General features: G+C 42.0%; 1 protein-coding gene across 2 annotated transcripts; it reads right to left on the bottom strand.

Moving 5' to 3' along the window:
- Nucleotides 1-21,971: 21,971 nt before the first annotated feature.
- Nucleotides 21,972-36,887, bottom strand: LOC140063971 (galactoside alpha-(1,2)-fucosyltransferase 2-like). Of its 2 annotated transcripts, none has more exons than XM_072110304.1 (2): nucleotides 36,634-36,887; nucleotides 21,972-29,651 (listed from the first exon to the last, which is right to left on the bottom strand). In XM_072110304.1, exons 1-2 carry the CDS (start codon nucleotides 36,653-36,655, stop codon nucleotides 28,582-28,584), a joined length of 1,092 nt encoding a protein of 363 aa, XP_071966405.1. In that variant the 5' UTR covers nucleotides 36,656-36,887; the 3' UTR covers nucleotides 21,972-28,581. The 2 variants fall into 2 exon arrangements, with proteins under 2 accessions (XP_071966405.1, XP_071966406.1); XM_072110305.1 differs by lacking the exon at nucleotides 36,634-36,887 and adding an exon at nucleotides 30,925-31,075.
- Between the last annotated feature and the right edge of the window lie 34,354 nt (nucleotides 36,888-71,241).

Raw genomic sequence — 71,241 nt, 5'->3', positions numbered from 1 at the left:
CCCCAATGTGTGCACATGTCTCCAGACTTGTCCTACATATCCCCTGCAACATATAGCACTATTCAAACAAAAGCAACATGCAGTTAGAATTGCTGGCCTCGTACAGCCGGCCCGTGCTCTGTAAGCTGCTTACCAGTGCCCCTTACCTAGACAACAAGGTAAAAACTATAAAGGCAAAAAAATGTCATTAGGAACAGATACATTTGAGGTATATGGAGACAGAAAATCCAGGGTGGGAAGCAACTATACACTTGTGGACTCGGAGATGAGCGAAGAGTGCAGGAAGAAGATTTAAAGAGAAGCCGTCATGCAAAATAACCCCCCTAAACTAAATATATTTTCATAAACTGCCATTAGAAAGCACTGCCTCTATCCCTTCATTGTCCCTCTACATGCCTGTAAACCCCAGCGATGAGGTCCTAAAGTTGTATGCAAATGACCTGTGAGATGTCCAATGAGTCATTAGCATATACAAGCTGCCTGGCTTTTTCATGAGTAGGAGGCACAGCCACACCCCCAGTGCTTGACTGACAGCTGCTCCATGTAATGGCTGCTCCATGTGCTTGCAGCTGGCCACACCCCCTGCAGCCTGTGTGTGTATAGGAGAGATACAACAGCTCCAGGCAGCCATGATATAGCAGAACATGTCAGGTACTTGTGTAGCTCATGTCTGTGTCTCTGTGTATTAGGAGGATGCTGCATGTCAGCAGATGCAGCACACACCAGCAATGCTTTACTATACATTATACTCAGACATGAGCAGGGGGAGGAGAGGGGAGGGGTAACAGGGGTGACATCACTGCCTCTGACCATGTGACCAGCCTCATTTACATAATAAAGAAAAGATTATTTTACAGTGATTAATGTATGAATTGGCTAGATAAAGGCTGTGATGGATCCTTGTGAGCTGCTCCAACAGGTAGTAGTGACAGGACTAGTGACAGAGACCTGATGACAGGTGTCCTTTAATGGAGGATGGGTGAGGGGACAGGAAGAAGAAGATTACAGATACAGATGATGAAAAACACAACAACATGGCCAGCCGCCCAAAGATTCATGCAGAACATGCGCCAGAAATCTTTAATCTGGCGCCCCCTCTACACACTATACAAGGCAAACTGCACAAGGTGCACACTGCACTGTTCTTAGTAAATGTGCCCCAATGTGTGCGGAGGTCTCCAGACTTGTGCTATAAATCCCCTGCAACACCGCATTATCCAAGCAAAACATGCAGGTAGAATTCCCGGCCTCGGACAGCCACCCTGTGCTCTCTAAGCCTGCTTAGAGTAGGTGTATTTTAGCGCCAGCATAAGCACAAGATTAAAAAACTACTGAAAATAAATCGGACGAACACAAGGAAAAACAGCAGACAGAAAAATAGATGCAGCGCAATGGAGGAAACCAAGCTCACGGCAGAAAAATTGCTCAATTTTAACGTTTTTGCTCAATTTTATCTTTTGAGGTATGTGCAAAAACCATGAAAAAAGGCAGAAATTGAGCAGATGTGCTCAACATCCGTGTGACAAGTACAGTCTTTTCCCACAGAGCACACACAGCTGATACTCACTTCAGAAGGTATTTAACACTGCACATACACCGGGCTATAAATCAGACTATTGGAAACCTGCCAGTCTAACACATAGACATCTGCTCAAAATCCTGCCTAATAATAAATCTCTCCCATTATGTCTACAGTGCATTTACATTGTGTTTGCAATGTAAACTCAACATATGAACGCAGCCTCAATCTGTCTTTGGAGTTGTTGCAGGGAAATTATACACTTGCTCTTAGGTATCCATGAAGATTACAGTTGATTAAAGGGGGTCTCTGCAGCAAGATACCATGTGATCAATATTTTTCTGTACCATATATTGGCCAGATCAAATCTTAATACATATAAGATCAGGTGCATAATCTTTTTCTGAAATGGAGGCAACATTGTCAAATATATTCCTTTTTTTGCATCACTGGATAGGCTGAAGTACTTATTTTCATTAGTAAAGTGCTATTGCTTTTTTTCTGTAGTGCACTGTATCCCTGCTAGCCTCTGGCAGAACCTTTTTTCTGGCTTTGGAAACAAACAAACCATTAGTACATAATAAAGAAGTGAACATGCGATGTGTTAGTTTATAGATTACTGTTGTTTATGTTGCATTACAAGAGAAGGTGGTTGATGGTGAATGTATTTGCTTTTCAAGTGCAGTAACCAAATAGCTTATTAATAATTGACTCTTAAAGACATAGAATTTGTACATCATATAGACGGGTCTGCCAGAAAATGTGCCACTCTTATGGACCTGATTAGCCAATCTGAGAAGTAACATTTTCTTCATAATAGTGAACTGAAATAGATACGAGAAAGAGAGCGATATCACTTCATGTCCCCAATTATTTCAGGTTTATACCTAAAGAGTTACCAGCATATTGAAGCTTCAAAAGCAGCTTCATCATATACACAAAGCTCTACATTACTTGTAAGTTTGCCAAAGAAATACTTGGAATGTAAACATTAAACTAAAATTCACCTCGCACATGAGTCGCACACATCTCTGCTATATCTTGCCTAACCAATCACACACCGAAACACTGTTATGTCACACCTAACCAATCCAACTTATCTATGTAACCTGCATTCATTAAAAGTGTGTTTTTTGTTTTTTGTTTTTTACCAAAACAGTGTATGCCATGGACTATGTCAATGACCTAGAATTTTTGCAGGCTGTTTTTACTTTGCTTTGAAACCCCCCAAACAGTGGGCCTTCACACTGCAGTCATGTCAAGCCGCAGCTTTATTGCATCCAGCTTACTACATTGTCTATGGACTATATGTGTGACTACAGGCATTTTTAAGCTCCTAAATAGCTAATGTGCTTTTGTTCTTTATATTGATTATTACATGTATCTTTACTTTGTAGCTATTCTGTTACATTGGCTGATATAGATCTATATTGAATATAGCTTGGGAGTGACTTTTGTATTTGTGTTCAGCTTGTCTGGCTGTTTTAAGTGTTTTTAATGTATTATTACTTGTAGCATCTTTCATTAACCCCAACGGGACTCAGCATCTTTTGGCCTAAAGGACGCGGCCCCATTTTTTCAAATCTGGCCTGTGTCACTATAAGTGGTTATAGCGTGGGAACGCTATGAGATATCCAGGGTATTTTGAGATTGTTTTCTCGTGACACATTGTACTTCATATTAGTTTAAAAATTTGGATGAAATCTTTTGCGTTTAGTTATGAAAAAAACTAAATTTGGCAAAAATTTTGAAAAATTCTTTATTTTCAACATTCTAAATTCTCTACTTTTGATGCAGATAGTCAAAGCACCCAAATAAATTCATAACTTACATTTCCCAAATGTCTGCTTTATCTTGGCATGGTTTTTTAAGATTCCACATATTTTACTAGAATGTTATGAGGCTCAGAATTTGGGAGCCATTTTTCACATTTTTTGTAAAATCTCTAAAACCTGTATTTAGATGGACCTGCTCAACTTCTAATTGACACTGAGAGGCCTAAATAATAGCGAGACTCATAAATTACCCCATTGTAGTAACTACACCCCTCAACGTATGAAAAACTACTTTTAAGAAGTTTGTTAACCCTTTACGTGTTTTATAGGGGTTAAAACAAAATGGAGGTGCAGTCTGCAAATTGTAATATTTTTTCACAATACACTCATTTTGGGTGGAAAATTAAACATTTACAATGGATTAAATGAAAAAAGGCTCCACAAAGTTTGATACCCAATTTCTCCCAAGTACACGGACACCCCATATGTGCTGGTAACCTGCTGTATGGGCGCACGGCCGGGCATAGAAGGGAAGGAGGCGCCATCCAAATCAGATTTGCTATGTACAGGCTATAATTTTTTTCTTTTTTTTATTGAGGACCTATAGGGGCTTATTTCTTTTGCCACATGAGATGCACTTTTCTGATACATAATTTTGGGGCATCTATAGCTAATTGGTGAGATTTAATTAACTCTTTGTTGGTGGAGGAAATGAAAATCATCAATTTTTAGGAATATTTTTATGTGTTTTTTTTTGTCCGTTAACCATACCATGAAAATAGTATATTATTTTTATTCTATGGGTCGCCACGATTACGAAAATACTTCATTTATATATATTTTTAATTTTTTCCCATTTTTACTGAATAAAAAGTAATTTGGCAAAATTGTTGTTAATTTTAGCATCACCGTCTTTCATATGCAGAACTTTTTTATTTTTCACCTCACAAATCTGTTTAAGGGCTTATTTTTTGCAAGAATGATAGCTCTTTTTAGTGGTCTTATTTTAGATTGCGTAACTTTTTAAAATCACTTTTTAGAGCATTTTTAAAGGGCATTAATAAAAAAATCATCTTTTTTTCAGAGACTGTTTTTTTAGGTTGTTTTTTACGGGGTTCACTTTGCGGATCTAATAACGATTCTGTTTTATTATACAGATTGTTACGGATGCAGGGATACCAAATATGTGGGGGTTTTGTGTATTTTATTCAATTGTACTGAATAAAAACTAATTTGGAGAAAATCTTATTCATTTTAGCATCACCATTTTTATATGCATAACTTTTTTATTTTTTGGCTGACAAATCTGGTTAGGGGCTTATTTTTTGCGAGAACAGTTGTTCTTTTTAGTGGCCTTATTTTAGAGTGCATAACATTTTTTAAATCTCTTTTTAGAGCATTTTTTATAGGGTATTAATTAAAAATTATCTTTTTTCGGAACGTTTTTTGCATTTTTTTTCCTCCGGCGTTTACCGTGCGGGTCCAGTAACAATTCTGTTTTATTATGCAGATTGTTACGGACGTGGCAATACCAAATATGCAGGGTTTTTTTGTGTTTTTATGTTTTTTATACTTTATTAAGTTTTTTTTATGGGAAAGTGACATTTTACGGGCTTATATTTTTATGTATTTATTTTTTATTTATTATAATGTGAAGTGTTAAGTGTTTTTGCATATTTTTACTTATACATACTTGAACTTAAACCAGTGATGCTCTGATCACTGGTTTAAGTTCAATACACTGCTCTACAATACTATTTTATTGTAGAGCAGTGTAAACTGTCTGAGCAAGCTTGCGCATGCTCAGACAGTTTACAGTCAGACCCGGAAGGGGTCTGACTACCATGGAGACCGGGCAGCTCCGGGGCACATGCCAGTCCTCGGAGCTACCCAGAAGAGGATCGGATCCCCCGGTAAGCGGCACGAGGGATCCGATCCACAGCAGGAACACTCTTACACGCCGCGGTCATCTTTGACCGCGGCGTGTAAGGGGTTAACACCCGCGATCGGAGTCTGCTCCGATTGCGGGTGTTACAGCCCGTTGTGTCAGCTGTGATAGACAGCTGACAGCCGCTGCTTCTGTTACCGGCTCCGTTCGTGAGCCGGTCCCAGAAGCCCCCCACCACCCGTGCCCACCTACCCACCGCCTAACCATACCTTTCACACCCAAAAGCAACACCACCCACCTAAATCCCCTGTCCTCCTCCACTATCAGCTTTAATATAGAACATTGATTGTATTTCCCTTGTTTTCCTGAAATACAGAGGTGGACAGGAGGAGCATGACTCCCTTAGTGTATCTCTCTGTGACTCCACTAATGTGTCTTCAGGAGTCATGGGTAGACACATACAGAAGTAAACTGCCTCAGTAAAGTGTAGACACATTAGAGGAGTGACAAGCAGACAGAGTAATAAACCAGCATAGTTTGTTCCTGGACCTGCATCATTGTGGTATCCTCAATACTTAGCCAAATGGTGATTGGGGACTGTTGCCAAAATATTTTTTTGCCTATGTTTTTCAAAAAAAATAAAGAGAACACTAAAATATCCCATCCTAGATCTCAATTAAATATTCAGGATGCAATTCTATATTCATTACAAAGTAAACAATGAAAAAATGATCAATGAAAATGAATATCACATGGAGGTCTGGATCTAGAATGATACTTAAAATCAAAAGTGGAAAATCTCATTTCAGGCTTATTAACTTCTTATTAACTTCAGTGGAAATGCCTCAAAACAAGGAAATGAAGCTCAATAGTGTGTGACCTCCACATGCCTGCATGACCTCCCTACAATGCCTGGGCATGCTTTGGGGAACAGTCAAACAAGTCCATAAAAACAATGCCTTCATCCTGATACCTAATGGGAGTCAGGATACGCCAGGTTAGCACATGAAGAGTTGTGCGGCCCTCCAAAAGAAATGCCTCTCCATATCGTTACAGCCCCACTTCTAAATTATGAGGATTTTGAAGGATGTTGCAGGCAGTAGGACAATATCCATAGTGGCTCCAGACCAGACTTTCTCACATCTGCTTGGTGTGAACCTGTCACATCATCCTTGAAGAGCACAAAGCACCAAAGGCGATTCTACCAATCTTGGAGTTCGATTGCCCTGCAAGTTGTTGTACTGTGAGTACAACACTAACTTGTGAACATCAGGCCCTCATATTACCCAAAAGGAGTCTGTTTCTGACAGACTGATAAGACACGTGGACATTAGTGGCCTGCTGGAGGCCAACTGTTTCACCTTGCACAAAGGAGGAGATAGTGATCCTGGTGCTGGGTTGTTATTCATATCTAGCGGTGAGAGCAATGACAAAATTCAAAAGTGACCAAACAACAGCAAAAAGGTATGAGAAATGATGTTGGGTCACGACCATCACAAGAACCACTTCTTTATAGGGGTTGTTTTGCTAATTGCCTATTATGTCTGCCTGTTGTCTGTTCTATTTGCACAAAAGCAGGAGAAATGATTCATAGCTGGACAGGACATGATTGACTTGACTTTGGAGTTGATTAATGTTACCATTATGTTGTGTTTTAAGGAGTGTATAATCATGATAATACTTTGGTGCTGCTGTTTTGTTGCAGAAGAATTGATTTTGTGTATCAAATATCACTTATCACTGTGATGCAAGGAATCCTGTCCTTGAAACTATGGTCAATCCACTGCAGCATTTTGTAAATTTACTGGATCTGTAAAAGAGCCTGCTGACAACGGCCTGTGCTAGGGTCCTGGCTGACATAGCAAACCGCCGACCGATGATGTCACAGTGGGAGCTGGAAGAATCCAAGATGGATGCGCCATGCTGTCGTTTAAGGGGCTAACACCTGCAATGGGTGCCAGCATAATGCAGCTAACACCCGTACACCCTTACCTGACATGTGAATAGAATGGAGAGAATAGACAAAGTTAAGGAATTGGTGAATTACATTGTACAGAGTGCCTCACATTCTACAGGATTGTTTTCATCCTGATCCACCCACATTCAAAACAGCAAGAATGTCTAAACCACAGGTCATGGAGATGTGACCTTGATGGCAATGATAGTTTAGAGGAAGAGGTCGTGGCCACAAAGCCATAGGTATCCAGCAAAAGATGCAGAAGGATGCAAAGGCCTAAATTGAGTTGGGCTTGGAAAGTTTTCTGCACAAAACCTCACTGTGGGGAGATGGAGATGGACATTAGCACCTATTGAAGGGTCTAGACTTTGGCATGGAAAAGAGGTGTTATTTGTGCACCAGATAGTGGAGGGCAATAGATTAAAATTACTAGAGGAATTGAATTTGGCATTGGTACAATTCAGCATTGGTGTGCCTATGCTGCGCCACTGACTTGTAATTTTAAAAAAGAACAGCACCCCCTTCTTAATGTGCTTAGATCTCAAGTGAGCCCAAAGGGCATGTTGTACAAAATTTATAAATTGATGGATAATGGAGAAGTGGGAATCTATTCTCCATATCGCTATGAACAGTAGAACAAGGATCTGCTGGATTTAACAATGGAAGCATGGGAAGATTCGCTGGCCATGATTAAACATACCCATAAAAAACCTATCATGTATAGTTTCTAAACTATTCTTGGAGCTTGGAGTACATTATACCCCAAAAGTGTTGAATAGATTTTAGCAGCATAAAGAAGAAAAGGTCACTGGTTTGAAAAAGCGCTCTACAGCGCAAAACGGACTGTAGCCGTGTCTGGTGTCCTTCCGCACCTCCGCTTAAAAGGACTCTGGATTTTTTACCGGGTGAGTGCCCCCTCTGTTTCTTCATCCATGTAAAGAAGAAAAATGTCCTAGGTGTGATTTGGTAGAAGTGGACCTGATTCACATAATGTGGAGGTGCCCAAAGCTGTTCCGTTTTAGGGAAGAAGTAATAGAATGTATAAGGGTATCATATGGGTGCATTATACCATGTGAAGCAAAACACTGTATTCTGGGCACCAAGATCGGAATAAGGGGATCTAATAGTGATATGAGTGATGCTATGAAAGGTCTGCTGATGGCACGTAAGGTAATCTTATATAATTGGAAAAATAAATTAACTAGAAATTAACTATATGGTAATTAGTAAAGCCTATGATAGGGTGGAATCGGTGGGGGTGGATTGAAATGAGGTATAAGAGTTGGGAATGATAAGTGTAAGGAAATAAAAATAACATTTGCACAAGAACAAAGAATAGGTAGTAACAAGGGCATCACTACCAGTCGATGTAAGGGTTTCTTTAAAAGAATAAGTGTCAGTGCATTTAACCTTGTAAAGAGGGGGATGAGGTGGCAGTTGAATTCTACCCTTTTATTTTGCAAACGAAGTGATCCTATCTAGATGGCCAGTTTATGGCTTCCTCCAGTGTTGATCCCAACTGTAGCTGTGGGAACTGAAGTTTGAAACTTTGTTTCAGCCAGTAAGATATCCTCCACATGTTAGTCAATGGGAAGAAAATTGTATAAGAAGAGAAGACTGTAGAAGGTGTGGTAAGGAGGTGGTTTGAAGGGAGAAGGAATTAAGGTTGCTATGTGGGGGTGAATGGACAATATATATATATTAACACAATTGTCAATGTATTGGGGGGTCTCTGGGCATGAAATCCAATAAAGTAAGCTTAGTCTCTGGAAAAAGAACTGAGGTTGTCTGTCCTGGATTCGTACCTGGCTGAGTGGTATAAAGTGTACTGGATAAGATTCATTCATCATCATATAATTTCATAAATCAATCACAACAATGATTAAACCCAGGTTTACTATTAGTTACGTGAAGAAACTTACACAGAGGCAAAAAATATAACTGATATGAATGTGTGAGGGACTAGCCCCTACGAACCCCTGCCTTAATATTGGTGGCAATTGCAATGAAGAGATTTAAAAGTAATAGCAATGCTCTGAATCTGCAGCATTAGGGGTAAAATCTACAAATTCTTGGCAAAAGATATGAGAACATATTTAACAGCACCTCAAGGCCCAGTTTTTCCTGTGTAGTTATGTTTAGCATTTGCCAAGGTCTCATAAGTCAGCAGGTGAATGATTAACATGACTGCAGTACATATAAGAACAGTATAATAGCCTCCCCCATTGCCCTGGGCAGTTGATATTAAAGGAAATCTACCATTTGTTTTTATGCATTGTGAACCAAACATAACTTGAGAATGCTGTAGCTACACTGATGCAAAAACATATCCTTTTTAATCCCTGAGCCGAGTGGTTTTGCTTAAAAAACAATTAGAAAATTATGATAATAAGTCTCTGTCGCTCCTGTGGCTCCTGTCTCGGCGCTTCTCCTTTTACCCTAATCATCCATTGCTCCAGAGAATGATGTAATCACTGTGTTGTCCTTGACAGGCAGAAGTAATCAATCGCTGCACCATCCTACAGTTGCTGTGTATCAGTCATCCAGCTCAGGTTAATTAGTCCTGTCAGGACAGTTCAGGAAGCTCCATGTAATGTGTTTATGAAAGGCAGTCTTCTTGAAACCCTGCTTTTCCTATCTCCTGAAATTAATAGTTGGTTTTTGAGCAAAACCACTTAGCACAGGGATTAAACAAGATATATGTTTCTGCATCAGTGTAGCTACAGCATTCTCAAGGTATATTTGGTTCACAATGCATGAAAGCAAATGGTAGTTTTCCTTTAATAGTAAAGTACAGTAGGAAGCCGTAGACTTCTAGGCTACCATCTCCAACTTTTAGGCCACATGTCACTGAGTTACTGTGTCCAGTACAATTTATGGAACCTTCTCTGTGTGATGCATTATTATTATTATTTTTGTTAATATTATTATTAGAGGCACTGTCATCTTTCTTTATAAAGGTATAAAAGTAAATATGGCATTATTTTTGTGAGATAATTATAGTTATAATAACAGTACGTTACAAGTAGCGTTTGGGGCAACATACAGAACACAGTAAATACAATAGTGGCGGGTGGTAACAGGATGGTTATGAAACTTAGGATTTCCTTACCATATCTGCACAGTTGCCACAGGACTTTTCTTTAAAATACAACCAATGGCACACACGAAGGTCCCCTGCAAAGTACAAATATTAAGCCCTAGCCCTTATTTTGGACCTCTACACTACAGCCATGCGCCCTGTGAGGCTATGAGTGACCTGAACGTAGCTCTGTAAGCCAGAAATAAAATCCCAGCAGCAGCAATGTGGCTAGAAACTGTATTGAGATGTCTTTCTACAGAAGTTGGGGTCTCCTTACTAGAAACAAGTATCACCTGACTGGCGAACAAGTTTACAAGTTTTTGTGACTATGAAAAGGGGCTCCCTGTTTTCCCCAAAACATATTTTATTTTCAAGGAACTTTTGAGATAAACACTGTTTGATGAACTGGAAAGTTCTAACATAATCTCTACATATTATAAAATGAACATGTAGGATAGTTGGGATGCAGTGTATGAAGTACAGTAATGATATTCTTGCCATCCATACAGAGGCTTGTGAGCCAGTCCTAAGCAGTTGTTAGCCTACAGGGGACAGGGACTGTAGTGGGTGATTACAATGTGTAAAGTAATGCAATATACTTAAAATTTGGAGATGATGATGTATAAACATACTGCATTGTATGTACTGTATAAATATTACTCTGTACCATGTCTGTTAATAAAACCAGTTTTAAAAAAATATAACCCATGAAGCACTATAAAGCAGCATAAGGGCTATTGCGCCCCAGAATGGAGGGGGCCGTTTTTTACTTTACTATAAAGTGAAGGTATCAGCAGAAATTTAAATTTTTTTAACAATTTTTTTTTGTTAAACATATTGGGAGCCATATTTATCGTGCCTTGTGGCCTACAAGTCATGAAAAAAATCTGAAATCCTGGTCATGCTATACCACCCCAGAGGCAGAGAGCACCCAGTCCACCACATTTTTCATAGCCCACACCAGAGTCCTGCCACAGGCTTTGGCTTGGCTGGATTGTATACCTGACAGGACCTGGCGTAGAATTCATCCACCCTGTTGAGGTTTTTGTAAAGTATATTACTAAATGCTTTTACTAGATCTCAGGAAAGATGACAGCCCCATAATCATGGTCAGAAAATAGAATGAAGAAAAATCTACAGTCACCGTTAAAAAGTTCTAATATGTTTTATTAAAAAGCTTTAACATGTGATTTTAATTAACTTTTCTATCTCTACCAATACTATTGACTGTGTAATATATAACTATGTACACAATTGAAAGAAAAAGGTATTCCATTCTGTTTTCTTTTAATTTAAAGCCAAGCAAAAAGGATCTTCTACACCAGGGGTCCCCAAACTACGGCCGTTTCTATGCGCCCCCCGTCGCATTGGACCGCGGACTTCGGTAGTCGGGCAGGGGCCTCCATCCGGACAGGAAGCTCCTGCCAGTCACAATATAGTGCTCGATGCGGCCGAAATTGGCCGCTCAAGCACTATTACTGCAGGTGGAGCGATGTGCCCGGAAGACAACCCGAGCACACATCGCTCTTTGAACCTGCATGCGCGGCGGCCGCGCACCTTTTACTGTCCGACAGCCGCAAGAAGAAAGAATCCGCGGGAGCCAGAGGTGAGTATAGGATTTTTTTATTTTTTTTAAACAGCAGTTAAAACATTGTGCCGGCTGGGGGCCCTAATATATGAAACAATTCATCAATGAATGGCGGGAGAGGGGGGAAGCATATAAAATAACTAATGGTGGGTGGGGGCACATAAAATAACTAATGGTGGGTGGGGACACATAAAATAACTAATGGTGGGTGGGGGGCCACATAAAATAACTAATGGTGGAGGGGCAGCATAGGAAATAATTAATTTTAAGGGACAGTCTAGTAATTAATAGGGGGGGCAGCATATTAAATAATTAATTGACCCAATTAATTCATTCATTAATTCAATAAAATAGTTCACAAGGTGCGGCATATTAAATAATTAATTGGGGGGGGGCAGTGTATTACAGATGCGGTCACATGTACCGCTTTTTATCCGGCCCTCCAACGGTCTGAGAGCGACAATGAACGGCCCCCTATGTAAAAAGTTTGGGGACCTCTGTTCTACACCCTAACAAGTTGATGGTAAAACATATTTCTGGTTCTTTCACTTGTCCTCTGCTTCTTGTTCTTGCGGTCAGGATTGCAGTGGCATATCAGAATAGCATGATTTACACCGGTGTGCTGAGCTCAGTGGTCCCAAAGTCCCTATTTAAGCAGATGACTGGTCCCAATTATTTACATTTATTTCTTTTTCTTATAGTTAAAAAGCTTGGCCACATGTAAGAAAGTTTACCCGGGTGTGTACAATACCCCATCCACACTGTACTTATCCTGGTAAACTTTCCTACTCTGGGTATCCACGGGTCACATGACCCGCCAGCAGCCACTTTTGGGTCTTCCCGTGACATCCAGTGTACAGACTTCCTGCAAGTCAGCTGCACATTCTGCATACACACCCCTCTATGAACTCCACTCATATGTTACTGCTGATAATCTGCAATTTAAATTCAGCTAACATAATTTCTTAATTTTAGCCTTTACTGGCTAAACTCTGCTTGAGATGGAAAATCAGAGGTGAGATATGGCTACATATATAATAATCTTTAGTCTATTGACATGATAGCAGATGGCAAGCTAAGTGCTTGTTAAACAGTTTTATTAGCACTACTGCACTAAAGCCATATAAACATTGCAGGAAAAGATTTATAAGCCTTCACTTCTGAAAGCTTACACCCAAAATACTGCTAGATGACTGACTAGCCAAAGATACTGAAAGATCCTACACAAAATTCAGATAAATGACTTGCTAGCCAACTGTACACAGAAACATCTATAATTCTCTTTGCCAACTTCTCTAGAATTAGTTGGTGCGAATATACAGCATATGTCCCTTTTCCAGTTTTTTGAAAAGTAGCTAATTTTTTTTCCATTAAGACGAGATGACAAGTCTCCCAGCATGATGACCATTCTAGTGGCATGTCAACCGCACAAAATGACACTGCTCACATCCGCAAACTGCAGTTCCATCACATAGTATAAAGCTACAAAAGGGTGCAATTAAAAATATTACATTTGAGCATAATACCACCCCTTGTGTACAATGTTCATTACCATATGGTACGCAAAAGGCTGTGTAGCAAGATACAGTAAGGCCCTATTAATTCTTATTTTAGTTTATATTCAAGTATTTTGAATACTCGAAAACTGACAGACCTGAAGGGAAACTGGAGTGGTTCAGGATGGACCAATAACCGCAATACATATTGATTGGATGTTCCCTACATTTGCAAATGATTAAGGGAGTAGTCCTAATGTGATCAGCACAATATGGGGGGTTGTTTATTATTAGGTTTCTCCTTGTGATAGTTCTATGCCCTTGGAGCTCTGCTAACCTTCACTTTACTAAAGTAGTGTTCTCCCTTTAATAAATCTTTTAGCAGTGTGTGGGAATTTTTTGTTAAATAATCACAAGTGACTTTGCAATTTTTTTTAGATTATTTTAAAAAATTGCAAGTCATAAATCTGGCTTTACACAGTGTTGCACTAGCAGCAGGTTCTATTTTAATCCACTAAACCCCTTTGCTTTCTTTTTTTACCACATTTTTACACCAAAAAGGCAATGATAATAACCACAAATTTTGTATATATCACTAAGTTTATGTAACTAAGCTGTGTAAAGTAATTAATACTGAGGGCAATAGTATAGCATTTCAGAGGGATTTGTGGAAGCTGGAGGAGTGGGCAAAGAAATGGCTTAGAAGGTTTAATGTAGATAAATGTAAAGTTATGCACTTAGGCCATGGAAACAGCATATATACACCCGCATCCAGTATATACAGCATTTATAAACATCCATCCAGAATATACAACATACACACAGATATACAGCATATACACAACATATACACAGATGTACAGCATATATAAACACACATCCAGTATATACAGCATACACACAGATATACAGCATATTTACACTCGCATCCAGTATATACAGCACATCCACACAGATATACAGCATATATACACACATATGCAGTACCGTATTTTTCAGACTATAAGGCGCACAAAAAATCCTCAGAAATCAAAGATGCGCCTTATAGTCCAGTGCGCCTTATATATGAACCATACTTACAGACAACAGCTGCCTTGAACTGTGCATAGGTCTGCCACCTGCTGGTCATTCATCCTTATAACCAGGTGCGCCTTATAGTCCAGTGCGCCTTATATATGAATCTAGACATTTTAGCAGGCATTTATTGATGGTGCGCCTTATAGTCCGAAAAATACTGTATATACAGCATACAGACAGATATACAGCATATATACAGACACATCCGGTATATTCACAATATACACACAGATATACAGCATACTCACAGATATACATCAAATATACACACGCATCCAGGATATACAACAAGTATGCACAGATATACAGCATATATACACATGCATCCAGGCTATACAACATACACACAGGTATACAGCATATATATGCAAGCATCCTGTATAAACAGCATATGCACAGATATGCAGCATATATACAGACACACATCATATATGTAGTCATTTTACTTCCCATGGGGTGTAACTTGAGGGGGTGCAGAGGTTGCAGTCGCACCTTGGCCCAAGAGGTTTAGGGGGCCCTTATGGTGTCACTTTCCCAAATGAGAAGACTAGTACTATACACCATACATTATAGTCAAGGGGCCTGGCACAGACTTTGCACTGGGGCCCATCAGCTTCTAGTTACGCCTTTGCCCATCCCACTACCTCTCTGCCCACCCCATATGAGGCCTGCAGTCAGGGAAGGTAGTTGGACGGGCCCGGAAGCACGTCATTAACATAGTATAATTCTGCCACTCATTAAATCATAGTTCTGGCTGCGGCAGGAAGTAACGTAATAAAGTATACTTTCCCCGCCCATCGCGGGCCCCCCTGCGCCCGGGCCCCGTAGCAGCTGGCTGTTGTTACACCACTGGACACAACCTTGTAACTTTTGACTTGGGGTCGGGGAAGGCATCTTGGATTTCTGTGTGACAGCCGTGCTGCTTAGTTTCTCTCTCTCTCTCTCTCTCTCTGCTACCTGCTCCCTGCACTCTAGCTCGGCCCCCCTGCAGTCCAGGATGGAGCTCACACTGATGCACACTGAGACACAGACACTGAGTTCCTGTCAAAAATCCTGTCAAAAATGAATGTGTATGAAAAAAAAAAATTATTTTGCCATCTTCTGACACTAATAACTTTTTCATACTTTAGTGTACGGACATGTGTGAGGTGTCATTTTTTGTGAAATGAGATGACGTTTTCATTGCTATCATTTTGAAGACCATGCAATATTGTGATCAATATTTATTAACGTATATACTCGTGTATAAGCCGAGTTTTTCAGCACAAAAAATGTGCTGAAAAACCCTACCTGGGCTTATACATGAGTCAATAAATAAACTTACATACTCTTCTTACATACCTTCCGGCGGTCCTGATGCTTGGCGCGGCTCCCCGCACCTTCTCTTCTTTCTTCTCTCTGCTGTATTAGCCAGCAGAGTGCATGGCTACACAGAGAGAAGAAAGAAGAGGAGCCAAGGGGAGCCGTACGGAGCATCCGCGCCAGAAGGTGAGTATGTAAGTTTATTTTTATGTCCTTGGCAAACTGGGGAATGCTATATACTACACTGGGCTGGCTATATACTACAGGGGACTGGCTGGCTATATACTAAAGTGGGTTGGCTATATACTACAGGGGGCTGGCTATATACTACTGGGGGCTTACTGGCTATGTACTGTCAGTCAATATGTTTTCCCAGTTTTTGGTGGTAAAATTAGGGGCCTCGGCTTATACTCAGGTTGGCTTATACTCGAGAACATATGGTACATTTTTATGTGATGTAAAATATATCTGTATCTAGATTTTAATTGGGCATTTTGAGATGTGGCCAGTGGCGTAACAAGACCCCAGTGAGCCCGGGTGCCAAATTAGAAATGGGCCCCCCATATACCTAAACCCTCGCTGCTGTCCCCATACCGCCTGTTATTCTTCATAATGCACATATACCATATATACTTTGCACAGACATAAGCACACATACACTACATATGTAGAACACTCATATATAAACACTGCATCATATAAACTCAACACACACACACACACACTGTATACACACTGCACATACAAATACACACACACCCAGGGGAGGACTGGAATTCTCTGGGCATGGTCAAAATAAGTATGCGTGACCATGTAATGTGGGTGGAGTTACTAAACGCCACACAAACTGTTTATAGATGGTCTAAATTAACTTGTACAAGGCAGCGAAAGAAACTCATACTGCCAGGAATAAAGCTTTAAAAGGACACAACTTAATATGGCCTTATATATACAAAAAAATACTACAATACCTTCTCCGATAACATGTAACTGCTATAATACTGCCCCTAAGTAAAATATATTATAATACTGCATTTTATGTACAAGAATATAATACTGCCCCGAGTACAAGAATATAACTACTATTATACTGCCCCCTATATACAAGAATAAAACTACTATAATACTAACCCCTGGGTACAAGAATATAACTACTATTATACTGCCCCCTATATACAAGAATAAAACTACTATAATACTAACCCCTGGGTACAAGAATATAATTACCATAATACTGCCCCCTATGTACAGGAATATAACTATTGTATATAGCCAGACAGACCCCTCTGTACATAGCTAAGCAGTCCCCCCATATATAGCCAGCCTGACCCCCCAGTAAATAGCCAGCCAGCCTCTCCCCAGTATATAACCAGCCTTCCCCCACCAGCCTTTCCCATGTATATAGCAAGTCCCCCAGAATATAGGCAGCCAGCCCCCTTAGTATACAGCCAGCCTGCCTGCCCCCCCCCAGTATACAGCCAGCCTGCCTGCCCCCCCAGTATAGAGCCTTCCAGCTTGCCCCTCCAGCATACAGCCAGCCCCCCGAGTATACAGTCAACCTGCCCCCCCCCCTGTATACAGCCATCCAGCTTGCCTGTCATCCTCCCCTTCCTGTATACAGCCAGCAGCCCCTGCCCAGTATATTAAAATAATAAACAATGTACTCACCCTTCTCCCCCCTAGCTCCTGAAGCAGTCCTCACATATTTGGCTTTTGAACGCTTAATAAAGTATTGTGTATCGTGGAAAGTGAGTGCCGACCCATTCTTGGATTGTATTTTAACCATATCTTCACTTTTGGGATCTGAGCACCCCAGGAGATCCCATTGTATCAGCAATTACAGCAGGTACCGCACCGTCTTTTCTGAGAGTGAGCATGCAATCATACGACAAGTAGTAGTGACGGTAGTGCCTGTTCTTCTGGTTACTTTTCGCCGTTTTGATGTACATTGTTTTTTTATTTTTCCACTGGCCCCAGTCCCGATGACCATGGGACCAAGATGGAGGCACCCACGTGTTGCCGTCTTTTAAATGCCACCAGGCGACTTTGCTGGCGGTACCTGCAATCAGTGCTAGCACCAACCACTAGTATTAGCGTTTTTTTTTTTTGGCAATATGCAGCAAACCCCACCTGTGTATGAGGAGGGCTTAGCTTGTGAGCTCTCTTTATACACCCGCGCTATACATGTGCGCCACAGAGCGTGAAGGTGTTAATGAATTTGTCTCGAACAGGGTCAAAGTGTGAATGTGATTTTGAAATGGTTATTTGGCAGAATGGAAAGCTGGAAAAACATCAATTGCACCACAACTGTGCCAAAACACCACACATGGACTAAAAAAACAATGATACATTCCCCCACAGAGTTACATGGCGTGGAGCCTAGACTCAATTGTGTACAACCATTAGTGTTGTTCTCTGTAAGTGTGAACATTTCTAATTCTTCCTTCAACTTTATGAAAAACTCTCCTGTTGTGCTGCTGACAACCGAGAACGCTTACATGCATGGGGGCTCATGCTGGGTACTCCCTCTGGCAGGAGCCACTCTTCTTTTTAGTGCCCTTGTTTTCACAAAAAAAAGGCTTTAGATATTATGATAATGAGCCTGATGTGCTCCCAGGGTCAATGAATAGGTTTTAAAATTATGCAAATGATGTCTAAGGGGTTCTGGGCATACGCAGCTAAAAGAAGAGCAGATCCTGCCAGAGGGGCACACTACAGCATGTAAGTGCGCTTGGTTTACAATCACTGATCCTGGTGGTAGATATCCCTGAAAGCAAAAAAGACATTCATGTATGTTACTCTCTCAAAATTATGCCATATTTTACTGTCTGATTTCTTTTCTGCAGTCAAGTAAGTTGATTTAGAGGACTGATACAAGTTTGACACCTCATTTTCTTTGTATTCTTTATGTACAAAAAAAAAAAATACAGAATCAAAGTGTAGATTTCTTCATAAGAAAGTAAGCAAATAGCTCTATTTACTGTGGTTTCCTTATATGTGTCCTCTCTTAATTGTAAGAAGCCCTGTCCTTCCTCATGTTCTTTAATGCATGTGTAAACATGTGTTTTGTCAGCCTTCCAAAAAACTAAATAAACAAAAAGCCATTCATGTAATAAAAAAACGTTTGTGAGTTGCTACACGACAGGACAGTTGTTTTCTCTGAACTGCACTGCCGCAGGCAAACAAAGTACATAATCTTTGTGTGCAGCCTTGGCCGTTGGCTTAACTTACTGAGCTTTTATGAAATTTAATTTAGTGGCCGATCACATACTTCTTAAAGTATTTGGTAGGAATTTGGGCCCATTTCTCCTGACAAAACTGGTGTACCTGAGCTATGTTTGTAAGCTGCCCAGCTAGCACCTGCCTTTTCAGCTTTGCCCATGAATATTCAATAGTATTGAGATCAGGGTTTTTTGATGGCCACTCTAAAACATTGACATTGTTATCCTTAAAAGAGGTTTTCCCACAAACAAAAGGCCTTTGTTACACGGTAAAGAGCCTAAGTTTTTCCACGAAATAGGGCCTAAGTTGAAGATCAGTGGGGGTCTCAACCCCTCAGGTCAAAAAAAGAGGGGCCTGTCGGACCTCTCGTCACTTCGTCAGACTAATGGAGCAGATGGCCGCGCATGACCGTTATGCTCTATTAATCTCTATGGAGCTGACAGAAATCGCTGAGCGTGGCACTCGGCAATTTTGGTCAGCTCCATAGAGATTAATGGAACAGAACGGTCATGTGCGGCCGTCTGCTCCATTAATCTGCCGAAGTGAGGAGGGGTCCGACGGAGGTATGAGGGACCCCATCGGACCCCTCATTTTTGTGATCTGTGGGGGTCTCGGCACAGAGACCCCCACTGATCAGCAAGTTAGGCCCTATCCCATAGCCTAACTTCTTTTTGCGGGAAAACCCCTTTAAGTCACTGTAACCAGTTTGGTTGTATGCTTTGGGCACTGTCCATTTGGAAGACCTATTTGGAAGACCTATTTGGAAGCGTTAACTTCCTGGCTGATATCTTGCGATATTACACCTGTATTGTCACATAATGTTCCTCATGATGCCATCTATTTTGTGAAGTGCACCAGTCCCTCCTGCAGAGAAATAACACCATAACATGATGCTTGCAAGCTTCATAACAATGGTCATAATGGCAAAACAGTTACGTTTTAGTGTTAAAGTTAGACCACAAGAATTTCCAAAAATTAAGGTGTTTGTTCCTATGTGCATTTGCAAACATTAATCTGTCTTTTTCTGTGTTTTTTTTTTTTTTTGAGTAATGGATTCTTCCAGGCAGTGTGATCTTTCAATCCATGTTAATACAATGCTTCACTTTCGATAACGACACACTTACCAGCTTCAGCCATCATCTTCAGCTTTTGTTCTTGGGTTGACATGCACATTATAAAAGACAGTAAAGACATCAGAAGAACACCAAGCAGGAGGATGTAAAAAAATAACAATTTTAATCATGATACTGAACCAAATCACAATGTCCAACCCCCTGTAAACACATTACACCCTCTGTAGAAATAATATAATAATTTTAGAAAGACATAGGCATTCTGAAATGATTTTAAGTTACTTTTTAATAAAAAGGACAGCCCCCCCAAAAATGGCAAATAAATTAGAAAAATATCTAAAATAATTTACACAAACCTAATATTAAAAACATTTATTTTTTGCTTTAAGGGGAAGATTTATCAGGCAGAATATTCCTAGTTGCCCATGGCAACCAATTACAACTCGGCTTTAATTTTACCAGTGCTCATGAATATTTTTAAGGGGAGCAGTGATTGGTTGCCATGGGCAACTAGGAATATTCTGACTTTCAGACAGCTTGATAAATCTGCCCTTTTATGTCAACTAGTAAGTGAAAAAAGGAGTAGGTATATGCTCATATGTATCTTGTAAAGCATAGAAAGGCAGTCATACCAAAAATGCAGATCATAGGACTCTTGGAGGATCAGTCCTAGTTGTTCTCCACCCTTTTTATGATGAAGTGGGGACACCTTTCAATGGACTCCATTCTCCAGAAGACCTGCATTTTTATTACGTAGATTTGGCGCACTGCTTTTGAGGTCTCTTCACCCTACTGCTACACAGTCCCTCCCCCAGGTATGAGTAGGAGTTTGTAGAAGGTTTCTTTTCGAATACTACAACAGTTCCTCAGGGGGAGGGGCTCTGCTGTTGTTAGTTAAAGATTTGACAACCGTCACCAAGTCCAGCTACAATTCTGGCATATAAATGCATTTATTACAGTCCTGCTGTAATACACACACAGTGGTGTATTATAACATAGGCATTTTGGGTGGTAGCCCAGGGCCAAAGCCTTCTATGACCACCCAAAGTACATACCAGTTTTTATACTGAGAACAACCTTCACCTATGAAATCCTTTTACATCTTTGTTGCTCTCAATATACATGTACACATGAGCCATCTCAAAACCTTTGAACTCCCCCAAATGTCCTAAAACCGCAGATTAAAAGCAGGCAGAAGGGACGTGTTCTCCAATCCTCCAAGATTAACTTTGACTCTAGTACCATATGTAGGGGCTGTAAAATTCATACAGGCCAGGACCCATGGGAGTCTTAATCCACCCCTGAACACACATAATAAAAGACTGTCTTTGTCTTTGTATGGTCAAAATTGCTGACAGATTCCCTTTAGGCTTTTAGTAGTTAAAGGGAGAGTGCCACCTCCCCCAACCATTATTATCTGTTAATGGCATGTGTACTATGAGTTCAAAAATACCTCAATCTATATGAGGCAGATGGTCCATCAAGTTCATGTTGCACTGCAAGCAAGGAAGAGGTCTATCTTGTGAGCATGGGGTCACACTAGAAGAAGAGGAAAGTGATATAGATGGGACTAGCAGTGCTGTGGGTGCTGAAGATCTGAGCTTGGTGCACAAACTACCTCCTAAGTATATCATTAAAGTGATCAGTGTCAACTTTTCCATCTCTGTTGCTCTAAGGCTTTCTCAGAGAGACGGTTAATTTACATAGTGTATATACTGGTATACTGTCTGGTTGTTTTGGTAAACAGAATATATTGCTTCTAAATCACGTAATCTAATGCCATCTCTTGTATACTTTCTAAAGAATGAGTATGAAGAAAAATTGTTTGCTTAAAGGAAACCTACCACCACAGATCTACCTATCTATTAAGGTAGATCGGGTGGTAGGTGCCTCTATTATACCTGAGGATAGCACTTTTAAGTGTATCTTTTGCAAACTTTTATTGCGATAATATGCTAATTTTCTAAAGCTACTGGGGCGTGTTGCAGCCGGAACTGAGGCTACACAGCGCGGCTACTCCACGCCCCTTTAGCCTCTTTGATCCTCTTACCCGCACATCTTCGGCGTGCAGCTACGCGAAGTAGCTTCGGAGCAGTGACCGTGCCGCTGCGGGCCTGCATTCTGTGCATACGCAGAACTATGTCTTCGCAGATGAGGGCGCGCAGCAAAAGAATATGTGCGCCGATGATGTGCGGGTAGGAGGATCAAAGAGGCTACAGGGGCGTGGAGTAGCCGAGCCATGTAGCCTCAGCTCCGACTACTCCACGCCCCAGTAGCCTCTTTAAAAATTAGCTCAATAAAAGTTTTCAAAAGATAAGGGACGTGAGGATTAGCCCTTAAAAGGGCTATCTTCACATATAATAGAGGCACCTACCACCCGATCTACCTTAATAGATAGGTAGATCTGTGGTGGTAGGTTTCCTTTAATCCCTTACAGCAAACCATCGTGCTCTGACATCTGTGGGTGCTTAGTGGAATGTGTTGAGGGTTCTCATACATTCAAAATGTTTGCTGCATAATGCAGCAATTACCCATGACTGGCATCCAGGATCATTGCTGCCAATAACTGTGGGTGTTAACTCTTTAAATGTTAAGTGTTAACCATTTAAATTCTGGCAGTGCTAGCAAGCGCCCACGTTTGAATGCCATGGAGACAAATACTGCAATACCGGAATATTACAGTATATGGCATGGGGGATCAGAAAAAGTACCCAAGTGGGCATGAAAAACAGTAAAATAAATTGGAAAAAAAAAACATTACAAAAGTATTTAAAAAACCCCTAGTGCAAATCACCCCCTTTACCTAGATCAGAAATAAAAATAAACAAAAAAAAATCCTGATATTTCAAAATATAAAAACTGTTATTCCTGTCTGTAAGTGCTGTTACGGAAAATAAGGCCTAATTGTACAAATCTACACTTTGCCATTTTGCAACACGTAAAAAGTTTCAGAAAAGTGATCAAAATGTATTAAAACATATTAAAACATATACATATATATTTGGTAGCCTGTGCACTGTGAAATCCGTAAAAAAAAGCCCACTAGAAAATGGTACAAATGTGATTTTTTTTTTTCAGCTTCCCAGTACACGGCATTGAATATTAAATAGTAACACTAGGAATGCAACTTGAAAACAAGACCTCATACAGAAATGTAAAAAGGTGAAACACAAAAGGTTTAGGTGCTATAGCTTCAGAAAAAAGCTGCAGACGCAATTAGATGTAATTAAATTGCTCAAAGCTGAAACATTAGTATTGCCTCCCTGTGACAGAATTGCTGTTGACCCTACCTAGTCTCTAATGATTAAAACACTTAGTGGATTTTGCACTTTGGATAGATGTATGGTCTACTGCTCTAGTCACCAGCCTCTTACTTAGCTAAACCAGTCCCCTACATTGTGCTGAAAATATGCAAACACCATGTAAAATTTACGGTCTCTTCCCTTTCTCTCCTCCCACATAAATTGATTAAGCTTTCTGAAAACGTCATGCTTGATGTTAAATGAGGCTGACTTACAAAGGTAGCCCAGAAGTAATGTTTTCATTATCTCATCCTGGAATATGTATGTGCACATTTCTTGCTCTATATTTAAGAAATAGAACCCTACAGCTTATTGCCCAACAATTTTAAGATATTTTACTGCAAATTAAGTCTCAACAGTAACTTTATCTTAAGCACTTAAAGGAAATCTACCATCAAAATCAAGAATGATAAATAAGGAACACCAACTCATAGATCCAGGCACCATGACTGTGGTAATCTTCTTATATTTGTAATCCATGGCCTCTTCCTTCTACAATCATATTTTAAAAAGTATGCTTACGAGTCTGATGGACTACCATAGCTCTTATGTGATCTGTCTTTACAGGCTGTTACACTGTCTCACCCCTCCCTCCTGCTCCTGAAGTAGAGGGAGAGGGTGAGACAGTGTGTAAAGCAAGATCATATAGGGGCTTGAAGGAGGCCATGGATAGCAAGTATAATAAGATTACAAAAGTCACAGTTCCTGGATCTATAAGTAAGTGTCCCTGGTTTATCATGCTTGAATTGTATGGTAGATTTCCCTTAACGTTTGAAACATTTAGGCCACCAATCGTGATTACAGTTATGAGCTGCTGTTTTGCAGGGAAGAAGAGAATCCTTACATCATATATAACTATGATGCAAGGCATCCTGTTCCCTGAACGTAGGACAGTACGTGTCATCCAACCAGTGTGATATTGATTCCAAGACCAATCACAGTCATGTGTCCAACTTAAAAACCTTATTTTATACATTCCAGTTGGACAACATCTACAGTGCACTTGCTCTTGGTGGATCTACTGCTAGTGGTGCTTACTATGAGACGGTCTAAGCAACGCCTACAGCATGGATGATAAGCTCAGAGCTTGCTGGATATTCACTTTTCATTGAGTTTAATGTATGAACTGTATGCAGAAAGTTGTTGTGCTCCTGACTACTCATTCTCATGTTATTCCAAATTGAATTGTCCTGCTGTATCCTTAAACTAATTACTGGCAGGATGTAAATTGCAATATCCTGTACTTAGTTTATGCACTGGATTCAGCTGACAACTCCAGCAGGACAATTGAGACTGACCATTCTCCACAGTCCTTCCTATTATTAATGGTAAGGCATTCACTGTAAACAGCACACAGCATTTACCAAACAATAGGGAGCATCAGTAGCTGCTAAAACTTGTGCTGTGCTGTGCTTACACTGAACAGTTTAAACAATGGCTACAGGTGGCGTGACAAGCTGGATCAGATATATCCCAGCCAGAGTGTCAGACAGCTAGAGGTAAATTGACTATGCATCAGGTTACCTGCCTGCATGAATGGAGCTCAGTAGGTGGTATTAAACCACACTGCAGAACATGGACAGATTTTTGTTTTATTTTATTTTGGGAAACCAAAATCAAAGGTAGTGTCTAGTTACTACTATGACTTTGTTACTAAGTAGGGAAGAGTCAAACGGCCATATTACAGTATGTGATACCTATGTAAACATTAGTTTTAACATTTCACATTAGCAACCCCCGACAAATGCTAACCCTATTACAAATAGTAATGGCAGATCCAGTACTATGAGACGCTTATCATTATTGATTTTACTTCCTGTTTTCTTTGTATGCTAGTCAGTGTTACGCATATAATTATTTTGAGTATATAGCTTTTTGTTTTATATATATACCCTGTTTCCCCGAAAATAAGACAGTGTCTTATATTAATTTTTGCTCCTAAAGAGGCACTAGGTCTTATTCTCAGGGGATGTCTTATTTTTCCATGAACAAGAATTTACATTTATCGTTGAACAAAAAATCAACTTCTCTAACACCCTTATAACTCTCCAAACTCTGAATTTCATGCTGTATTTCATGTGACTCCTTTTCTATTAGCATCATTAGCCCCAATCTCTCATGTTTAGTAAAAGAACTTTCCATAAATGACCCTTCTTATCCTGGTAGCTACTGGTATCACATTTGCAGCACAACAGTCAGTGATTTACTTCCATGAATTCTTCCCCATGTCACAACCTTCTGCAGTATCCTAATACCAATGTATGTTGTGGGGGGAGCTGCTGCAATGACTGCCGCTAGGTCTTATTTTCAGGGGATGTCTTATTTTAGGGGAAACAGGGTATATATATATATATATATATAGCTATATTTTGTTGTATAGCTATTGCAACTTTAAATGGCTATACACCAAAGACAGCTATAGACTATAAAGGGAAGTGATAAACTAATCCATCAATTCATCAGACCACAATACGCCATGGTGGTGCTTTAGGGACCTTTTCACCGTCATTGCAATTTTCAGTACCCCAGTTTGTATATATATGTATATGTAATTTTGTTATGAGGTATAAAAATAAATAAATACCTTTTTAAACATTACACAATCAAATATATTTTGTATCTGATATTGTGAAGTTGGTGCCAGAATCAACCATATCTGTTAGTTTATCTACAGTTGTCATTGAGGGTTATACACAATTTAGTATTCAATGCAACTATGGTACAAAGTAACACAGTGTGTAGTTACAATAGCAATTCATTTTCCATAGAACAACTGAATAATAATGTCAGACCTCCCTTCAGTCACAATTATAAGAATTTTAAGTCTCTTTTTACATCCCTGTACAATTCATACATCAATCATTCTAACTTCATATTTTCTTTAGTATGTAAATGAGACATGTCACATGGTCAGAGGCAGTGATGTCACCCCTGTTCCCCCTCCCCTCTCCTCCCCCTGCTCTTGTCTGTGTGTAATGTATAGTAAAGCATTGCTAGTGTCTGTGCTTTATCTGCTGACATGCTGTGTTCTGCTATACATATGTGTGAGACACAGACATCAGCTACACAAGTGTCTGACATGTTCTGCTACAAACATGTGTAAGGCACAGACATCAGCTACACAAGTACCTGACATGCTTTGCTATACACACGTGAGAGACGCAGACATCAGCTACACAAGTGCCTGACATGCTCTCTTCTCCTTTACACGTGTGAGACACAGACATCGGCTACACAAGTGCCTGACATGCTCTGCTATACATGTGTGTGAGACACAGACATCAGCTACACAAGTACCTGACATGTTCTGCTATACACATGTGAGAGACACAGACATCAGCTGCACAAGTGCCTGACATGTTCTGCTATACACATGTGAGAAAGACATTTTCTGTTATACACATGTGTGAGACACAGACATGTTCTTCTATACACGTGTGTGAGACAGACATGTTCTGCTATAGATTTATGAGAGACACAGACATCAGCTACACATGTATCTGACATGTTCTGCTATACACATGTCTGAGGCACAGAAATCAGCTACACAAGTGCCTGACATGTTCTGCTATACACATGGCTGCATCCTGTAGTAGTTGCAACTCATACACAAACAGGTTGCAGGGGACATGGCCGACAGGACCAGGAAGCACCATGAGTGTCACATCATTATACATGCAGTCAGTCAAGCATGTGTGGCTATGCCTCCCATTTATTAATAAGCTGAACTACTGAATATGATAATGAGTCATTGGACATCTCACAGGTCATTTGCATACAGCTTTAGTACCTGATTGCTTAAGTTTAACCCCTTAATGCTCTGCGCCGTAGCTCTACGGCACAGAGGTATAAGGGATGTATGAAGAGGGCTCACGGGCTGAGTCCTCTTCATACAGAGGTGGGGGTTGTTGCACCGATCGCGGCTATTAACCCTTTCAACGGCGCCGGCAAAGTCTCCGGCAGCGCTCAAAAGACGGTGGCGCGCGGGCGCCGCCATCTTTATTGCGATCGCCGCGCCCCCGAACGTCATCTGGGGGCGGCGAACGGTTGCCATGGTAGCCTCGGGTCTTCGTTTTACCCGAGACTATCTGGCATCTGCAGATTCGTTACAATGAGCCAGTGGCTCATTGTAATGAATGTGCTGCAAAAATGCCATATATTGCAATACAGAAGTATTTCAGTATATGGTAGGAGCTATCTGACTATCTAGGGTTAATGTACCCTAGATGATCTAAAAAATAGTGAAAAAAAAGTTTAAAAAATAAAAAAAATTTATAAAATATTAAAAATTCAAATCACCCCCCTTTCCCTAGAACGCATATAAAACATAATAAACAGTACAAATCACAAACATATTAGGTATCAAAATAAAAAAACGGTTACGGACCGCGGTGACCTCTGAGGCGGGAAATGGCGCCCAAATGTCCGAAATGCGACTTTTACACCTTTTTACATAACATAAAAAATGAAATAAAAAATGATCAAAATGTCGCACAGACCTCAAAATGGTAGCAATGAAAACGTTGCCTCATTTCGCAAAAAATGACTCCTCACACATCTCCGTGCGCCAAAGTATGAAAAAGTTATTAGCGTCAGAAGATGGCAAAAATTTTTTTTGCTTTTTTGTACACATTCGTTTAATTTTTGAAAATGTATTAAAACAATGTCTGATGAGGGACAATGTAGGGATAGGGATAATGCTTTCTACTTGCAGTTTATGAACATATATTAGTTTGGGGGGTTAATTTGCCTGACAGGTTTTCTTTGACTGTCTTTGATAAATATTATAAATCAGAATATAACCACATTTTATTTAGGTAAGGCAATTTTGGTCAATACTATAATAGCTAATACTATAAAGCTAACATATGTAAAAATAGAGATTGCAGATGGACAGACACCTAAAAGTAGTGTACATGAAAAAAACTAGGATTAATTGCATATCTCACGTTACATTTAGCTTCCAAACCTACTTCTATCTATTTACCTTAAAAAACACATTTCTATAATTCTTTTTATAGTATCAAAATATTTTTGTCTTTGACTTATTATGTACATATTTTATTTTTAAAAAAAAAAACGTGTTTGTTGTTCAAAAAATAATTTAGACTTTCCATACAATAAATTATATCTAATTTTCGTTTTGGCCTGCCAAATATATTCATCTTTGAACAAGAAGTAAAATGGTAACAGCTTAGCCTCATAGTTTTAAAATAATTTAAAAATGAATTTAAAGACACAATGAAAATATCTTCCTGACATTCTCCATGGTCTTACCCAGAAAACCGTGTAAGCACTTATTAAGGAGTTTTTTTGTTAAGGAGTGGGGAGAGGTCTGCAGGAATCCCAATCCATTCTGGCAGAAAAGCAGCTTCATATTTAAATAGTTTTAGAAAGGGAGAGTCAGGTAAAGTGTAGTTTGATAGATAAATGGTTTCTCCTCTTACCAAATAACCAACCCAAATGCCAAATGTTCCTATGGTCATAATGGTGTGGTTACAATGTGACAACAAGGCAAAATCCCGTCCAGGGGAACCCTCCTGCCCATCTCCAGCAAAGTGAACGTCACTCAGTGAATTGTCAATATTCTCTTTACACCAATCCATCCCATTACTGGTCACCACAAAGAGAGGGTTCTCATACTTCTGTCTGAAGTAATCCATGGCTTTTTGCAGGTATCCTTTGTCAGCAACCACCCCTTTCCATGTGTTTGGCATCACATGCACGTAGTCACCTCTCCTAACATGAATCCCAACAAAAGTGACATTCTTCCTGTCTCCTTTAACCTTTTCAAGATAAGAATTAGATTCTTCTTTTATAAAATCATGAAAAGTAAATTCACGAAGAATTTCATCCCTTATATGGTGGTAAAAAGTAAATGAACAAGGGTAACCACTAAGACTTACATACTCTCCTTCAATGTGTCTGTACTCATCAGACATCCAGTCATGAAGTCCATAATGCCTCCACTTGACGCGGTTAATGACATCTTGGTGAAGCACCGGTAATGTAATTTTAAAGATCTTTGACAGCTGGCTGTGCATCTGTGGCAAAATGTAAGCTTGATGGCCATTCATCTTGGCAAGGGAATAGAGAGTTGCATACTCGCCCATTAAGTTGCCTAAACGTCCAATGGCATTGACAGTCCACATACCCGTCAGTTGTTTGGGTTTGCTCACTACCAGCTCCAAGTCCTTTTCAAGAACTTTTTCTACTGATGGGGTAGTAGTCCTTTCTCTGATTAGGGTCATGAATATTTTAGTATCCAGGTTTGCATGGTAAATATAGGAGAACCTCATGATAACAAGGATTAGTAAAGCTGTGCCAATGCGCCAGAATAAACGTTTGCTCATTTTTGCTGGGGACTCGGCTATGGATGAAATGGAAAATGGTAGTAAGTACATGGTTGAGTTAGAGATATTTCAATGCAACTATAATACTATCATAGGAGCCCTCAAATATTTTGCACATAGGTAACTCAGCAGCTATGATTTTGAGAAGGCAGAATTACAGAGCATCAAATGTAACATAGCAACCATGAAAGTGGTATTTTGAGACAAACATCATAAACGTGGCTTTAAAAGACATCTACCACCAGGATGGAGGATTGTAAACCAAGCACACTGACATACTGCTGTGTGTCCACTCTGTCAGGATCTGCTCTTTAAGCTTCCTATGTCCTTGATTTTTTTTTTAAGCTTTTAATTATGCAAATGAGCCTGAGGGGCTCCAGGCTGTGGAAGGTAAAACAGGCAGCATTATAAAACACTAACATTGATCATCGTGAAATTATTGTTACATTATAGAAATTAGATAGATAATAGAAAGCATATAGACAGGAAACAAAGATTTACATATATAAAAAGAAAAGTAGGAATATATGAATCAGTATTGGTTGATAGAAACCTAGAAATTTAGTATGAAAGATAGAGATATAGTCCAACAGTAGGTTGCTGGTGAAATAATACAAAAAAGTTAGTTTTAAAGAGACTGGTGCAAAGACATATTAGCAATACCATACAGCCTTAATCATAATGCGTAGATAGTTAATAAAGAGAGAGGTAGGTAGTAGATAAAACATAGACAGATACATAAATTGATTGACAGATATGTTGACAAATACATAAATAGATGGATAAATATAGTTTTCAGAATTTAAAAAAAGTTAAAAACAAAACTTATTTGACGTTATGTTCACCTTCACAACAATTCTTTTGTTTTATTTTATTATCTTTTATGGGCTTTTACATCTTCTCACAAACATCACAGGCAATGTTTAATAAGTAAATTTGTATATTGATTATTTTCTATTCGATCTTTTACATGTCATTCATAAATAGAAGAGATATACAGATAAAGCAGATGTGGGTCTATGTTGCCTGTGTAGAGTTAAAATGATGCAAGCAGTAAACTTGACACCTAATGCAAGCTTATATTTCAGTATAGTTAGATCCAAATCTACCGACGTCATCATATTAGCTTTACACATGCAACAAAGCCCTATATGACCTCTGCTTTATCTGCACCTGACAATAAAGAGAAATACATACAATGTGGAATTTTTGAAGCCCTCACAATAATCCTCTTGTCCTCGCCCACAGTTGTGTCCTTTGAAAAGTACAATGTACACATCAATCGCTTACCATAAATAAATATGCAAATAAGAATTTTCTTTTAGACAAAAAGCCTACAAGTAAAAAACATTAATAAAGGTAATACTGTAAATCCAAATGGCTCAGGTAAAGTTTTTCATCCTAACTCCACAAACTATGGACATGTCTCCTGTCATCTTGAAGGTGATATCCTTTTGGAGATGGCACAGGTAATACTATGCAATCTTCATTAGAATGGCTGTGACATAAGGGCAACGCCTCAGAAGAACAACCAATTCAAAACAGGCATTTCTGCATAGTTTAATTACAGTGATATAACAAGTTTGACAAAGTATTAAGCTACTGTACCAAAAAGAGCATGCCATATCATTTTATTAACAGTTTGTATGCATTTTGTGATTTAGGATGTATGAGGGATTGAGGTTTAAGGTCACAGATCACAAATCAAAATCAGTCAAAATAGCATGGGACGCAATTCTCATATAATATCTATACATTACAATGTACAGATTTCAGCAGGCATGGTGATATACTTTAATTTGGAGCAAAAAGTATTGTCCAAAGCAGTCCCCCCCCATCAGTACCATAGTATTCAGTATACTAGGATTTATAGCTTTGTAATAAATAAATAAAGCAGTTTTATGTCTTTATGTTAAATGGTGATGATGACATGCATACAATGCCTGTGGTTGTATCATCTGTGTCTCCAAAAAGTGTACGAACTTTAAAAATATCCTACTTGTTCCACCATCCCTGCTCCAGCTACCTATCCGCTTCCCATGTTGTTTCAGATCATTAGTTAGAGAGATGGTTTTGTACGGTTTTAAAAAGTTATTTACCGTATTTTCCGGACTATAAGGCGCACTTAAAAGCCTTGGATTTCCTTGGAAATCCAAAGTGCGCCTTATAGTCCGGTGCGCCCTATATGAGGGCAGCGGACCCTACTTACATAGGTCCCCGCTACCGGAGACAGCAGATCTCCAGCGGGAACTGCAGACCACGCGGCACGAACAACTTCTGCCGCGTGGTCTGCAGTTCCCGCTGGAGATCTGCTGTCTCCGGTAGCGGGGACCTATGTAAGTATATCATTCTCCACCTCCCCCTCACCTTCCCCGCTCACCTTCCCCGCGTTCCGCATCTCGGCGTCGCGTCTCGTCCCGTCGGGTCTCCGCTCCGCCCCCGGACCTCCGCCACGCCCCCGACCCTGCGCCTTATAGTCCGATGCGCCTTATATATGGAATTATTACATATATAAGGCGCATCAGACTAATGCGCCTTATATTCCGGTGCGCCTAATGGCCCGGAAAATACGGTAACACTGTGCTTTTAGGAGGATAGTGACACTTAATCCATTATAATACCAATGGGATGGAATGGACAATTCAAATATCTTCTAAGAACTGGGAGGTCCTGAGCCTAGGACTGAGTTAGTAGAAGTCAGGGGCGCACCGCCTATGAGGCAACTCCGCCTGCTAGACGATGGGAGGGCCACATCTTGGGGCAGTGCTACCCTTCCCCCTCGGTAAAACACCGCCTGGTCGTGGACCAAAAATTTAGACTAAGAAAAACAGAAGTGCTACTATTCTGGCTTCTTCTCCCCACGGCTCCTTCTTCTTCCCTGTCCATGCCTACACATTAACACGTCACATGGTGTTGTGGATGCATGATGTAAGAGTGTGTGCACTTGCAGGGAAGAAGACGGAGCTGCGGGGAGAAGAAGCCACATTAAAGGGAGGCTCTGCTGTGGAAATTACATTAAAGGGGCTCTGCTGGGGATTTGTCATTAAAGGGGGGCTCTGCAGTGGACATTACATTAAAGGGGTATTCCCACTAAGACAAGTTTCTCAGGATAACAAAATCACACATTCTCTAAGTCACTGTTATTAACAAAACCCTGTAACTTCTTTCTTAGGGTCAGGTGGTGGCCATCTTGGATTTCTGTGTGACAGCCGCGCTTACTGAGATTTCTGTCTCTTTGTACTATGTGCCTGTAGCCCCACCCCCAGCAGTCCTAGCATGGAGTTTACACTGACACTTGTCACTTTCTGCCAGCAAACACATCATGAGCAGAGAGAGAGGCTACAAACTACAAGGAGATAAGTGATCCGGAGAAAGGGGGAGGCAGGAAGATATCTGTGAGAACAGTGTAAAAGTCTCTCAGCCTACATCTGTCAGCCTCTGTGTAATAGGCATCTCGTGCATCTCATTTTCTCTGATCTGTTTCATCTCTCTATGTGTCAGTGTGTAAGTACAATGTCAGAAGCCAGATGAAAGTGTATATATATATATATATATATATATATATATATATATATACACACATACACACACACACACCTGTACCCTGATAATGTAACCACATTGTCACCTTAGAGAACTAGATGGATTATAATGTGTCTGTAAAGTAAAGAGTTAAAATTATCTTTATTGTGTAAACATCACTAGGGGATTGAGATTTGAGAATTTTCTTTTGTGAGAAAACCCCTTTAAAGGGGGCCCTGCTGTGTACTTTTCATTAACAAGAGGCAGCTCTGCTGTGGTCATTTCGTTAAAGGGGGGCTCTGCTCTGGACATTTTATTAAAGGGGAGCTCTGTTGTGGACATTTCATTAGCAAGAGGGTCTTTGCTGCAGACATTTCATTAAAAGGGGGCTCTGGTGTGGATATTTCATTAAAGGGGGGCTCTGCTGTGGGCATTTTATTAGTGGAGAGAGGCTGCTGCTGGACATTTTATTAAAAAGTAGCGTTTCCCACCTTAGACTTATACTCCAGTCAATAAGTTTTCCCAGTTTTTTTGTGGTAAAATTAGGTGCCTTTGCTTATACTCGAGAATATACAGTATGTATATTTTTTTATGCATAGAGAAAAGGCCAAATACAAGGGTGAATTACAGTTGTGTGGGGCTATAGTATTATAGTGTTCCCTTTTTTTTGTAGCCAACTTCTTATATTGATTCTTTATTGATTATTACCACTAAGAACAGTATGGGGGACATGTATCATAGGTTTTTTTTCTTTGATGTATAATTTAGACATCGGGAAGGTCTTTTTTGCGCCTTATGTATGATCATGTCTTTTTGCATGTGATACATGTTTAGTTTTTCCTTTCCTGGCAGGAGCAAATTTTGGCTTGATTGTGAGACTTTGAGAATGTTTCAAATCCACATGGACACAAGCCACGTGAGGGGTTATATGTAGATGCTGACACTACTGTAACTTTTGGATTTGAGACTGTGTCCTGCGTTTTTAAGCACTCTAGTCACACCCCATAGAGATGAGGACATATGAAGCTGCAGTCACACATTTTGGTTATGGTTATGTTGCGCGTTTTGGTTACATTTTCATTGCATTTTGAAACGCATTACAACAGCTGAGGAGAGGTGATTTGTCTAATTACATTACTCTTAACATTTGCATTTACAAAACGTATTTACAAAAATTCAATGTTAACACATTGTTAACAAATGTGTTAATATTGCATTTACATTGTATTTAGTAAACGCAAACGTTGACAGTCATGTTATTAGGTATTCACCTCTCCTCAGCTGTAATGTGTTTCAAACAAAATGCCACATGTGACCCCCAGCCTTAGAAGTAACCTATACCAATAACATCTGGAAAACAAAGATAAATAAGGCACACTGCACAATGTGCACACCATGGTGTACTTGAAAAACGACAGCAAAAGTTGCATTTAAAAGTCACAAAAACGACAATTTAGACAATTTAACTAGCAGAAATAAAGATGCATCTCAACTCTATGACTGGGGAGGCTAAATTTTAACCCCTTACCTCCTTGTGTTGAAAATGTATGGTAGCAGGACAATAGAGAGCCCTCTCCATACAAGATGGGTGGGTCTGCATATTGCAGCAGACACCCAACATTAATGCCCGAGGTCGGCGCAGGCGTGAATCACAGGTGTTAACAATGTAGTTGCGTCTGGCAAAGCTGCTGGAGCCATTTAAATCCGGCTATATTGGGTTTGATTGCTGCCCCCTGTAAGGTCATTGAGGGGTGGCGATTGGTTACTATGACAGCTGGGAGGCTATATTAGACTCCCAGGCCTGTCATTCAGCTTGATCTCTAAACGTCTGCTGGATGCAGATGTAAAAAGATCACTAGCAAAGCTGCCATGTTAATAAAAAAACCTAGGAGTTCAAATCACTCCCCTTTCCCTAGAACTTCTATTAAAATAAATACACATATTTGTTCTCTATATTATGAAAAAGTTATTGGCGCCAGAAGAATTTTTTTTATACTGAAGGTTTTCATTTTTTTTAAATCTATCTTTTTAAAAAAAAAAAAAAAAAAAACATATTAAAACCTATATAAATTTGGTATCTCTGTGATTATACCCACCCAAGGAATAAAGTGGAGGTGTCAATTGGAAGGAAAAGTGAAATCCATAAATACAGAGCCTACAAGAAAATTGTGCAAACATGTTTTTTCGCTAACTTCAGCACATTTGGCACACTTTTTTTCTGCTTCCTGGTACATGGTATGGAATATTAAAAAACCATCACTGGAAAGTATAATTTGCTATACAAACCCACACACAGCTCTGTACATGGAAAAAGAAATAATTTATAGATTTTTGAAGGTGGGGAACAAAAAAACACAAAAACAAAAAAGAGCCAAGTCATTAAGGGGTTAAGACACTTATTCCAGCATTGTATCTGGCATGGATTTTATTGTAACAAGAGGAAAGGCTGCCAAAATGAGATGGCTAAAATTCTGTCTCAATATAAGTCAGCTTATTACTGAAATGGTGTTTACTTACACATGTTTGACAATATGACTGTCTAAACATGCATCCGATTTATCATCCACCATTATCATATTAAACCCTCTAGAACACCATTGTTTGTGCCCATAAATCAACAGCGTAGAATGAATGAGTTCCACTCTATCTTTTGTGGCTCAGACAGTCGGCTCACGTCTTGGGTCATGGAATCCACCACCTTGGGCATCAACCTATAGAAGTGAATGGGGACTTGCAAACATTCATGTTTGTCTAAGATTGCCCCTATGCATATATACAACATTGTGCATCTGACAGCGATCTCTCTGAACTGCCTCATTCAGCTAAGATGATTAAGCATATGTGTAACTAGAGAAAATACTCCAGAAAAGAAACAGAATAGGTCAATAGAAAAGCAACTTACCTGATCATGTCATCACAGGAGAAACGGGAGTGGGACCACACATTAGATGATTCTGCTAAATTAGCAAATTTGAGTACTTTTATTGGCATTTCCGACAGGGCATTAAGATTTGGTTTATGTGACATGCACCATAATCATTTAAACATTTTAGGATGCTGGGAGGTGACCTATACGTAGGTTTTATGTCTGAATTATTTTTAGGCTTTTCTAGTGTGATCTATTGTAAGCTTGAAGCACTTTGCGCATAAATTTTAGAGGAACATTAAAAGGGTATAAAATTCTAAAGATATAAGACAAAAAATGTATCTTAATCGACATATTGGAAATAATACAGAGTAACATAACAGAAAGCAACTGATTATGGATGACCTCTAGTCCTAAATAAAATATTACCATGAAGTTTACTAAATAGCTAACGCTTACATCTTTCTACAATGTCTCATTCTAAATGCCAAGATCTCCGTCACATTTCTAAGCACATGTTATGAAATACAGTTCTGTGAATCCAAACGTAGAGTAAAATAGTAGTAGTTATGCATAGATTATAATTATATATAGATTATAATCACCCTTACCTGTTACTGTGGCCTGATTCATTTTTAATGTAGTTGTTTCCTTTCCTATTATAAAGTCACAGAGTACGAGAGGAACACCTGCACACAGTCAGCTGTCACCTTTCTAGCTAAGGTAAAGGGTGGGAACACAGCGGACACAGGTAACATGACTGTGAGATGCAATCATTCTGGGTGTGGTAAATATCACCTGCTTTGTTTAAAATCCAGGAAATTGACTGCACCAGAACTGTAAGGCAGATAAATAGAAACAGGTTAGATACCACTACAGACGTATCTGCAGTCCTGTGTAAACATTAGTTGCAGAGAGGCTGACAGCAATGGTTGACATTAAATAGGGGTTGAGCTAAATCTCTTTTGCTTGTTGATTATGTAGTAAGTACAAGTCTGGCCACCCAGGTGTTTATATTACACTGATAGTTTGCCCATAACACACAGTCTTGGACTGGGCTTAATAGATCTCTCTCTTTTCCCCCTGTCTGCGTTTTAGCTGCTGCAATTGTGCTTGATTGCATCAGTTAATGGGTTAAACTGTTGCAGGGTCCAGTTTGTGTGTAAGAACTGGTCTATGGCTTCTGATAGCCACACAGTGCTCACAGTGCTAGTCCGGTCATGAAGGACGAGAATGTTCGTCATAATGCAGCAGCGGCCCATTTATTAGAATTAGAATTGGGATGAGCATTCTCGACCTGTGTTTTGAATGTGTTAATGAGGGACTACAGCTAAAATTAACTAATAAGGGGTTGCTGGGGTACATATAAATTACTGAGCGAGTATTGTCTAGCACTATGCTTCAAGTCCTTGTCCATTTGGAAGACCCATTTGCACCCAAGCTTTAATTTTATTGTGATGTCTTGAGATGTTGCTTCAGTACTGCCACATAATGTTCTTTCCCCATGAACTATTTTGTGATATGTACTTGTCGATCCTACAGCAAAACACCCCACAACATGATACTGCTGTCCCCTTGTTTCATAGTTGCGATGGTGGTCTCAGGCTTGCAAGCTTCTCCCTTTTCTTCTTCCTGTGTGCATTTGTAAACATTAATCTGGCTTTTTATGACGGGTTCCTATAGAGCTCTTATGCCTCCTTAATGGGCACAGTTCATGACATGTGATCAGAGTGACATCATCTCGGGTACTTTAACATCTTAATAATAGCAAACTGTACCCCATGCGTGTATGTGACCACATAAAGTCACAGCAGCCTCCATGGACTTCTACTCCTCTCCATCCTCCACGCAGCCTGCTGTGATCTCCTCTAATCACATGCATGGTGTACAGTTTGCTATTCTTAGAAGGCAATGATGTCACTGGTCACATGTCATAAATGTAACACAAGCCACCGTGTAAAAAATTGACACAATATTTCCCTTCTGTACAAAGAGCTTTATATGTCTGTAGCTGTATATTAGAAGACGGTCCCTAAGTGCTAGTAGGCAGAGAAGGGATTCAGAGATACCAGAGATGAGTTAGAAAAGCTAATTTGCATATCAGAAAACCGTCTGTAATTAAGGTACAGTGCCCCACTGGCAGCTAATTTAAGGTGATATGGGGAGGACTTGTAACCCTTTATCAGAAGGCATTGTTAGTCAGGGTGGTCAAAATCTGGTGACAGGTCCTCTTTAGGCCAGAATCTTCAAGGTGTTTTGCTTTTGTTCTTGAGTTGTTGCCAATACACTTATCCAAAGTTTCCAATAATATATCATCATATGGGTTGTACCAAATTGTTTAAAGGTTTAGTAATTCTAGTGTATGTAAACATTTACAATAAAACATAATAACATAATAAAAATACTTTAAAAATTATCTCTATTTTTTTGGAATTTGACAAACATAAATAATTTTGTAATCCTTATTGACCTAAAGCATGAAAGGTTAATTCTGTCTGATAAAAACATGCATATGTGTCTTTATGAATGTAAACTTCTGGTTCTCCGTCTGATCAGTATACTTTGCATCCAGCATAAAACACAGGATAGAATAACGTGGTAGAGTGTGTTATTCCATCCTTCTTTAGAAAAAGCTTACCTTCAGCAGATGCCTTCCACGGTATGACATGCAGTAGATGGAATTGGAGGAGGAAGGGATTTAGGGGAAACAATTCTTTATAATATAAGCGTCAATGTTATTTAGATGTAAAAAGGTATCTAGGCCCTTCTTGAAGCGCTCTACTGTCCCTACTGTGGCAAGCGCCTGAGGCAGGCTATTCCACAGATTGACAGTTCTCATATTAAAAAAAGCCCTGTCACCTCTTTTGATTAAACCTTGTTTTCTCCGGGTGGAGACAGTGCCTGTCTTGTGATTTGATTTAACCTGGAACAACTTTCCACCATATTTTTTGTATGGATCATTCGTATATTTATATAAATTAATCATGTCTCCTCTTAGTTGTCTTTTTTCTAAATCAAATAAATGAAGTTGTTTTAATCTTTCTTCAAATCTGAGACCCTCCATATTCATTTTTGTGGCTCTTCATTGAACCCTGTCCAGCTCCAGGGCATCCTTTTTAAGGACTGGTGCCCAGAACTGGATGACATACTCCAGATAAGGCTGAACCAATGCCTTGTACAGTGGTAATATTATATTCCTATCCTGAGAGTTCATATCACTTTTCAGACATGACAAGATCTTGCTGGGTTTAGAGGCAGCTGATTGACATTGCATCCTGTTATTTTATCTCTGAACTACTAGTACACTCAGGTCCTTCTCATTCTCAAAAAGAGACTCTCCCAGATTTACTCCACCAAGGATATATGTTGCAAGTAAATTATTAGCCCCCCAGGTGCCTAACTTTACATATATCCACATTGTACTTAATTTGCTAAGTGGATGACCAAACACTCAGTTTGTCCAAGTCACCCTGCAGCCTATGAACATCCACCATTGACTGTATTACACTTCACAGCTTGGTGTCATCTGCAAAAATAAAAATTAAATGATAGTGGGCCAAGCACAGAACCCTGGGGTATACCACATATAACTGGTGACTAGAGATGAGCGAGCACTAAAATGCTCAGGTGCTCGTTATTCAAGACGAACTTTTCCCGATGCTCGAGTGCTCGTCTCGAATAACGAGCCCCATTGAAGTCAATGGGAGACTCGAGCATTTTTCAAGGGGACCAAGGCTCTGCACAGGGAAGCTTGGCCAAACACCTGGGAACTTCAGAAAAGGATGGAAACACCACAGAAATGGACAGGAAACAGCAGGGGCAGCATGCATGGATGCCTCTGAGACTGCTTAAATGCACCATTATGCCAAAATTATGGGCAACAGCATGGCCATGACAGAGTGACCGAATAAGGCTAGATAGCATCTAAAACATGCAATAATTGACCCTGACACTATAGGGGACGGCATGCAGCGGCAGAGAGTGTCATGGCGACATACCCTAAATGGACTCGGGCTTCAAACCAATGGGTGGCAGAGAGGAACCAAAGGAGGTGAGCAAGAAGCGCTGAAATGATTTCCTATGTGAACAAAAGGTTGACGGTATATTTAGTCAATAACACAGCATGGTGGCGACATAGTGGCCAAGTTCCATAACGTATCTGGTGAAACACCCGAAAAATGAGCCTGACACAGCTCTTTTGATAAGGGGACGACATGTGGAGGCAGCCATGGAGACGACTTCCATGATTAAGAGCGACAGTATGGGGCATTCATAATGCGCTCCTATGATTGCAACTTCAGGTCTCCAGCATGGTGGCGACAGATGGGCCGAGTTCCACTATGTATCTGGTGAAACACCTGAAAATTCTGCCTGACACAGCTCGTTTGATAAGGGGACGATGTAAGGAGGCAGTGAACTAGTAGTAGATTAAAGGTGCTGCAGTTAAAACTATGTTAGTTGGATCTTGGGATGGAGCTGGCGCTCCGCTGCCAGGCGAGCTTTCGCCTATCCAAGCCCCTGTCTCTTGGCTACTCCCCAAACAGCACTTCTAAGAACCTTTGGTATAAGATCAAGTGTAGTAGTGTTCTTATAAGTTTGGGTTATGGCGGGTGAGGGGAATATAAACGGATGCGCAAGAAGCGCTGAAATAATATCGGTAAATGATAAAAGTTTGCCAGTATATTTTGTGGCTATCACAGTTGGGTGGCTACAAAGTTAACAAGTTTGATGTGGAAGCCATGAAAACAACCCAAAATTCTGCCTGACACAGCTTGTTTGATAAGGGGACGATGTATGGAGGCAGTGAACTAGTAGTAGATTAAAGGTGCTGCAGTTAAAACTATGTTAGTTGGATCTTGGGATGGAGCTGGCGCTCCGCTGCCAGGCGAGCTTTTGCCTATCCAAGCCCCTGTCTCTCGGCTACTCCCCAAACAGCACTTCTAAGAACCTTTTGTATAAGATCAAGTGTAGTAGTGTTCTTATAAGTTTGGGTTATGGCGGGTGAGGGGAATGTAAACAGATGCGCAAGAAGCGCTGAAATAGTATCGGTAAATGATAAAAGTTTGCCAGTATATTTTGTGGATAACACAGTAGGGTGGCGACAAAGTTAACAAGTTTGATGTGGAAGCCATGAAAACAACCCAAAATTCTGCCTGACACAGTTCGTTTGATAAGGAGATCATGTATGGAGGCAGCTATATGGACGACTTTTGGAGGCAGCTATGGTGATGACGTGTGGAGGTAGGAATGGAGACAACGTGTGGAGGCAGCTAAAAAGACGACGTGTGGAGGCTGCTATGGAGACAATTTAATTTGGATAGTGCCTGTATGTGGCAGTCCAAAAAAGTTTTCAAACCAGAGGAGCAGGTAGGTGGTCCTCCAGAAAAATTAAATAGATTGAGTGTCTGTATGTGGCACTCCCAAAAATTGTTTAAAACAGAGGACCGGGTAGGTGGTCCACCAGAAAAATTAAATACATAGAGTACTATAGCTAGAGCCAGTTGGCCCTGACAAAAAATAGCCAGTTTCCTCTGCTTTAGTGTACAAAGAGGAGGAGAAGGAGGACAATGAGGAGGAGTGCACACATTATTCAGGTTGAGCTTCTTTCACCTGGTGGAGAATGGGAATCCTTAGAAATCCAGGCTTTATTCATCTTGATAAGCGTCAGCCTGTCAGCGCTGTCAGTCGACAGGCGTGTACGCTTATCGGTGATAATGCCACCAGCTGCACTGAAAACCCGCTCGGACAACACGCTAGCGACAGGGCAGGCAAGAACCTCCAAGGCGTACAGTGCCAGTTCGTGCCACATGTCCAGCTTTGAAACCCTGTAGTTGTAGGGAGCTGTGTGATCATTTAGGACGATGGTATGGTCAGCTACGTACTCCCTCACCATCTTTCTGTAAAGATCAGCCCTACTCTGCCGAGACTGGGGACAGGTGACAGTGTCTTGCTGGGGTGACATAAAACTGGCAAAGGCCTTGTAAAGCGTACCCCTGCCAGTGCTGGACAAGCTGCCTGCTCGCCTACTCTCCCTCGCTACTTGTCCCGCAGAAGTACGCCCTCTGCCGCTAGCGCTGTCAGAAGGGAAATACTGTTTCAGCTTGTGCACCAGGGCCTGCTGGTATTCATGCATTCTCACACATCCTTTCCTCTCCAGGGATGAGAGTGGAAAGATTTTGCTTGAACCGTGGGTCCAGGAGAGTGAATACCCAGTAATCAGTGCTGGAATAAATTCTTTGAACGAGAGGGTCACGGGATAGGCAGCCTAGCATGTAATCTGCCATATGTGCCAGAGTCCCAACGCGCAAGAATTCACTCCCCTCACTGGCCTGACTGTCCATTTCCTCCTCCTCCAACTCCTCTTCTTCTGCCCATACACGCTGAACAGTGAAGGACTGAACAATGGTCCCCTCTTCTGTCTCGCCAACATTCTCCTCCTCTTCCGCCTCATCCTCCTCCACCTCCTCCGATATGCGCTGAGAAACAGACCTGAGGGTGCTTTGGCTATCAACAAGGGAATCTTCTTCCCCCGTCTATTGTGACGAGCGCAAAGCTTCCGACTTCATGCTGACCAGAGAGTTTTTCAACAGGCCAAGCAGCGGGATGGTGAGGCTGATGATGGCGGCATCGCCACTGACCATCTGTGTTGACTCCTCAAAGTTCTCAGCACCTGACAAATATCAGACATCCACGTACACTCCTCATTGTAGACTTGAGAAAGCTGACTGACTTGACTACCAGTTCTGGTGGAAGTTGACATCTGGCAGTCAACAACTACTCTGCGCTGCTGGTAAACTCTGGATAACATGGTTAATGTTGAATTCCACCTCGTGGGCACGTCGCACAACAGTCAGTGAGCGGGCAGTTGGAGGCGGCGCTGCACTGCCCTGAGAGTGGCAGCATCTGTGCTGGACTTCCTGAAATGCGCACAGATACGGCGCACCTTCATGAGCAAATCAGACAGATTGGGGTATGTCTTGAGGAAACGCTGAACTATGAGATTTAACACATGGGCCAGGCATGGCACATGTGTCAGTCTGCCAAGTTGCCGAGCCGCCACCAGGTTACGGCCGTTGTCACACACAACCATGCCTGGCTTCAGGTTCAGCGGTGCCAGCCACAGATCAGTCTGCGCCGTAATAGCCCTGCCCTGTAATAGCTCTTGGGCGGTGTGCCTTTTATCGGCTAGGCTCAGCAGTTTGAGCACCGCCTGCTGTCGCTTAGCGATGGCACTGCTGCTGTGCCTAGAGCTACCAACTGATGGCGCCATGCCCACGGATGGTAATTCGGAGGAGGAGGAGGCATAGTAGGCCTGAGAGACCTGGACCGAGGTAGGCCCCGCAATCCTCGGCGTCGGCAGTATATGACCAGCCCCAGGGTCAGACTCGGTCCCAGCCTCCAACAAGTTAACCCAATGTGCCGTCAGCGATATATAGTGGCCCTGCCCGGCAGCACTCGCCCACGTGTCCGTGGTCAGGTGGATCTTGTCAGAAACGGCGTTGGTCAGGGCACGGATGGTGTTGTCTGACACGTGCTTGTGCAGGGCTGGGACGGCATATCTGGAAAAGTAGTGGTGGCTGGGGACCGAATACCGAGGGGCGGCCGCCGCCATGAGGTTTCAAAAGGCCTCGGTCTCTACCAGCCTATAGGGCAGCATCTCCAGGCTAAGCAGTTTGGAGATGTGGACGTTGAGGGCTTGGGCGTGTGGGTGGGTTGCACTATACTTCCTTTTGCACTCCAGCGTCTGGGGTATGGAGAGCTGAACGCTGGTGGATGCTGTGAAGGATCGTGGAGGCAAAGATGGGGTTTTTGCACGGAAGGTGTTTGGGCCGGGGTCCTGGGCAGGGGGCTGACTAGCAGATGACACAGGGGAAGGAGCAGTGGTGTGCCCGGCCGGAGGTGAACGGGCTTGGTGCCATTGAGTGGGGTGTTTAGCATTCATATGCCTGCGCATACTGGTGGTAGTTAAGCTAGTAGTGGTGGAAACCCTGCTGATCCTGGTTTGGCACAGGTTGCACACCACAGTCCGTCGGTCATCCGACTTCTGAAAATCTAGCCCTCGACATGGGAGCTTGACTACGTGAAACATTTGGCGCTGATGCACCACCACTGCCTCTTCCAACCTGTTCTGGTATAGGACTCGCCTCTGTCTCAGAAGCACTGTGTTCACCCGGCCTATCAACCCAGCTTGGGTCTGTCACCTCATCATCCTCCGATCCCTCAGTCTGCTCCCCCCTCGGACTTCCTGCCCTGACAACAACTTCACCACTGTCTGACAACCATGTCTTCAAACTTCTTCCACTACGTCAATAATGTCATCATCACCCACAGACTGCGACCGGTGGAAAACCTGGGCATCGGAAAATAGCTCAGCATCAACCGGACAAGTGTTTTGTGACTCTGGGAAGGGTCCAGAAAACAGTTCCTCAGAGTATGCCGGTTCAAATGCCAAATTTTCCTGGGAGGGGGCAGACTGGGGGGACGGAGGCTGAGGTGGAGGAGTGCTGATTTCGGTGACATGGGTGGACTGCGTGGAAGACTGACTGGTGGACAAATGGCTAGAAGCATTGTCCGCAATCCACGACATCACCTCTTTGCACTGTTCTGGCCTCAACAGTGCTCTACCACGAGTCCCAGTAACTTGAGACATGAACCTAGGGAGTGTAGCTCTGCGGCGTTCCCCTGCTCCCTCATCAGTAGGTGGTGTCTCACCCCGCCCAGGACCACGGCCTCTGACCCCTGCAGTAGTTGGACGCCCACGTCCACGCCCTCGTCCTCTACCCCTAGCCCCTACGATGCTATCCTATTGCTATGGCTAGTTTTTAACCTACACTGACAGCACACAACTGGATTTTGTGCTGTGCCTGATGACTTTGAGTTATAAAAAAAAAAATAAACGTAAAAAAAAATAAATCAGCAGCCTAATTCAAATCAAACCCCTAATAAATTGTCCCACTTCGGTGTTTGAGGTGGATATGTGTGTCACTAAGAGCTAAACACAACGGTCGCAAGTCTCCCTGCAAATTCATCACAATATGGTACTAGCTGCACCACTAGTGCCAGCAAGCCCAGCCACAAGCAAACCAAAAAAAAAGTCAAATATAACGCTATTGTAGGCCTAAGTAAGCCATTGGGGTTCTCCTATGGCTATTTTTTAGCCTACACTGAAAGCACACTGCTTTGCCAGATTACTTTGAGCTATAAAAAGAAATAAACGTAAAAAAAAATAAATCAGCAGACTCTGCCTAATTCAAATCAAACCCCTAATAAATTGTCCCACTTAGGTGTTTGAGATGGATATGTGTGTCACTAAGAGCTAAACACAATGGTCGCAAGTCTCCCTGCAAATTCCTCACAATATGGTACTAGCTGCACTACTAGTGCCAACAACTCCAGCCACAAGCAAATAAAAAAAAATATATATAACTTTATTGTAGCCCTAAGAAGGGCTGTTGGGTTCTTGTAGAATCACTCCTGCCTAACACTATTCTAATAGAACACCCTAACACTTTCCCTGACCAGCAGCAGCTCTCTCCCTAGCGGCATCCAGACACAGAATGATCCGAGCAGCGCGGGCAGCGGCTAGTCTATCCCAGGGTCACCTGATCTGGCCAGCCAACCACTGCTATCGACGTGTAAGGGTACCATGTCATGCTGGGTGGAGTGCAGAGTCTCCTGGCTTGTGATTGGCTCTATTTCTGGCCGCCAAAAATCACAACGGCGGGAGATGCCATTTTCTCGAGCTGGCGAAATACTCGTCCGAGCAACGAGCAGTTTCGATTACGCTAATGCTCGAACGAGCATCAAGCTCGGACGAGTGTGTTCGCTCATCTCTACTGGTGACCATTCTGAGTAGGAATCATTGACTACAACTCTCTATGATCCTTCAGCCAGTTTTCAATCCAATTGCAAATGATTCCTTCCAAACCAACAGACCTTATTTTATGCATCAGGCAGTGTTGAATGTATTTGCAAAGTCCCAATCCTAGTTTAAATACTCTGCCAACCCTGCTAGGATCTTCGATCACATCACAGCAGCCCCCCTTCCATTTAGTTGCAAGTAATCTGTAGAAAACAGATTATACTGCAATGAAAAGTCAGAACATTGCTCTTGGAATCCAAATCCCTCTTCTCTACACCAATATCTGAGCCATGCATTTAGCTCCCTGAGCTCCCGCTGTCTTCTCTGTGCAGCGCATGGCATAGGTAGTATTCCAGCATTCCCTTAACTGGTTCAGGACCAGGCCCTTTCCTGTTTTTTCATTTCCATTTTTCACTCCCCACCTTCAAAAATCTATAACTTTTTTATTTTTACACGTAAAGAGCTCTGGGATGGCTTGTTTTCTGCATTACAAATTGCACTTTATAATGGTGCCATTGAATATTCCCTGCCATGCACTGGGAAGCGGGAAAAAAATTCCAAATGCAGTGAAAATGGTGAAAAAATGCATATGCACCGTTTTCTTGTGGGCTTGGATTTTACGGCTTTCACTGTACGCCGCAAATGACATATCTACTTTATTCTTTGGGTCAATATGATTACACAGATACCAAATTTGTATAGATTTAATAATGTTTTCATACATTTACAAACATTAAAACCTCATGTAGAAATTGTTTTTTTTTGATTTTACCGTCTGCTTGCGCTAATAACTTTTTCATACTTTGGTGTACGGAGCTGTGGGGGTGTCATTTTTTGCAACTTTTGATGATGTTTTCAATGATATTACTTGTAGGACTTTACAAACTTTTGATCACTTTTTATAGACTTTTTTTTTTAAATGGCAAAAAAGTTAAAAAAAAATTTTTTTAACTTTTTTTTATTTTTACTATTTTTCAGACTCCCTAGGGTACTTTAACTCTAGGTTGTCTGATCGATCCTATCATATACTGCCATACTACTATATGTATATGGGGATTTTACTCCTCATTCATTACAATGTGCTGATACCCGAGGAACACCCGAGGCTACCATGGCAACGGATTGCCGCTCCCCGATGCGATCAGCTAGAAAACACACGAGAACGGTGCTTGCACCGATCGCGGGTGTTACTGGTAAGCCTTTGCTGCAGTAAAAACTTACCGGCTAGGGAGAGGGCTCAGCCCGTGAGCCCTCTCCATGCACCGGGACCCGATCGCCGCCTGTTAAAGAGGACCTGTCACTCGAATACCAAAGTAAGAAGCTTTCTAGCCCTAACCCAATAATAGCAGTGTTAAAACGCTAAATTTATCAGAACATACCGATAAAGCTAGCAAACACTGCACTCCATAGCCCTCCAAACGCTGGACCAAGTTTACAGAGGTCCAGCATATACATGAGGGGGCGGTCCGAGGCACTCCCCTTTCCCTAGCTTTTCCTCTGGACTGCCCCTCCCACACCATATGCCAGCGGTGACTGCCAGGCTACAAGCTGCAGTCACCACCTCCTCAGACCACTCCCTCATGAGGAGGGCTACGTAGTGCAGTTTTTGTTAGTTATAGGTATGTTCCGATAAAGCTAGCGATTAAACACTGGGATAGGGCTAGTTGTAGATAGTAAGCAGCTCCTAGAGGGATTATTTGGCTGACAGGTCCTCTTTACGCTTTGAACCTAATTTTTAAAAATTATTCTAACAGCTTCTCCACCTACCATCTATTTTGTCATTGGTTCCAACATGGACCACGACAGCTAAGTCACCCCCAGCCCATCCCAGTAATTTATCCACCCTTTCCACCACATGCCAAAGCCTGGCACCAGGGAGACAGCAAACCATTCGGTTGAGGCGTTCTTGGCGACAAATTATTTTATCCATCTTCCCCTACAACCACCAGCTGTGTTTTGGATTACCTGCACTACCATCCCCCCCTATTACTACCTGGGCTGCTCCCTGGCTGTTAGAGAGAGCAGGATCCGCTTAGGCTTTCCTTTTCTTGGACCCCTTTCTACCCCCTCTTTCTACAATAACCCATCTACCTACCCAGGCCTCCTGGTTTTCTTCTTCCACCCTTCACTTCTATCTCTCTTATTGCTTGCTCAGTGAGAAGCATACTCCTCTCAGGATTGTTGATTTCTCACAGACATGCAATATTTTCTTTTAGATCTCTATTTCAAGCTTCCAGATGAAAAATATGGGCTCATCTGTTGCAGTTGTATTTCATCATCATCATAGGTCTCTTCTGATGGTCCACCGCTCACACCCTCATTCTCCTTTAGAATTCCTAGATTCCCAAGAACTTTTATCTCAGAAACTGGGGCAGGGACAAGTGGATGGGCCGCAGAATGTCACAGATCCTTGACTTGCTGCTGATGCAGCTTTGAAGGGGGGTGAGGTGGAGGGATCTGCTCTTCCAACTGAGGATAAATGTGGCGAAGATAATCCCATAGAAGTTGATGCTATGGCTGCCATGTAATTGACCAATTTCTCAACTTCTTTTGGCCTATTGGGGCACACCGGTAAATGCTGCACACCCTAGTGCCTACCTGTACCAAAGGAATTTGGAACCAGCAGAAACGGAACATGTCTTTTTCCTGCAGCACCAACTCCATAATCACCACCACCAGTCATATCCCTGTCCCTTAATCCCTGCTTTCCTCATTTAAAAAAACCTGCAATACCAAACTATACTGTGAAATCGCCGTTATGATCAAGGTATTACTGCATGCTATTTATTATGATGAGCACTTTTATTATCCACTTATTAATGCATGCTATGTAATGAGAAGAACACTTATTATCCTTGTATTACAATGCACTTTTTATTATGATGAGCACTTTTATTATCCATGTATTAATGCATGCTATTCACTATGATGAGTACTCTTGTTATCCATGTATTACTGCACACTTTTCACTACTATGATAAGCACTTTTACTATGCATGTATTAATGCATGCTATTTACTGTACTATGATGAGCACTTCCCTGATGCACATATTTACTACTATTCCTTCTGATTATACTTTTATTCAGTGTGGACACTACTGTGATTGCTCTATTATTGCGAGTCTCCTACCGTCTATTTGAGTGTCCCTCTTTGCTGATTATCTTGCTCTACCTAATAGTCACCGTATTTGCATGCATATGTATCATTTTCACACTCATGTTTCTAGTATTATACAATGGACTCCGTAATGCTGGGGAGAATGTCTGTTTTGTTACCCTCTTGTACAGGGTTTTTTAACTGTTTTTAGATTCACATATTTTCTAATAAAATTTGATATACCTTTTCACCCATATACATCTGCCTTTCTGTTCTCTTTTGCTCATACTTTATTCAGATGTGGGTTACATTTTTTGTTTACACATTGCCCCAATCCAATATATACCATATTTATGTGTGCTATTCACAGAGAAGACCATTTTTATTATCCAAAGATTACTGATCACTTTTCACTACGATGCGCACTTTTATGATCCACAAATTACTGCACAATATTTACTATGATGAACATGTATTAATCCACGTATTAATGCACATTATAGACTGAGTACAGAACTTTTATTATTCATTTAGTACTGCTTTCTATTCACTATGATTGATGAACACTTCTATTATTCACACATAAATGCACAGTGTTCATTGACGGAGCACTTTTATTATCAATTTATTAAAGTGGACTATTCACTGAAAAGAGCACTTTTTTCCATGTACTACTGCATGCTATTCACTATGATAAGCCATCTTATCCTTCTATTAATCTCTAGAGTCTCTGATGACACCACTTTCTCAAGATAACATTTGTTAGATGCTGTAGTGCATCAGGAATCCCTTTGATAAGTTGAGTCCTGTGTGGAGGGTGTCAAATAGGGTTGTAAATGTATATTCCCAAATACATCTCTCATTTTTTGACCTGAAAATGCCTTTTAGTATTAGGACCTTCATATGAATGTATTATGGCCAAGACTATGTAACACTGGTTGTGCCACATTTGGAAAAACTAAGAACAATCTTAATAAAACTCCACCACATATTCCACAAAGACAACCACCTAAAGAGAATGGCCCAGAAATATTATTTTGTCTCCGCAAGTTTAAGTCTAAGTTTGCATGAAAAAGTGACTTAGCTGCTTGCACATATATTTATTATGTGTTTGCTCCACAATTGTGTTGCGGTTGCATTTTGTCCGACACTTTAGAAAACTGTGCACCTAGAGGGTTGTGGTAGTCCTTAGTTGTAGTTAGTGCCACATTTATGTCTTGAATCTGACAGAATTGTGCCGCAACAGCATAATGCAAAGCGCACCAAGAAAAAAAAAAGGTGCTAAAAACTGTTAACACATCCTAAAAACAGACAAATTTAACTAACAATCTGTGACACTATTAAATACTGTGCCACAACTTGCACAAAGAAGGTGCAAACTGGACTAAGGCAGATTACACCAGTTGTCATATATCTGGGACAATGTTTCCAGCCCCTCTCTTGCTGTGCTACAGACAACCTCCATATCTGAGAAATATTGTGATCAAGAAATCCCTATCATTAAGCATACAAAAGGGACTTTTGCGGAGGTCCGAGCGGACCATTCTGTATTGATTAAGGTTCCGAATTGACTGAAATTATTAATTAATAATTATTAATGGCTTAAGCCAGTTAATTAATCAAAAACGCAGAAGTATTCATGAGCAAAGTCTTTCTCTGTCTTTACTTGTAAATACACTGACATATATATCCATAATGACATAACATAATCACCTGACATTAATTAATTAGCATATCACTACATAATCATCTGCTGTTAAAATAGTACAGCCCCTGTACTTTCCAAAATGACCTTACAAGTTTACATTAGCATCTTGACTGGGAGAATGTTTTAGTTAAAGGTCAAAAGGTCATTAAAACTAGTTTTTTTAGTTCCAACATAGTCTAATAAAATGAACAGACAGGGCTTTCCGGCATGTGGAGGTGTTGTTCCAATCAACTTGTGTTTTAAGCTTAACGACAGATGTATGGTTGTGGTAGCTCCACTATGTAAATTCAAAGGTCTAGTCTATATTTCATATTTTCATGAACAAGATGTTAGATGCATTACAAGATGTTGGAAAACAAATACAAAATGGAGGATGCCTAGAAAACGGCTGAATCAGAATATATCTAGCATAAAATAGAACTTGGTTAAGGGCAAACATCCCTGACAGGACTTTCCCCTGTAATGTCAAGAGCTGCAAAACCTGTCCTCAGATTTCGACCACAAACAGGATACAGATTCCCAACACAGAGCAGGAGTATGACATCCTGGACACATTTTCATGTTCCACTTCTAATGTGGTCTACCCGATTATGTGCACAAAATGTCCTGTGGGTGGCCTTTATGTTGGAAAGATAGGACAAAAACTTAAAACCCGGATGAGGTCTCAGCACCACATAATAAAACATAAACAGACACATCTATCTGTGACAAAACACCTTTGTAGTCCTTATCATAATACCATGGATATGAAGGCCCTTACATTAAAGAACAATTTCAGATCATAAAATGAGAGACATATTTGGGAATATAAATTTATAACCCTCGTTGACACTCTATACAGGATGCAATTTATCAAAGGGATTCATGACTCACTACAACATGTAACAAATTTAATCCTGAAATAGTTGGGTCATCAGAGACTATAGGGCAGGGTCAGGACACAGCATTTTGGTGCGCTAGGCAGACACTAATGTGGTGCCCTCAACAAAATTTAGCACCATGACAATGCCACCATACCTGGCCCCCAGGAATATTACATAAACAACAGTTACAACCAGAGCACATTTATATAAGCCCTAATACACATAAAGGTTCTTATGTATGTGCGCCCTATTTGTTTGTATGGGCTCATGAGCCGCCTGCCGGAGCCACGGAACCCAGACCTTATTACTGCCCAAGTATGCAGCTCAGGGAATATCTTCTCCTGTAATTGGTATGTAAGTAGTCTCACACCAATAACAGACCACAGATCTATTGTTTGTTGCCTGTGATATGTAGCTATCCATGTGCAGGAGACCTAAAGCTAAAACTAAGAGGAAGCATAACTTATATATTAAGAAAAAACAATTGGAATATTGTGTAAAGTTTTGGGCACCAGTATATAGAAAAGGACATAGAAGAACTGGAACAGGTGTAGAGGAGAGCAACCAACCTTTTTAAAGGACATCTACCATCTGATTACCTGATGTTATATGTGTATACCACTCACCTACCCGTGCTGTGCCTGTTTCTAGCAAGCTTCTTTTTTTATATCTTAGAAAAGCTTATTTCAATCAAAATTAGTTTTAGCCTCGAGGCTCTGCCACAAACTAATTATGGTCCTGGCACCGCCTATGGACCACTATGAGAGCCAGTGACTCGAGAATACCTTTACTGTGGCTGCCTACAGAGAAGATGCAGAAGATTTACAGAGAGAGCCGGTGATGTCACTGACTGTCATAACGGGCGAACGGCAGTACCAATTGCATAATTAGTTTGTGGTGGAGCCTTCTGGTGCTCTGCAGAGCACCTTGAGCAGATTAGCATAATTTTAAAACCCTAATTTTAAAAAAATAAGCTGTTCTAAGATATATAAAAAAAAGTTTTCTGGAAATGGGCATCAGATGGGGAGGTGAGAGGTAATCTGATAGAAGATGTCCTTCAAGGGAATGGAGGGACTAGAATACAATGATAGATTACTCAATTTAGGGTTAAAAAAAAAAAAAGACGACTGAGGGGAGACCTCATTAGAATGTGCAAAAACCTGAAAATATTACAGGTAATGGGGATAAAACATTTTTTTAATTCTTATAGGTTGGACTTGATTGACGTGGGTCTTTTTCCTACCTTAAATACCAAGATACTATGATAATATTTCTCAAAAGTGGTATGAACTTAAAGGAAGTGTCCGGGCTAATAATATATATATATATATATATATATGGTCCTGGGGGGAAAGAACATAATAGGAGTGTAATTATCGACACTGCATCACTGCCAGTCTCTGTATACGAACCACAGCCAATGGTGACGAGTGGCACCATTACTGAACAGGAGTGCCAAAGAGAGTGTATATCTGTTGTTTATTATTTTATTACCAATTTATGACCAAATTTATATATATCTTAATTCCAGAAATAACCTTTAAGAAAAGTGACAAAACATTTTAACCCCCTCCTCCACTGACAACGCATAAGCTCCCCACTCTCTTCTGACAACAAACACACTTTCCTTATTGAACACATCCCACCTCCTCCCCTGGTAACTCACAAGCTTCCCTTCCCCCACTGACAACACACACAACCCTTCTCCCACTGCCAACATATAAGCAACCCCTCAATGAAATCACACTGCTCCCCTTCCTCCATTAATAATAAACACCCATCCCCCACTCAATCTTCCTTCTCCCCCACTAACACACACCCTCCACCATTGACAACACACAAGCTCCTATTCACTGAAACACACTGCCAACACACACAACACTTTTCTCATTACCAACATCCTAGCAATCCTCACTGAAATGTACATCCCTCTCCAACTGACATTATCAAAGCTAACTCCTCCATACAAACTAGGGCCGGCAAAAGCACCCGACAAACCCGGGCAAGTGCCGGGGCCCACAGCTGCTGGGTGGGCCTACTCGTGGCCACATCTCCTTCCCCAGCAGTCTGGCAAATTCTAAATTATGTCATGATGTGGGATTAAAACCAAACCAGAAGGAACAGACTCCCAACTGTAGACAGCTCTGTTTCAACCTGGTTGGGTTTCCTCAATACAGTGTAGAGAACTGGTTTGGCTGGGCGAGAGAATTGTCATGTTTGATGTCAAGGGAGCTGCCTTACAAGGTAGCTAAAAGAGGTGTGGTTTTACTTATCCCATCATGGAAAACATTGCATATTTTCCCACAATCCCCCTAGTGGGGTGAGCAGAAGCCCCCTAGTTATAGCATGGACCTATAAGAATCCAAACGCCTACATGATGGCCTTAATTGGCAGTAAGTAGAACTCTTACTACCCAACAGAAATAGATAAAATAGAAAGCCTGTTTTATCTGAATATAAGAACTTATCAGTCCCAAAAGCTTGCTTGTAACATCTGATATTTTACTTAGCCATTAAAGGGTATCACAATCTTTAGAAGATTCACCATGATGAGCACTTTTATGATCCACATATTAATGTGTGCAATTCACTGAGAAGAGCACTTTTATTATCCATGTATTACTGTGCGCTACTCACTATGATGAGCACTTTTATGATCCTCGTATTAGCCTGCTCTATTCATTATGGTGAACACTTTTTTTAATCCAATTATTAATGTGCCATATTCTATAAGAAAAGCACTTTTGTGCATAAACATTTCAATGATCCATGTATTATTGCACGCTATCTACCGACAACAAGTTTACAATCAAGGTATGATTGATGATGATTTTTTGAATACTATGCCTGTCAGGGGGCCCAACCACCAAATCTGCCACACTAAAAAACAAAGCATGGGCACCATTATATATGTGTTTTGCTGCACATTGTACAACATAATGGGGCTTATTTACTAAGGGTCCGTGGCCGCACTTAGTCGGTTTTTCTGACGTTTTGGGGATTTGTGCCACTTTGACAGGTATTTAACTGGGAATTGTGTCGCAGGAGGCTAGTGCATCTATGCTACAAAAGGGTTGCGTGCGCAGACACTTCTTAAATACCTGTGTTTTCCCTAGAAGACGGTGCAATGAAGGAAAATTTCCATATACTGCCATACATACTTGATCAGGCAACCTAGGGTTAAAGTACCCTAGGGAGTCTGAAAAATAGTAAAATTAAAATAAAAAAAATTATAATAATAAAACCCCTAAAAATTCAAATCACCCCCTTTCCCTAGAACTGATATAAATATAAATAAATAGTAAAAATCATAAACACATTAGGTATCGCTGCATCGTAAAAAGGTCCAATCTATCAAAATATAATAACTGTTTTTCACTGCATTTCACCCTGTAACAGAAAATAGCGCCCATTTTGAAAAATATGAAAAATTTATTTTAAAAAGTCCTAAAAATGATATAATTGAAAACATCATCAAAGTCGCAAAAATTACACCATCCACAGCTCGGTATAACAAGGTATGAAAAAGTTATTAGCGCCAGAGGATGGCAAAATCGAAAAAAAAAATTTGTACAGGAAGTTTTAATTTTTGTGAATGTATGAAAACATTATAAAACTTGTGCATAGGCTGACACTTATGCATAGGCTGACACTGTGCCTTTAAGATGACATCACAGACGTCATCTTACAGGAGTATGAGTAAAACGAAGAAAGTGGCGCTGTGGATGGGTGCGCTTGTAACCCAGAGAATTTTTACCAAAACACGGATTGGTATAAAAGCTGGTTTATATTTATTGTATATACCAGCTTTTATACCAATCCGTGTTTTGGTAAAAATTCTCTGGGTTACAAGCGCACCCATCCACAGCGCCACTTTCTTCGTTTTACTCATACTCTCGTGCTTACGGTTCCAACGGATACCGGTTTTTGGAGCGCTTGGGAAGCTGCTGAGGTAACCCTAAGAAGGATTCACCAATAAGGTTAACGGAGATCCCCACATCTATATCTGCAATTAGCCAAGTGGCTACCAGGTGAGCACCTCCTATTTCTTACCTGGAAACAAACCGTTTAAACGTTATCACACGAGGCGCCGTCCTCTTCGGTTGTCTTTTTTGTTTTTTCTTCTCAGTCATCTTACAGGGACTGCCTGCAGACAGCCCTGGGGTCCTGATCGGACCCCAGTGCTGCCATTGGAACGATCAGTGCCCCCTGAAGATGGCGCGGGGCAGCCGATCGTGAGTGAAAGATCCCCAGAAGGCAGTTTAAATGCTGCAGTCGCATTGACCACGGCATTTAACATGTTAAACAACCGCGATTGGAGCCCGTGGGCGTTACACTGGGATGTCGGCTGTTAGTTACTGCTGGCAATCCTGTGTATCCGCATTCCGGCTCGGTTCCGATCCTGAACTGAGCCGTCATCAGCTCTTCGTTCAATATATCGGATGCTGAGTCAAGTCACTGTGCTCAGCGTCCCATATATCAGACACAGATCGTGAACCGGTTCACTTACCAGTGCTGAATCCCCAATAAAATGAAGAGAAAATAAGTAATTATTGTGTATATCCCACTGTTAATGATAGAGGTATATTCTGGCCTAGGCCACTCGGGATATAATCTGAGCTAGGCCACATACTGGTTATACCCTGGCCTGTCACACCAGTATGGTTGGGAAGTATGAACACAGTTACTCTCCTCTTTCCTCTTCTTCAGCTGTGTGTAGTACTGAAGCTGGCAGGAAGATTACATCATCACATCACGCCTACCAGCTCCGTGTTTTATGCCTCTATATACTGTCTACTGGGAGAGTGCTGTATATACTGGGGGGTGCTGTATATACTAGGGGCCTGTATATATTAGAGGGGGCTGTATATAATGTATATATATATTGTCTAGAGAATGAATGGGTCACATGGCATCTACTAGAGGGCTGTATATACTGTCTAATGGGGGCTGTGTATATTCTCTACTGTGCACTGTATATACTGTCAACTTATGGGGGCTGTGTATCCTGTGTACTGGGGGGATGAGTATACTGTGTACTGGGTGTCTGTATATACTGTCTACTTGGGGGTGGTTTGGTTGCATATACCGTTTACCGAAGGTGGCATGGTTGTTTATACCATCTACTGGAGGTGAAATGGTTGTATATACCATCTACTGGAGGAGGAGTGGCTGTACATTGCATCTACTGGGGATGGCATGGCTGTGTATATCACCTACTGATGGTGGTGTGGCTGTATAAACTATCTAAAGGGGATCTGTATATAGGGGTAGGAATTTAATTAAACTGCATGGCCTTATATGGAGTAGTGTATATAATTTAATTTGGGAGTATGTATATGGGGAACTGTATATAAATAAAACAGGTGTGTATATAAATTAGTAGCGTGCTGTACGTAAATTTCTTAGTGTATTTTCAAAACACAGTGCTTTACACGGCCCAAACACTTATATGTAACACATATAGTTTTCTAACATCTGAGGAGGAATTCAAAGCAGATTACAAAAGTGGATGGCCTATAAGATATTCCAGACTGGAGATTTTTGTGGGTCCTCCACCACCAAAGAAAGTGTTTAACATGTTCAGGGATGATGTCCTTTTATCTGGAGACCAACAGGACTTGTCTTCAGTGGATCAAAGGAGCTTCTTAATCTCTCTGGTATGTTTTTGGAACTAGTGATGAGCTGGCTGGCTGTGAGAAAATCGGGTTTGACAGGTTTGTCCGAATACTGGTAAAAAAAATTCCATTACTCGGATTTCAGCACAAATTTCAACCTGAATACAAATCCCATTGAAATCAATTGGGACCTGAATTTTAAGACTCAAAAATTGCTGTAAAATGGGGGTAGTAATGTCTAAAGTGCTGAAAAATGGTGGGAATAACAGATCAGTTGCCCTAACCAAATGAACTAGGAAAAATATCTAAAATAGTAACACAGCATAAAAAAATAAACAAAGAAAATTTTAAAATAATTTAAAAATGCTGTTGATGTCAGTACACTAAAAATGGTAAAAACGGTATTGATAACGATTAGTGGACTTGACAAGAGATTATCGTGGGAGAATAGGCAGTTAGAATGGTAGTTAGAAAGTTAGAGTGAAGGGCAGCTACAAATGCGTGTGTATTCCCAGAATGGAGAGGCCATACAAAGTTAAGGCATTGGTAAATTACATTGCAAAGAATGCGTCAAGTTCCATTGGATTGTCTTTAATCCACTCCACCTCGTTTATGCAAAGCCCTCCACCCCACCCCCTTTTACAACAGTAAGGATGTCTCAGCCACTGGTGATGGAGCTGTCAACAGGGGCGGACATGCCATATGACCCAATGGGGGAAATCCCGGTGGTCCAACTAGTAAGGGGCCGATCTGGAGCAGCTCTAGGCTTGTACTCACCTTTCCAAAGCTCCCTCGCAGCTCACTGTTGCAGGGCAGCCGAAAGTGATAGATCCTTGCATGCCTGCGTTGTAGAGACTATGACGTTGGCAAGCAGCTCACGTCATAGTTTGTGAGCCACTGCCGTGCATGGAGCTGTCACTACATGGTTTGTTATTTTTATGTGCTCGGCAGGGTACTGGCTGGTTGTATACAGGGGGGGAAGACTGGATGTATACAAGAGGGAATGGCTGGCTATATAATGGGGGAGGCTGGCTGTACACAGGGGGGGGAAGGCTGGCTGTATACCTGGGGGGCAGGCTGGCTATATACAGGCGAGGCTGGCTGTATACTGGGGAACGGGCTGGCTGTATACTGGAGAGCTGGCTGGCTATATGCTGTGGGGGGCTGTCCGGCTATATACTGGGGGGGTTGGCTGACTCTATACTGGGGGGGGGGGGCTGACTATATACTGGGGTTGTTGGCTGGCTCTATACTGGGGGGACTGGTTGGCTGTATACTGGGGGGTTGTCTGTCTATATACTGGGGGGCTGGCTGTATAGAGGGGACTGACTGGCTAAATACTTGGGGGGACTGGCTGGATATATACAGGAGATTGGCTGGCGGTGTTAAATGGCATGGTAGTAATAGTAGATATTCATGTACATAGGAGCAGTATTATAGTAGTTATATTCTTGTACATAGGGGGCAGTATTATAGTAGTTATATTCCTGTACATAGGGGACAGTATTATAGTAGTTATATTTCTGTACATAGGATCAGTATTATAGTACTTATATTTTTGTACATAGGGAGGAGAATTATAGTAGTTATTTTCTTGTGCATAGGGGGCAGTATTATAGTAGTTATATTCTTGTACATAGGGGGCAGTATTATAGCAGTTATATTCTTGTACATAGGGGGAAGTATTATAGCAGTTATATTCTTGTACATAGGGGGAAGTATTATAGTAGTTATATTCTCCTACACAGGGGGGGTATTATAGTAGTTGTATTCTTGTACACAGGGGACAGTATTATAGTAGTTATATTTCTGTACATAGGAGCAGTATTATAGTACTTATATTTTTGTACATAGGGAGGAGAATTATAGTAGTTATATTCTCCTACACAGGGGGCGGTATTATAGTAGTTGTATTCTTGTACACAGGGGGCAATATTATAGTAGTTGTGCAAAAGGGTGGGATAGAACAAAAGTGTAAGCTCACCTGTGGAAAATGAGTGGGTCGCTCCGAATAGATGCTGCTGTGCTCGCCGGGACTAACAAGCCTGGTCCGGTCCCAGGTAGGGTATGCAAGAATAAACAAGAGGTGAAAAGCGTCCTTCGGCACCAGCTTAAGTAAAAATCTTGAAAGTTTATTAGTATCAAAAAAGAGTGATTAAAAACGAAAACATAGTGAAAAAAAAAAAAACATGATAAAAACATGTTTGTATAAACAGGACTGGGTGACGCGTTTCGGACCTTTACATTTTTAGCGGTCCTTACTCATACCTAGCAAGCATATAGACTGACCGACATTTAAAGCCCAGATCACATGTGAAAGACCTGCCTCCATATCGTGTGACAGGAGGAAACGCCCAGAGGTCATGTGACTAGTGAGTGCAAAGAGAGACATGAATAATATGAATGTGTAGGTAAATTACTAGATTGGGATGCGTTAGGGCAACACTGATAGAAAGGAAGTATAGATAAGGAAAAGAGGTAGAAATGTAAACGAAAATCGAGATGTGGAGCATGAAATTTGGCCCCGCCTCCTAAGTTGTGACAGAAGGAAAAACGCCTGTCAGTCATGTGACTGTTAAGGGCTTAAGACTTAGCTATATCTTCTGTTCCTAGGTTAGGAGGGAACGCCCATAAGTAATGTGGCCCTTAAGAAGGGGAGTAACAGTTGCCATGATGATGTAAGCTGTAAACATAAAAATGTTTACAATATGTTGTAAAGTTAGAAAAAGTGGAATGAAGAAAAAGAGTTCAAATAGGCAGATGATAAACAGTAAATATATGTGTTTTAGTATACATATGTAAGAGTAACAGTTGCCCTAATGATGTAAACTGTAAACATGCAAATGTTTACAATATGTTGTAAACTTAGAAAAAGTGAAATGAGGAAAAAGAGTTCAAATGGGCAGGCAAAAGACAGTAGATATATGTGTTAATATGCATATGTAAGAGTAAGAATTGCTATAGTGATGTAAACTATAAACATAGAAATGTTTACAATATGTAGTAAAATTAGAAAAAGTGGAATGAAGAAAAAGAGTTATAATGGGCAGGTAATAAACAGTAGATATATATGTTAGTATACATATGTAAAAATAACAATTGCTGTAGAGATGTAAACTGTAAACATAGAAATGTTTACAAGATGTTGTTAACTTAGAAAAAGTGGGATGAGGAAAAAGAGTTCAGATGAGCAGGTGATAGACAGTAAATATATGTGTTAGTATACATATGTAAGATCGTTTCTATAGTTTAAGCCCTGTGGATGGCGTGTGCCTAAGGTGAGTATCCATTTTGCTTCTTTGAGATACAACTGTTTGTTTCTATCACCTCTAGAGATGAGCGAGCACTAAAATGCTCGGGTACTCGTTATTCGAGTGGAACTTTTCCCGATGCTCGAGTGCTCGTCTCGAATAACGAGCCCCATTGAAGTCAATGGGAGACTCGAGAATTTTTCAAGGGGACCAAGGCTCTGCACAGGGAAGCTTGGCCAAACACCTGGGAACCTCAGAAAAGGATGGAAACACCACGGAAATGGACAGGAAACAGCAGGGGCAGCATGCATGGATGCCTCTGAGGCTGCTTAATCGCACCATTATGCCAAAATTATGGGCAACAGCATGGCCATGACAGAGTGACAGAATGAAGCTAGATAGCATCTAAAACATCCAATAATTGACCCTGACACTATAGGGGACGGCATGCAGAGGCAGCGGCAGCAGCGGCAGGCTAGAGAGTGGCATGGCGACATACCCTAAATGGACTCAGGCTTCAAACCAATGGGTGGCAGAGAGGAACCAAAGGAGGTGAGCAAGAAGCGCTCAAATAATATCGGTACATGATAAAAGTTTGCCAGTATATTTTGTGGATTACACAGCAGGGTGGCGACAAAGTTAACATGGAAGCCATGAAAACAACCCAAAATTCTGCCTGACACAGCTCGTTTGATAAGGGGACCATGTATGGAGGCAGTGAACTAGTAGTAGATTAAAGGTGCTGCAGTTAAAACTATGTTAGTTGGATCTTGGCATGGAGCTGGCGCTCCGCTGCCAGGCGAGCTTTCGCCAATCCAAGCCCCTGTCTCTAGGCTACTCCCCAAACAGCACTTCTAAGAACCTTTTGTATAAGATCAAGTGTAGTAGCGTTCTTATAAGTTTAGGATATGGCGGGTGAGGGGAATGTAAACAGATGCGCAAGAAGCGCTGAAATAATATTGGTAAATGATAAAAGTTTGCCAGTATATTTTGTGGATTACACAGCAGGGTGGCGACAAAGTTAACAAGTTTGTTGTGGAAGCCATGAAAACAACCCAAAATTCTGCCTGACACAGCTCGTTTGATAAGGGGACCATGTATGCCTACAGTTCATGCCAGTCGCTGCACTGGCTGCCAGTCTCCTTTCGAATACAGTTTAAAATAATAACCCTCATCCATAAAGCTCTGTATAATGCTGCACCCCCCTACCTCTCCTCTCTTATCTCAGTCTATCGCCCAACCCATGCTCTTAGATCCGCCAGTGATCTTAGTTTAACCTCTACCCTAGTGCGGACCTCCCACTCGCGTCTCCAAGACTTCTCTAGAGCTGCACCAATTCTATGGAATGCTCTGCCCCGGACTATCAGACTAATACCTAACCTCCAAAGTTTCAAACGTGCTCTTAAAACCCATTTCTTTAGGCAAGCCTATAACACTCATTAACTGCATGAAGTTTTAACTCTTCTACTAACCCGTCCTGTGTCGTCCTCCCATCTGTTATCCAGCAACCAACAGGCACCAGACTTCTCTGCAGTCCCATTCACCCTGGACCTGGTATATAAGATGACGGCTGAGTGGTTCAAGCGACAGCAATTCCATTTATTATATTTTGTTCTATTCCCTAAGAAGAATGGCTTGACCATTAAATATTCTTTTACCTCGTGTTACCCCATCATCTTCATAAACCGTAAGCTCTGGCGAGCAGGGACCTCACTCCTGTTGTTCCATACAAATGTTGTGCTCTGTTACATTACATTTGTATTTGTTTCCTATGATTTGTAAAGCGCTACGGAATATGATGGCGCTATATAAATAAAGATTATTATTATTATTATTATTATGGAGGCAGTGAACTAGTAGTAGATTAAAGGTGCTGCAGTTAAAACTATGTTAGTTGGATCTTGGGATGGAGCTGGCGCTCCGCTTCCAGGCGAGCTTTCGCCAATCCAAGCCCCTGTCTCTAAGCTACTCCCCAAACAGCACTTCTAAGAACCTTTTGTATAAGATCAAGTGTAGTAGCGTTCTTATAAGTTTGGGATATGGCGGGTGAGGGGAATGTAAACAGATGCGCAAGAAGCGCTGAAATAATATCGGTAAATGATAAAAGTTTGCCAGTATATTTTGTGGATTACACAGCAGGGTGGCGACAAAGTTAACAAGTTTGATGTGGAATGCCCTGTAATAGCTCTTGGGCGGTGTGCCTTTTATCGCCTAGGCTCAGCAGTTTGAGCACCGCCTGCTGTCGCTTAGCGACGGCACTGCTGCTGTGCCTAGAGCTACCGACTGATGGCGCCATGGCCACGGATGGTAATTCGGAGGAGGAGGAGGTGGAGGAGGGGTGGGAGGAGGAGGAGGTATAGTAGGCCTTTGAGACCTGGACCGAGGTAGGCCCCGCAATCCTCTGCGTCGGCAGTATATGACCAGCCCCAGGGTCAGACTCGGTCCCAGCCTGCACCAAGTTAAGTGTATAGCGTTCTTATAAGTTTGGGATATGGCGGGTGAGGGGAATGTAAACAGATGCGCAAGAAGCGCTGAAATAATATCCCTAAATGGTAAAAGTTTGCCAGTATATTTTGTGGATAACACAGCAGGGTGGCGACAAAGTTAACAACTTTGATGTGGAATCCATGAAGACAACCCAAATTTCTGCCTGACACACCTCGTTTGATAAGGGGACGATGTATGGAGGCAGCTATATGGACGACTTTTGGAGGTAGCAATGGAGACAACGTGTGGCAGTCCAAAAAAGTTTTCAAACCAGAGGAGCAGGTAGGTGGCCCTCCAGAAAAATGGAATAGATTAAGTGCCTGTATGTGGCAGTCCAAAAAAGTTTTCAAACCAGAGGAGCAGGTAGGTGGCCCTCCAGAAAAATGAAATAGATTAAGTGCCTGTATGTGGCAGTCCAAAAAAGTTTTCAAACCAGAGGAGCAGGTAGGTGGCCCTCCAGAAAAATTGAATAGATTGAGTGCCTGTATGTGGCAGTCCAAAAACGTTTTCAAACCAGAGGAGCAGGTAGGTGGCCCTCCAGAAAAATTGAATAGATTGAGTGCCTGTATGTGGCACTCCCAAAAATTGTTTAAAACAGAGGACCGGATAGGTGGCCCTCCAGAAAAATTAAATGCATAAAGTACTATAGCTAGAGCCAGTGGGCCCTGTCAAAAAATAGCCAGTTTCCTCTGCTTTAGTGTACAAAGAGGAGGAGAAGGAGGAAAATGAGGTGGAGGAGGAGTGAATAAATTATTCAGGTTGAGCTTCCTTCACCTGGTGGAGATTGGAAATTATGAGAAATCCAGGCTTTATTCATCTTAATAAGCGTCAGCCTGTCAGCGCTGTCAGTCGACAGGCGTGTACGCTTATCGGTGATGATGCCACCAGCTGCACTTAAACCCGCTCGGACAACACGCTAGCGGCAGGGCAGGCAAGAACCTCCAAGGCGTACAGCGCCAGTTCGTGCCACGTGTCCAGCTTTGAAACCCAGTAGTTGTAGGGAGCTGTGTGATCATTTAGGACGATGGTATGGTCAGCTACGTACTCCCTCACCATCTTTCTGTAAAGATCAGCCCTACTCTGCCGAGATTGGGGACAGGTGACAGTGTCTTGCTGGGGTGACATAAAGCTGGCAAAAGCCTTGTAAAGCGTACCCCTGCCAGTGCTGGACAAGCTGCCTGCTCGCCTACTCTCCCTCGCTACTTGTCCCGCAGAACTACGCACTCTGCCGCTAGCGCTGTCAGAAGGGAAATAGTGTTTCAGCTTGTGCACCAGGGCCTGCTGGTATTCATGCATTCTCACACTCCTTTCCTCTCCAGGGATGAGAGTGGAAAGATTTTGCTTGTACCGTGGGTCCAGGAGAGTGAATACCCAGTAATCGGTGCTGGAATAAATTCTTTGAACGCGAGGGTCACGGGATAGGCAGCCTAGCATGAAATCTGCCATATGTGCCAGAGTCCCAACGCGCAAGAATTCACTCCCCTCACTGGCCTGACTGCCCATTTCCTCCTCCTCCAACTCCTCTTCTTCTGCCCATACACGCTGAACAGTGAAGGACCGAACAATGGTCCCCTCTTCTGTCTCGCCAACATTCTCCTCCTCTTCCTCCTCATCCTCCTCCACCTCCTCCGATATGCGCTGAGAAACAGACCTAAGGGTGCTTTGGCTATCAACAAGGGAATCTTCTTCCCCCGTCTCTTGTGACGAGCGCAAAGCTTCCAACTTCATGCTGATCAGAGAGTTTTTCAACAGGCCAAGCAGCGGGATGGTGAGGCTGATGATGGCGGCATCGCCACTGACCATCTGTGTTGACTCCTCAAAGTTACTCAGCACCTGACAGATATCAGACATCCACGTCCACTCCTCATTGTAGACTTGAGGAAGCTGACTGACCTGACTACCAGTTCTGGTGGAAGTTGACATCTGGCAGTCTACAATCGCTCTGCGCTGCTGGTAAACTCTGGATAACATGGTTAATGTTGAATTCCACCTCGTGGGCACGTCGCACAACAGTCGGTGAGCGGGCAGTTGGAGGCGGCGCTGCGCTGCCCTGAGAGTGGCAGCATCTGTGCTGGACTTCCTGAAATGCGCACAGATGCGGCGCACCTTCGTGAGCAAATCAGACAGATTGGGGTATGTCTTGAGGAAATGCTGAACTATCAGATTTAACACATGGGCCAGGCATGGCACATGTGTCAGTCTGCCGAGTTGCAGAGCCGCCACCAGGTTACGGCCGTTGTCACACACAACCATGCCTGGCTTCAGGTTCAGCGGTGCCAGCCACAGATCAGTCTGCGCCATGATGCCCTGTAATAGTTCTTGGGCGGTGTGCCTTTTATCGCCTAGGCTCAGCAGTTTGAGCACCGCCTGCTGTCGCTTAGCGACGGCACTGCTGCTGTGCCTAGAGCTAGCGACTGATGGCGCCATGCCCACGGATGGTAGTTCGGAGGAGGAGGTGGAGGAGGGGTGGGAGGAGGAGGAGGCATAGTAGGCCTGAAAGACCTGGACCGAGGTAGGCCCCGCAATCATCGGTGTCGGCAGTATATGACCAGCCGCAGGGTCAGACTCGGTCCCAGCCTCCACCAAGTTAACCCAATGTGCCGTCAGCGATATCTAGTGGCCCTGCCCGGCAGCACTCGTCCACGTGTCCGTGGTCAGGTGGACCTTGTCAGAAACGGCGTTGGTCAGGGCACGGATGATGTTGTCTGACACGTGCTGGTGCAGGGCTGGGACGGCACATCGGGAAAAGTAGTGGCGGCTGGGGACCGAATACCGAGGGGCGGCCGCCGCCATGAGGTTGCGAAAGGCCTCGGTCTCTACTAGCCTATAGGGCAGCATCTCCAGGCTAAGCAATCTGGAGATGTGGACATTAAGGGCTTGGGTGTGCGGGTGGGTTGCACTATATTTCCGTTTCTGCTCCAGCGTCTGGGGTATGGAGAGCTGAACGCTGGTGGATGCTGTGGAGGATCGTGGAGGCGACGATGGGGTTTTTTTGCCAGGGTCCTGGCTATCAGCTGACACAGGGGAAGGAGCAGTGGTGTGCACGGCCGGAGGTGAACGGGCTTGGTGCCACTGAGTGGGGTGTTTAGCATTCATATGCCTGCGCATACTGGTGGTAGTTAAGCTAGTAGTGGTGGAACCCCTGCTGATCCTGGTTTGGCAAAGGTTGCACACCACAGTCCGTCAGTCATCCGGTGTTTCCTTAAAGAACCTCCAGACTTCTGAAAATCTAGCCCTCGCCGCAAGAGCCCTCGCCACGGGAGCTTCACTACGTGACACATTTGGCGCTGATGCACCTGCTCTGGCCCTGCCTCTCCGTCTGGCCCCACCACTGCCTCTTCCAACCTGTTCTGGTCGAGGACTCTCCTCCGTCTCAGAAGCACTGTGTTCACCCGGCCTCTCAACCCAGCTTGGGTCTGTCACCTCATCATCCTCCGATCCCTCAGTCTGCTCCCCCCTTGGACTTCCTGCCCTGACAACAACTTCACCACTGTCTGACAACCGTGTCTCCTCATCGTCGGACACCTCTTTACACACTTCTTCCACTACGTCAAGAAGGTCATCATCACCCACAGACTGCGACTGGTGGAAAACCTGGGCATCGGAAAATTGCTCAGCAGCAACCGGACAAGTGGTTTGTGACTGTGGGAAGGGTCCAGAAAACAGTTCCTCAGAGTATGCCGGTTCAAATGCCAAATTTTCATGGGAGGGGGCAGACTGGGGGGGAGGAGGCTGAGGTGCAGGAGCTGGAGGAGTGCCGATTTCGGTGACATGGGGGGACTGCGTGGAAGACTGACTGGTGGACAAATTGCTCGAAGCATTGTCGGCAATCCACGACATCACCTGTTCGCACTGTTCTGGCCTCAACAGTGCTCTACCACAAGTCCCAGTAACTTCAGACATGAACCTAGGGAGTGTAGCTCTGCGGCGTTCCCCTGCTCCCTCATCAGCAGGTGGTGTCTCACCCCGCCCAGGACCACGGCCTCTGACCCCTGCAGTAGTTGGACGCCCACGTCCCCGCCCTCGTCCTCTACCCCTAGCCCTCGGGTTAAACATTTTGAAAATGAAAGTTATAACTTTAATTTTTTTTTAACTTTTTTTGTTGTTTTGTGTTTTTTGGTTTTTTTTGTGTTTTTTAGTTTTAAAAAAATAGCCATAGCAATCCTATTGCTATGGCTATTTTCTAGCCAAGTATGAAAGCACACTGCTATGCCAGATGAGATGACGCTGAGTTATGAAAAAATAAACGTAAAATAAAAAGGAAATGGCAGACTGTGCCTAATTGAAATCCAACCCCTAATAAATTTTCCCACTTCGGTCTTTGCGATGGATATGTGCGTCACTAAGCGCTAAACACAATGGTCGCAAGTCTCACTACAAATTCCTCACAATTTGCTAGTAGATGCACTGCAGCAAGGACAGCCACCAGCAGATCAACCAGAAATAAAATATATATAACGCTATTGTAGGCGTAAGTAAGCCGTTTGGATTCTCCTTTGGCTATTTTCTAGCCAAGTATGAAAGCACACTGATGAGATGACGCTGAGTTATGAAAAAATAAACGTAAAATAAAAAGAAACTGGCAGACTGTGCCTAATTGAAATCCAACCCCTAATAAATTTTCCCACTTCGGTCTTTGCGATGGATATGTGCGTCACTAAGCGCTAAACACAACGGTCGCAAGTCTCACTACAAATTCCTCACAATTTGCTAGTAGATGCACTGCAGCAAGGACAGCCACCAGCAGATCAACCAGAAATAAAACATATATAACGCTATTGTAGGCGTAAGTAAGCCGTTTGGATTCTCTTTTGGCTATTTTCTAGCCAAGTATGAAAGAACACTGATGAGATGACGCTGAGTTATGAAAAAATAAACGTAAAATACAAAGAAACTGGCAGACTGTGCCTAATTGAAATCCAACCCCTAATAAATTTTCCCACTTTGGTCTTTGCGATGGATATGTGCGTCACTAAGCGCTAAACACAGCGGTCGCAAGTCTCACTACAAATTCCTCACAATTTGCTAGTAGATGCACTGCAGCAAGGACAGCCACCAGCAGATCAACCAGAAATAAAATATATATAACGCTATTGTAGGCGTAAGTAAGCCGTTTGGATTCTCCTTTGGCTATTTTCTAGCCAAGTATGAAAGCACACTGATGAGATGACGCTGAGTTATGAAAAAATAAACGTAAAATAAAAAGTAAATGGCAGACTGTGCCTAATTGAAATCAAACCCCTAATAAATTTTCCCACTTTGGTGTTTGAGGTGGATATGTGTGTCACTAAGAGCTAAACACAACGGTAGCAAGTCCCCCTGCAAATTCCTCACAATATGGTACTAGCTGCAAATAAAAAAAAAAAAAAGTATAACGTTATTGTAGCCCTAAGAAGGGCTGTTGGGTTCTTGTAGAATCACTCCTGCCTAACAGTAAGCTAATAGAACACCCTAACGCTTTCCCTGACCAGCAGCAGCTCTCTCCCTAGCGGCATCCAGACACAGAATGATCCGAGCAGCGCGGGCAGCGGCTAGTCTATCCCAGGGTCACCTGATCTGGCCAGCCAACCACTGCTATCGACGTGTAAGGGTACCACGTCATGCTGGGTGGAGTGCAGAGTCTCCTGGCTTGTGATTGGCTCTGTTTCTGGCCGCCAAAAAGCAAAACGGCGGGAGCTACCATTTTCTCGAGCGGGCGAAGTATTCGTCCGAGAAACGAGCAGTTTCGAGTACGCTAATGCTCGAACGAGCATCAAGCTCGGATGAGTATGTTCGCTCATCTCTAATCACCTCCTCTTTTATTGGGAAAAACTCGATCTATTCCTGTAACTCTCATGTACTGTATTGTGTGTTCCCCGCATGTAGGTCTCGAAAGTGTTTGGATGCGCCTGTGATGCTCCGGGTGCTGGCTAATGTCTTTGGGTTAGCGCCTGTGATGTGCTCTGAGATGCGATCTTTAAGATTTCTTGCTGTGCATCCTACATACTGGAGACAGCACGGTGTACATTCAATGACATAGATGACCCAACTGGTTTCGCAGTTTATGTAGCTGTGAATGGGAAAACTTTTTTCATTGCTGTAAGATTTGAAGGTCTGTGTTTTGGGCATGAGTTTGCATATGTTACATCTTGTACCGCCACAACAGAAACTGCCTTTATGGGTGAGCCAAGGAGTTTGTAATTCTCTGGATACGAAGACATTGGGTGAAAGTAAATTGCCCAAAGTAACAGCTCTAGTGGGGACAAAGTTTATGCCATTGTCTAAGATGTTTTTAAGAGTATCGTTATGGTGCAAAATGGGTAAATACTTTTTGATAATAGAAATGATTTGCTCGTATTGATTACTGTAACGAGTACTGAAGTATATTTTTGTTTGGTTATTGGAAGTGTCAGGGGTTTTGTCTTTAAGGTAATGCGATCGCGGTTGTGCATCAGCTATCCTTTGCGCTCTTCTACATAGTGCTCTACTGTATCCTCTTGCTTTTAAACGGGCTTCAAGCTCTTTGCATGTTTTGTAGTAACTTTGTTGAGAGGAGGAAGCCCTTTTCGCTTGAATATATTCACCTATAGGTAGATTCCTTATAGTGAGTAAGGACCGCTAAAAATGTAAAGGTCCGAAACGCGTCACCCAGTCCTGTTTGTACAAACATGTTTTTATCATGTTTTGTTATTTTTTCACTATGTTTTCGTTTTTAATCACTCTTTTTTGATACTAATAAACTTTCAAGATTTTTACTTAAGCTGGTGCCGAAGGACGCTTTTCTCCTCTTGTTTATTATTATAGTAGTTGTATTATCCTACACGGGGGCAGTATTATAGTAGTTGTATTCTTGTACTTAAAATGCAGTATTATTATATATTTTACTTAGGGGCAGTATTATAGTAGTTATATTCTTGTTTATCGGAGAAGGTATTGTAGCAGTTTTTTAGTTTGTATATATATATATATATATATATTGTGGGGAATTGCTCTGGTAGTTGACTGGTAGCAGTGCAGGAAGCAGTGACACACGCAGGTTTAAAGTCCAATTTAACACAACTTCAGCCTTGGCTTAGGCACATGCAAAAAAACATTACAAAAGTAATTCCTGCCCGGCTAGGCGCTGTCTAATACATTTGACGGACCCTAGCTATCCGGGTACCAGGCTGCCTGGCACCTGCTCTTGGCCAGCAGCAAGACAGGAGACCCTCAGTTACCTTTGCTGTGAGAATGCAATCTCGCTTTCAGCTCTCCAGGTAGGGCCTCTCCTACTGCTTCTGGCCTGCAGACTAAATCAGGCCTAAATCAGGCCGCACATGTGGGCAATTCACAAACCCAGGGCCGAAGCCCGGTCGGAGTAGGAGTCCCACTACCAGCCTACCCCTACTCCATAATAAGCAGGCCCAGTACGGACATTACAAATGTGTCTGTGTTAGCTAGGCCAAAACAGACAAAACAGACTATTCCTGCTTATCATGTCTGCATTAACCCTTGGGTTACTGCAGACAAACCCAGGGCTTTTACCACATGTATTTCATCTGCCTGTAGGACAGATAGCGGTTTTCCCAAATGACACCTCTCACTTTCTTACATACCCTCCCCCTCAGTTCAGACTCACCGGGGCAAACTCCTGACATTAAGCAATGCGTTCGGGACAAGGCATCCGCATTGCCCTGTAGTTTCCCGGCTCTGTGCTCCACCGTAAAGCTGAAGTTTTGGAGGGACAAGAACCACCTAGTGACCCTGGCATTCTTCTCCTTAGTTCTACTCATCCACGTGAGAGGAGAGTGGTCAGTTATGAAACGGAACTGTCGTCCCAGCAAGTAGTACCGTAGGGACTCTAATGCCCACTTTATCGCCAGACATTCCTTCTCTACGATACTGTAATTTTTCTCTGCTGGCATGAGCTTCCTGCTCAGGTAGGTAATGGGATGTTCTTCTCCATTCACCTCCTGAGACAGGAACGCTCCCAGCCCTACATCTGACGCATCCGTCTGTACAATAAACTCTCTCTTGAAGTTTGGCGTAATGAGTACGGGAGATCCACACAACGCAGACTTCAACGCCTGAAAAGCACCTTCTGCTTGTTCATTCCACCGCACCATGACCGGCCTTTTACCCTTCAGCAGGTCTGTCAGGGGAGCGGACACGGTGGCAAAGTTTGGTATAAACCGTCTGTAGTACCCGACAATGCCCAGGAATGCCCTGACTTGTTTTGTGCTCACTGGTTGAGGCCAACCCTGTATAGCGTCAATCTTGTTGACCTGAGGTTTAATTATACCTCGACCAATCACATACCCCAAATAGTGTGTCTCCTCCATTCCCAGCGCACACTTCTTGGGGTTTGCAGTCAG

Source organism: Engystomops pustulosus, chromosome 6, assembly GCF_040894005.1.
Source record: "Engystomops pustulosus chromosome 6, aEngPut4.maternal, whole genome shotgun sequence".
Classification (NCBI taxonomy): domain Eukaryota; kingdom Metazoa; phylum Chordata; class Amphibia; order Anura; family Leptodactylidae; genus Engystomops; species Engystomops pustulosus.
The sequence above is the reverse complement of the archived record's forward strand: the minus strand, read 5'-3'. Positions and strand labels throughout refer to the sequence as shown.

What these genes read in the sequence shown, in the direction of transcription:
- LOC140063971 (XM_072110304.1), bottom strand. Translation starts at nt 36,655, where the DNA reads ATGAATCAGGCCACAGTAACAG. An exon ending in GAATCAGGCCACAGTAACAG is followed by an intron (nt 29,652 to 36,633) that starts GTAAGGGTGATT and finishes TTTCATCCATAG; the next exon opens with CCGAGTCCCCAGCAAAAATG.